The following is a 72,089-nucleotide window of genomic DNA, read 5'->3' as shown; positions in this document are numbered from 1 at the left end:
AGTATGATGACACATGATGAATGGGTTCTTGTAAGTATTCTAAACAACATGGTGTTAAAGTAATAACAAGTGCATCATATTTTTACTGAGTATGTGCATATCTCTTCTTGATTATTTAATCAACTACTTCAACAATTCATTTACTATACCACAAAATAGAAGCTACTTGTTTTACTCATAACTGAAGTTCTACTTATCCAAATGCAGTGATCTTGGACTTTCTGAAAAGCTTATAAAATTATCTACAACGTTCTTTGAATACTCCCACTGTGATTCAAGAGTTATGTAGGGCAAACAAATCATTCAATCAAATCTATCCAGAAAGTAAATCTTTCGGACAGCAAACTTGTAATAGCTAGAACTCAAAAACTCTAAGTTCTATGGCTGTGAAAATTTAACACAAAGTATACTAGTAAGTTATCTACAACTTTGTTATTAACAAGTTTTACAGCAGAGTCCATTATCCATATGAAATCATCCACACAATCAAAACTATCCATGCAGCCTTGTATTTGAATGATAAAGCGATAATTAGTTATTTGTATACAATCAATGGCTTCTAAGCCTTACCATTGACATCAACAGTTACTATGCATCATAAGAACCATAGAAAACATCATGCTTAATCACAATCTAATTATTTAAATGCCTTTATTAATTTAATTAAATAATTAGGGTAAATAATAAACATATACTAAAGGTGCATCATAAATTCTCAAACATTTACAGTGGCTTACTAGTGCTACCAATAGACTACTGTAAAGGTTTCAAGCCATTTTACCAAGTAAAACATCCTATGCAAAAATGACAAGGCATAAAGGCTTAAAATAGCATAAATAGGAAACCCTAGTGAAAAGTGTCAAGCAACAGATCTTATATTTTTTTAGCATCCATATGGTACGAGGACAACCTCCAATAAATTTCATGAGTATTGGATTCATAAATAATTGATAAAAATTCACACAAGGATCACCTAATTATAAAAGGAAAATCTATAACTAACAATATATTCATGCACTGACCCTCAAATTTTTACCAGAGCTTATACTTATCAAGAAAAGCTCACCATATAAATTTCATAATTTTTGGAGCCCAGTAACTCAAGATATAAATTAAACAAGTTTACATATATTTAAAACACATTTCAAGTTTCATTTAAATTCTTCTAGAAACTCTACTACAAAAGCTAATATTATATTTTTCATAAATACTACACTTCCTAAGGAACACTATAAAATTTGGTTCATAATATTTGGATCTCTACAGCTCCAGTTCTCATTTTTCAAAGTTGCACATAAAATAGGAAATAAATGAACTATCCTAAAGCTCCACAATCACTGTCAGCTGGGACCCGCTGTCAGTTGGCCCCATGCGTTGATGAAACGAAACAGGGCAGCGGCGCTGCTCAATGCTTGCGTGGCCAGAGTTCGCCGACGACGAGCTCCACCTGCGACGGCAAGTGGACCTATGTGTTCTATAGAGCAATGCGCGTCGAATGACCTAGGTGGTGGCAGTGAAGGTGTGGCGAAGCATGCTCGTCGCCGGCCATGGCGGCACGGTGGCGCTGCTCTGCGGTGCGCCGGCCATCACAGGCCATGGCGAAGCCAGGTGAGGAGTGCTACAGCAACATGGTGACCAGGCGACTCTATTTAGGCATCCTAGGTGGCTTGAGGTGCTCTAACGAAACATGGCCATGGCGGCAGCCATGGCGGAGCTCTGGCAGAGGCACACTGAAAGGTCCTAATATGGCTAGAGGGGGGTGAATAGCCTATTTAAAAATCTACAAATCAACTAGAGAAATTTGATTAGTATGACAAATAATGTAATGCAAACTTGCTCTAGCTCTACAAGGGTTGCAAGCCACCTATCCAACAATTCTAGTTGCAATGATTACTTAGGCACCCAAACTTGCTAAGTAACTACTCACTAAGAGCTCTCAATCTTGCTACTCTAAAGAGCTCAACTAGATGAATGTAAATAATAAAGCAAGCTCTCAATTCTAATTACACTAAAGAGCTCGTATCAACTAGTTTGCAAGAATGTAAATAAATGAGTAGGGTGATTATACCACCATGTAGGGGATGAACCAATCACAAGATGAAGATTAAGCCAATCACCAGGAGAATGCAAATGACAAGAGGCAACCGATGTTTCTCCCGAGGTTCACATGCTTACCAACACGCTAGTCCCCGTTGTGTCGACCAACACTTGGTGGTTCGGCAGCTAAGAGGTGTTTCACAAACCTCGTCCACACGATTAGACACTGCAAGAACCTACCCACAAGAGAGGTAACTCAATGACACAAGCAATTTACTAGAGTTACCTTTTGGCACTCCGCCGGGGAAGGTACAACTCCCCTCACAATCACCGAAGGCGGCCTCGAACAATCACCAACTCATGCCGATCCTCCACCGCTGCACTGAGCCATCTAGGTGGTGGCAACCACCATGAGTAACAAGCGAAATCCGTAGCGCAACACGAATACCAAGTGCCTCTAGATGCAATCACTCAAGCAATGCACTTGGGTTCTCTCTCAATCTCACAAAGATGATGGATCAATGATGGAGATGAGTGGGAGTGCTTTGGCTAAGCTCACAAGGTTGCTATGTCAATGAAAATGTGCAAGAGTTGGAGCTTGAGCCAACCATGTGGCTTTAAATAGAAGCCTCCATCAAATAGAGCCGTTGTACCCCTTCACTGGGCACAACGCGGGCTGACCGGATGCTCCGGTTAGACTGACCAGACCCTGGACTCAGCGTTTGGTCCACTGATTTATGCCACATGTTACTCTGAGTTAAAACTGAACCATCAGATCACAACGGCTAAGTGCTGACCGGACGCTCCGGCTAAACCGACCGGACGCTAGAGCCTCAACGTCCGGTCGAGTACAGGAAGGGTCCAAATCTGTTTTTCCTCGACCGTATACGTCCGGTCCACCTCGATCGGACACAGCCCAGCGTCCGGTGGTATACCCTAGCTACTGTACCACCAAGTTAGCACGACCGGACGGGGGTAGTCAGCGTCCAGTGCATTTAGATCCAGCGTCCGGTCACTTGATCGACGCTGGCATCTCCTCTGTCTTCTTCATCCTTGCTCAAATGTGCTAACCACCAAGTGTATCACCTTGTGCACATGTGTTAGCATATTTTCACAAACATTTTCAAGGGTGTTAGTACTCCACTATATCCTAAATGGATTTGCAATGAATTAGAGCATCTAGTGGCACTTTGATAACCGCATTTTGATATGAGTTTCACTCCTCTTAATAGTACGGCTATCTATCCTAAATGTGATCACACTCGCTAAGTGTCTTGATCATGGAAAAAAATGGCTCCTACGATTTTACCTTTGCGTTGAGCCTTTTGTTTTTCTCTTTCTTCTTTTCTAAGTTTAAGCATTTGATCATCACAATGCCATCACCATTATCATGATCTTCGTCATTGCTTCATCACTTGGAGTAGTGCTACCTATCTCATAATCACTTTGATAAACTAGGTTAGCACTTAGGGTTTCATCAATTAACCAAAACCAAACTAGAGCTTTCAATCTCCCCCTTTTTGGTAATTGATGACAACCCTTATACAAAGATATGAATTAAAGTTCATTTGAATCCATGTTGCTTGCCCAAGCATTTTTACAATGTGTAAAGGATATGGGCAAGTTTCATGAACTCCATATGATAGCAATTGCTCCCCCTACAGATGTGCTAAGAGTTTGGATTAAAGCCTTGCACATATGATTAGATAGGAAATATATGAGTCAATTTCTACCAAATGATGCTAAGGTATAAGAGATGGACCTTTGAAGCGTGATTCCAATCAGAGTGCACCAATATACCATCCTTAGCACCATTAGTAACTAGACATATACAAGAACTAGAATACCTCGTGAGATCAACATTACATGCAAGGGTCTAGTTTCCATAGAATGAACATAAGTCTAGTTACTTAGCCTATGCATGCTAGTTTTTCATTTCAACATTCAAACCTGCAACTAGCATACACCACACAAGCATGGATATTTGAAATTAAAACTTATGCCATGCAAGCAAACATATGTAATGCTCATTCAAATGCACCATACAAGTTTATGAGCTTGCTCCCCCTATTTGTATGTTCAAAATTTTAATTGATCCCCTTCTTTTGTCATATATTATCTCTCCCCCTTTGTTTCACTATCTTTGTACACTATTTCTCCCCCTTTGTCATCAATGACCACAAAGGCTTAAAGTGTAGATAGGGTAGGATTATTAATGTCAACAATTTGCACAAAAGGTGGCCTCAAATTATAGATATGTTGGGGTGAAACCATGTGAAATGAGGATCATTTTCCCAATTTGGTTCAATCTAGATTACTTGCAAAAGATATTTAACTCGGTTTGATCCAAGGACAAGCTTCTTCACACCTCCAAATCAGGGTTATCTTGTACCATGTTGAGTTAAACACTTATAGCTCATTTTCTAAATCGAGCACTAGGTTTACAAGCCCACAAACATGTCATATGCTACCACTAGATCATTTCAAACATACAAGCAATAGTGGTACCATACAAGCATCAAATTCATTTGATTTTCATGAATGAGCCTAGGACATGATAGGAATGACTAGATGCACTAAACAAGTCCTTAGCAATGGATGGATGACATGTCAATCAACTTTACCTTGCTTTGCTCGAAGGAGAGGCATGTCATATAGTAGGGGTGCATCAACACATATTGGAGAAGTCAAGTATGTTCAATTCATTCCTTAGCTTGCAAAACCTCTTCTCATCAAGTGGCTTGGTGAATATGTTGGCAAGTTGATCTTCGGTGCCCACACTCTCTATGCAAATGTCCCCTTTTTGTTGGTGATCTCTTATGAAGTGATGACGGACATCTATATGCTTTGTTCTTGAGTGTTGAACTAGGTTGTTGGTGAGCTTTATGGCACTTTCATTGTCACATAGCAATGGCACTTGCTTGAACTTGATTCCAAAGTCACTTAAGGTAGCCTTCATCCAAAGTAATTGAGCACAACAACTACCTGCCAAAATGTACTCCGCTTCGGCAATTGAAAGTGCTACACTATTTTGCTTCTTTGATGACCAAGACACAAGTGATCTTCCCAATAGTTGACATGTGCCCAATGTGCTCTTTCTCTCAACTTTGCATCCTGCATAATCAGAGTCTGAATATCCAATCAACTCAAATCTTGCTCCTTTGGGATACCATAATCCAACATGTTGTGTATGCTTCAAGTACCTCAATATTCTCTTAGTTGCCTTCAAATGACTTTCTGTTGGTGAGGCTTGAAATCTAGCACACATGCATACACTAAACATCACATCCGGTCTTGATGCGGTCACATAGAGTAGGCTTCCAATCATAGACCGATACATCTTTTGATCCACCATGTTGCCACTAGCATCACTATCTAAGCTTTCACTTGTCCCCATTGGTGTACTAATAGCTTTACTCTCATCCATTTCAAACTTATTGAGCATGTCCTTGATATACTTACCTTGACTCACAAATGTGTCATTCTTCATTTGCTTGATTTGAAGACCAAGGAAGTAACTAAGTTCTCCAATCATAGACATCTCAAACTCACTTGCCATCATCTTGTCAAACTCCTCATAAAATTCTTGATTTGTTGATCCAAATATGATATCATCAACATAGATTTGCATTACAAACAAGTCATTTCCAAGCTTTTTGGTGAAGAGAGTGGTGTCAACCTTTCCCATCTTGAATCCCTTAGAGAGTAGGAAATCCCTCAATCTCTCATACCATGCTCTAGGTGCTTGTTTCAATCCATACAAAGCCTTTCTCAACTTGTAGACATGGTTGGGTTTCTTCTCATCTTCAAAACCAGGAGGTTGCTCAACATACACAAGCTCATTGATGTACCCATTTAGAAATGCACTTTTTAGATCCATTTGGTACAACTTGATGTTGTTGGCACAAGCATAAGCTAGCAAGATCCTAATTGCTTCTAATCTTGCAACCAGGGCATATGTTTCTCCAAAGTCAAGACCTTCAACTTGAGTGTAACCTTGAGCCACTAATCTTGCTTTGTTCCTTATTACTATCTCATCTTGATCTTGCTTGTTCTGAAAGACCCACTTGGTTCCAATCACATTATGATCCTTAGGCCTCTCAACTAAATCCCATACTTGGTTTCTTGTGAAGTTGTTTAGCTCTTCATGCATAGCATTGATCCAATCTACATCTCTCAAAGCTTCATCTACCTTCTTAGGTTCAATGGATGACACAAATGAGAAATGCTCACAAAATGAAGCCAATCTTGATCTTGTTTGCACACCTCTTGAAATATCACCAATGATAGTTTTCAATGGATGATCTCTTGCAACATTGGTTGGTTGAAGCACTTGCACTTGATTGCTAGCATTTGATTGATCACTTGGTTGAGATGATGAACTAGCCATTTGTTGATCTTGCACATTGCCATTACTAGTGCTTGCTTGGATTTGATCATGAGAACCACTAGCTTGCACATTTGAGTTAGAGAGCACTTGATTCTTGTCATCTTCAATATTAATCACCTCTCTAGGCCTTAACTCACCAATGTCCATGTTCTTCATTGCATTGACCAATTGAGTGCCTCTTACATCATCTAGATTCTCATCTTCCTCTTGGGAACCATTTGTTTCATTAAACTCCACATCATGAACCACCTCAAGAGTGCCACTAGCCAAATTCCAAACTCTATAAGCCTTGCTAGTAGTGGAGTAACCAAGCAAGAAACCTTCATCACATTTCTTTTCAAATTTGCTTAATCTAGTGCCTTTCTTCAATATATAGCATTTACAACCAAAAACCCAAAAGTATGCTATGTTGGGCTTTCTTCCATTCAATATCTCATAAGGTGTCTTCTTCATCATGGGATGACAATAGAGTCGATTGCTCTAGTAGCAAGCCATGTTGATTGCTTCGGCCCAAAATGAATGACTCACATTGTACTCACTCAACATTGATCTTGCCATATCAATCAAGGTTCTATTCTTTCTTTCAACTAGCCCATTTGATTGAGGAGTATACTTGGCCAAGAATTGATGTCTAATTCCAAATTCATCACATAACTCATCAATTCTAGTGTTCTTGAATTCACTTCCATTGTCACTTCTAACTTTCTTGATTGTTGTTTCAAACTCATTGTGAATACCCTTGACAAAAGATTTGAATGTTGCAAATACATCACTCTTGTCACCAAGAAAGAACACCCATGTGTATCTAGTGAAATCATCCACAATCACAAATCTATATTTATTTCCACCAATGCTAGTGTATGTGGTTGGTCCACACAAGTCCATGTGAATCAACTCAAATGCCTTAGATGTGCTCATCATGCTCTTCTTAGGATGTGTATTACCAACTTGCTTTCCGGCTTGACATACACTACATAGCTTATCCTTCTCAAATGTCACATCTTTCAAGCCTCTTACTAAGTCATGCTTAATTAACTTGTTCAATTGCTTCATTCCTACATGACCAAGCCTTCTATGCCATAACCAACCCATGCTAGACTTAGTGATCAAATATATTGACAATTGAGCTTCTCTAGCATTGAAATCAACCAAGTATAGATTCTCATATCTAAATCCTTTGAATATCAAGTTAGAGCCATCTACACTTATGATCTCTACATCATCCACACCAAATATGCACTTAAAACCAAGATCACACAATTGAGCTACCGACAATAAGTTGAAGTTCAAGCTCTCTACTAGTAGCACATTGGAAATGCTCAAGTCATTGGATATTGCAATCTTACCAAGCCCTTTGACCTTGCCTTTGCCATTGTCACCAAATGTGATACTATCAATCCCATTGCTCTTGCTTTCATTGATTGAATTGAACATTCTTGAATCACCGGTCATGTGTTGTGTGCACCCACTATCAAGCACCCAATGCCTTCCTCCGGCTTTATAATTCACCTACAAAAGAAGATCAATTCTTTTTAGGTACCCAAACTTGCTTGGGTCCTTATAGGTTAGTCACCAAGGACTTTGGTACCCAAATGGCCTTCTTCTTTAGGCCTACAATTGGTGTACCAATGAACTTAGCCTTCACACCATTGGCACCCTTATAAAGCATGTAACAAGAATCAAATTTTATTGAGGATACATTAGGTAGCTTGTTCTTGTTTGTCTTGCAACTTTGCTCTATATGCCCAACTTTCTTGCATCTATTGCAAAACCGACCATTGCCCTTCACAAAGCTAGCTTTGGGAGTGACAAAGGCCACCTTGCCTTTCTTGGGGGTATAGCCTAATCCCTCTTTGTTGAGAGAAAATCATTGGCTACCCAAGCACTTTAGCAAGTGGGCTTCTCCACCATAGGCATTGCCTAAGGCACGAGTGAGCTCATTCACCTCCTTCTTGAGGATTTCATTTTCCACCATAAGTGAGGCATCACAAGTGAGACCATCACTCAAAGGTGAAGTAGAAGTGATATTGCTACAAGAAGTGTTAGTGGGAGTAACAAAAATGGATTCATCAATAAGATCACATGTTAGTCCCACATCACAAGATACTATCGCTTGCTCCTTCTTGACTTGCTCAATGAGAGAGGAGTGAGCCTTTTCAAGCTTAGAGTGAGCTTTGCCAAGCTTCTCATGGGCATCCATTAGCCCCTCATGAGTGGCATTGAGCTTATCAAAGGATTGCTCAAGAAATTTTACTTTCTTGCACAATTCTTTGCACTCCTTTCTCTTCATCTCATTGCAAGCGTGCACTTGCTCACACATGTCCAAGAGCTCCTCCTTGGAGTACTCTCCTCCTCATCATCATCATCACTCTCATCATATTTTACCTTGGTAGGCTTTGCCATGAGGCATGTTGATGGAGTGTTGAAGATGGAGGGCTTGTTGTTGATGGCGATGCTTGCTAGTGCTCTCTTGATAGACTTCTTGCCATCATCACTAGAGTCATCACTATCCGATGAGCCATCACTATCCCATGTGACCACATAGCCTCCACCCTTCTTCTTCTTTTGAAAGGTCATTCTCTTCTCCTTCTTCTCCTTCTTTTCTTTCTTGTCCTTCTTGTGTTTGTTCTTCTCATCTTCATCATTGTCACTATTGTAAGGACAATTTGCTACAACATGATCGGGGCTCTTGCAATTGTAGCATCTTCTCATATATTCTTTGCTCTTTGTGTGATCTCTTCTCTTTCTTGCTTCATAGCCCTTCTTCTTCATGAACATGCCCATCTTGCGCACAAAGAGAGCCATAGCCTCATCATCAATGTCACTAAGATCATCATCGTCACTTGATTCTTTCTTGGACTTGCCCTTGTTCTTTGATGATGATGAGCTAGCCTTGAATGCTATACTCTTCTTCTTCTTCTTCTTCTTGTCCTCTTCTTCCTTCTTGTCATCCTTGTCATCCCCCTCCCTTTCCACACGGTATGTCTCTTATGTCATGACATCACCTAGTACTTGGTTGGGGGTAATGTCCTTCAATCCTCCTCTTATGATGAGCAATCTTAACATCTCAAATCTTGGAGGTAAGCACATCAAGAATCGATGGGAGACATCATCATCCTTGATCTTCTCTCCCAATACCTTCAAGTCATTGACAATGACTTGCAATCGATGGAACATCTCCAAAATGCTCTCATCATCCTTCATCTTGAAACTTGTCAACTTGTCCTTAAGGATGTACAACTTAGCACTCTTCACCGCCGGTGTGCCCTCATATGTTTCCTCCAATCTCTTCCACACCTCATTTGCTCTTTCACAATCCTTGATTTGCTCAAACACCTTGGAATCAATGGCATTGTATATGGTGTTGAGAGCCATTGTATTGCATTGCTTGTTGATCTTATCTTGATTGGTTGGATCATCGGGATCAATGATAGCATAGTCATTCTCGATCACTTCCCATACTTGATCATTGATTGAACCAAGATATATCCTCATCTTTCTCTTCCAATAACCATAGCATATGCCATCAAAGAATGGTGGTTTACCCCCCACATGGTTGAACACAACTTGTGCCATAATTTGACACTGAGGTTGTTAAGCCTTCAATCAAACGGTGACCACGGCTCTGATACCACTTGAAAGGTCCTAATATGGCTAGAGGGGGGTGAATAGCCTATTTCAAAATCTATAAATCAACTAGAGCAATTTGATTAGTATGACAAATAGCGTAATGCAAACTTGCTCTAGCTCTATAAGGGTTGCAAGCCACCTATCCAACAATTCTAGTTGCAATGATTACTTAGGCATCCAAACTTGCTAAGTAACTACTCACTAAGAGCTCTCAATCTTGCTACTCTAAAGAGCTCAACTAGATGAATGTAAATAATAAAGCAAGCTCTCAATTCTAATTACACTAAAGAGCTCGTATCAACTAGTTTACAAGAATGTAAATAAATGAGTAGGGTGATTATACCGCCGTGTAGGGGATGAACCAATCACAAGATGAAGATAAAGCCAATCATCGGGAGAATGCAAATGACAAGAGACAACCAATTTTTCTCCTGAGATTCCCGTGCTTGCCAACACGCTAGTCCCTGTTGTGTCGACCAACACTTGGTGGTTTGGAAGCTAAGAGGTGTTTCACAAACCTCTTCCACACGATTAGACACCGTAAGAACCTACCCACAAGTGAGGTAACTCAATGACACAAGCAATTTACTAGAGTTTCCTTTCGGCACTCCGCCGGGGAAGGTACAACTCCCCTCACAATCACCGAAGGCGGCCATGAACAATCACCAACTCGTGCCGATCCTCCACCGCTGCACTGAGCCATCTAGGTGGTGGCAACCACCAAGAGTAACAAGCGAAATCCGCAGCACAACACGAATACCAAGTGCCTCTAGATGCAATCACTCAAGCAATGCACTTGGGTTCTCTCCCAATCTCACAAAGATGATGGATCAATGATGGAGATGAGTTGGAGTGCTTTGGCTAAGCTCACAAGGTTGCTATGTCAATGAAAATGTGCAAGAGTTGGAGCTTGAGCCGGCCATGGGGCTTTAAATAGAAGCCCCCATCAAATAGAGCCGTTGTACCCCTTCACTGGGCACAATGCTGGCTGACCGGACGCTCCGGTCAGACTGACCGAACCCTAGACTCAGCGTCTGGTCCACTGATTTATGCCATGTGTCACTCTGAGTTAAAACTAAACCGTCAGATCACAATGGCTAAGTACTGACCAGACGCTCTGGCTAAACCGACCGGACGCTGGAGCCTCAGCGTCCGGTCGAGTACAGTAAGGGTCCAAATCTGTTTTTCCTCGACCAGACGTGTCCGGTCCACCTCGACCGGACACAGCCCAGCATCCGATGGTATACCCTAGCTACTGTACCGCCAAGTCAGCATGATCGGACGTAGGTAGTCAGCGTCCGGTGCATTTAGATCCAGCGTGTGGTCACTTGATCGACGCTGGCATCTCCTCTGTCTTCTTCACCCTTGCTCAAATGTGCTAACCACCAAGTGTATCACCTTGTGCACATGTGTTAGCATATTTTCACAAACATTTTCAAGGGTGTTAGTACTCGACTAGATCCTAAATGGATATGTAATGAATTAGAGCATCTAGTGGCACTTTGATAACCGTATTTTGATACGAGTTTCACTCCTCTTAATAGTATGGCTATCTATCCTAAATGTGATCATACTCGCTAAGTGTCTTGATCAAAAAAACAAAATAGCTCCTACGATTTTACCTTTGCCTTGAGCCTTTTGTTTTTCTCCTTCTTTTCCAAGTTTAAGCATTTGATCATCACCATGCTATCACCATTGTCATGATCTTCGTCATTGCTTCATCACTTGGAGTAGTGCTACCTATGTCATAATCACTTTGATAAACTAGGTTAGCACTTAGGGTTTCATCAATTAACCAAAACCAAACTAGAGCTTTAACACACCCGTGGTGGCGCAAGGCGAAACATGGCTTACCAACGGCATGGCTGTGGACACTGCAGTGCGGGAAGGATGGAGCAGAGTGAGGCGAAGCTTTGGGTGCAACTGATTGGAGAATGGGGCGGCGATGAGCATAGGCGGGCTCGGTAGAGCGTCTATGACGGTGATGGTGAGCACGGTGAGCAAAGGAGAGCGAGGAGGCAGGTGAGGGTGAAAGGCCGGCTCGATGGTGACTTAAGCGCGTCGCTAAGGTCATGCTGGCAGTCGATGCCTGACGAGCGAGCCCGGCGATGGCGTACGGCCACTAGATGGGGCGCGCGGCCATGGCTGGCCACCACGTGGTGGGTAGCACCTGTTGGCCAGTCGGACACCGAAGGCCGAGCAAGGTGGCCATCAGAGCCTGAATCCGAGCCTGACGACGTAATTTCATGGCGATCAAACTGCAAATCCATAGCTCCATAGTGCAAACAATCTAAATGAAACTTGTAGACCTATGTACCAGCTCCAATTAGTCTTAAAGAATCATGTGCTAATTCTCAACCGAAACCAAGTAATATCAACACCAATGTGAGCTTGTCAGCCCTGTCAGTTAACCGAACTTAGAAATTTTCTCTAAGTGCTGGAAAACAGTGCATTATGGAATCTTGTGAGCCTAATTTAAGCATGTTAGGAGCTAAACTAGTCTATGAACCAAAAATAAAAGTTGTTCCTCTTATCAAATACTACAACTTTGCTTTAGTGACCATCTCCATGCAAGGTCTCTATCATATAGTTCAAACTTGGTCAAACCCATTACATTCAAAAGATGACTTATCCATGAACTATGACTTAGTGACCAATTTAGCCCTAGCCATGAATACCAAAGTTGTTCATAATGATATTCTAAACATGTTTAAGCTATTTGTAAGGTCACACAATCATTTCATGCATTGGTTACACATAAAGCTCTCCAGTTCAACACTCATAGCATCTCTTAAGTACTTGATCATGCTAAGTGATCTTCATGAACATTGTTTCACTAGTCATCCTAAGTATAGCTATGATGTTTTAGTGACTCACATCAACCATTTACATGTATTCACTCATGATCATATGCATATATACAAAGAAATATAAAATATCAAGCATGTTTCATATGTTTCAATCACATGTTTCAAATGTAAGAGCTCAAATATGAATGCTTGATGCTCATGCTCATGCTCATGCAATGCAAGTCAATTTATGCAAGGCTAACACCTAAGGTGTTACAGCTAGTTCCCTCTTCAAGTGCCAGCGTGGTACCTCAAGTTACGCCATGACCTCTGGCCTTATTCAAAAGGTTTGTGTTCTAAAAATCTAGTGTCCGTAGAGGACGATGACAACAACTGGTGTTCATAGCTCGAGGCATAGCGACTGGCAGCCAAATGCTAGAGCAGCAGTAGAGGCCATGTCTACACGCTGAAGCAACCGGAACCCATAGAGACATTGTGAAATAGCTCGAGCGACAGCTATGTGAGAAAAGTGAGAAAAAGAGGATGAATACAAGGGCAAAAGGAGCGTTTAAGAGCATCTCCAAGAGTACCAAAAATACCTTAAAAACTGGTTTTCCAACCTTCCCAAAGCATATTGGGAGGCAGAAAAAAGATGCAACTCCAACTGTTCCCGAAAATTAGATTCCAAAACTTCATCCTCTCCTGATCTGCTCATCGTTGGGCACCACTTGGTCGGTTGGTTCGACAATTGTTGCTGACGCCACCGAGCCAAGCTACGTCGGCTGCGTGCGCCACTCTGGGGCGCTGAGAACTCACCGGCCACCTGCTTCACGACGGCGTCATCCTCCTCAAGCTCCGGGATGCTCTCTTCCTCCCGCACCTCTCGCCCTGCCTGCGTGTCCACGTCCTTGCGCATGGCTAGCCAGGGGTGGTTATGATGAGGTTGAGCGCCGTGGTGACTGATGTGAGCGTCCGCCATGACGTGCAAGCAGATCAGAATGATAACGAAAACGAAGAAGAATGAAGCTGTGTTTTGTAACTAGGTCAGGATGAGAAGATGACCAAACTCAAACCAAGATCAATCTGCATGCAGCTCCGATGACCGTCCACTGGCCTTAGTTCCTCCCAAGGCCTTGCTCGTGGTTCCTCCCCAGACCATCCATTACTCAAGGCAAAAAAGCGACGGTCAGCAGACAATAAAGAAAAGAGCGGAGGGCACGTATGGCGGCGCCGCTGATGACTACTGCAATGATGCTCGACAGCCATGGTAGGCCCATCGCAGACAACATCTGCAGATGATGTGACCACGCCAGCGTTGGGGACCTCGGCGATCTCTCCGACCACCTCGGCGAGCTCTCCGACCACCTCGGTGACCTCTCCGACCACCTCGGTGACCTCTCCGACCACTTCACCAACCTCGGTGACCTCTCCAACCACCTCACCGGCTGATACACCACTCCAAGTCCATACTGGACCAATCACTCGTAGCCGTGCCCAAAAGATACAGCAAGAGGTGCACGCGCTACTTTGTGAATTTCAATTAAACATTGATGGTAATTTCGAGCTACCTAAGTCGTGCATGTTGTTATTACTCAAGGTTCTCCGAGAAGGAAGACAAGGATACATCATCGATGGATCAGAGAGAAGAGCGATGTTTGAGTCAATCCAGCATGGCGTCCGACCAGTTTTAGTGAAGACTACTCTGAAGCTTAATAATCTGCATGAAGCTTAAGAGACTTCTCGTAGTATAATACCACCTCGAGGCTACTAGAAAAGTACCTTTTGATGAATTGATAATTCCAGTGATATTGCAGCCGAGCTGCCGATTGTTTACTCAAACCCTTGTTCTTCCTGGACTTGTGAAGAGATTCATCTGGGATCCACTAGTTTGTGCTTTGCGAGTTCCAGTACGGCTGCCCCGCCTTGTGTGGATTAGCTCCGGTTGTGGTTCTACGGTCGTTCGAAGATCGAGTCGAAGTCTTCGTGGTTTCGGTGTCTCTCTCCCCGTCGCCTGGTTGCATCCAACCTTGGTCAGGTATAAAGCTAGTTACTCCGCTGTTCTCCAGCAAGTTACCCCTTTTATCCCCGCTGCCTTGTTGCAAGTTATCTTGATCGTGACCTACTATCGTGAAGATCGGGCCAACTCCCGTACTGAAATAGTTCAGTACCTATCATCTGGTATCAGAGCTTTAGATTGACACGGTAGGTCTTGCCGTCATCCACATCGTTATCCTTGTTTAATCTACTTCATATATTTGTGTTTAATCATATCCTATAGTCCAAAGCCACACAAAAAATACCTATAACCATTTCATGGTACTGTTACGTTGTGTTTTGTGTTCATCAAGTTGCTAGTCACCACCGTTTATATAAAAATTGAGTGTGTCGTTCATTACCGCTGTCGGTGTTATAAAAAAAGGAAGAAAGAAAGATTCGTTTCAAAAAAAAGAGAGAAGTGAAAAGAATTTGAAGGATCTGTGTTGCGGTGTATTGCTGAAAATTTTAGATTACATATTTGAGTTGGTGGTGATCTTGTTAGCAGCAACATCGTATCTTTAAGCACATCAAACCACTCGGTTGGCAGTACCGTAGCCCTCCTTGATAGCCACCTATAGCTCCACCAAAAACCTGAACCGGGACATTCGATTCGTAATCCTTATGACCTCTCTACCACCTCCATTGAAGCTACCACACCAGCACTATCATGATCCTTGAGATCAGGAAAGAACTTGAGTAAGTAAAAGGTGAGATCGAGTGTTTTCACAAATTTACCTATTCCACTTTTTCTTGAAACTAGTCTAACATGGTAGGATCCAATTCGAGTATTCATGGTGGAAACCATGGAGATGGGGAGCCCCCTGTCACACGGGCTGAGGTGCGCCACCTGGCAAACTCGCTGGTGGAGGCAATGGAGAGGATGCTTGACGCTCGTCTTCTCGCGGAGGGAGGCCGAGGACCACATCGTCGTCATGAAGAAAATCACTGGGAGGAGTCTAGTGATGAGAATTCTGGTTTTGGCCATGGATTTGATCGCTTCAGCGATGGCCATGGAGGACATGGTGGTGGTCGTCGTGCTAGTTTTGATAATCAGCGTGGTGGCCATCGTACACATGGACGTCATGTACGATTTGAAGATGAAGATGAGGTTCATGATGAGTATGAGGCGAGATTTGATGATAATGAAAATCCTTTTGGTTACCATGGGTGTTTTGGACAGCCACATGAACATCATCGTGATGCTGGTCCTGATGGGGAAAATCATCGTGGTCGTCGCAATAGAGATGATCCGGATAGCATTGCTCATGTAAAGTTGAGTGTTCCAAAATTTTCAGGGAAAGAAAATGCTGATGCTTATCTTGAATGGGAGGAGCAATGTGATCAGATTTTTAGAGTGCACAATCTTTCTGATCAGCGGCGTGTCAACCTTGCTTCTGTTGAGTTTTTAGGTTACGCTCTCACATGGTGGAACCAAGTTCAAGAAATCAACATGTGTTGGGACGTGATCATATCAACACATGGGCTGAGATGAAGAGAGTGATGAGAAGACACTTTGTGCCATCAAGCTATCAGTGTGACCTCCGCAATAGGTTACAAACATTGAGACAAGGATCAAAATCTGTTGATGACTACTTCAAGGAGATGGAGTTACTCTTGGTGAGATCTGGAATTAGAGAAGATGAAGAGTAAAAAATGGCAAGATTTTTGAATGGTCTCAATGCAGAAATTTCAGGTTTTGTTGAGATGTGTCCATATCATAATTTGCAAGACCTTGTTGATCAAGCTATGCGCACCGAGAGAAAAATTCAGCAAGAGGGACGAAGAAGCTCTTATGGGAGCCAATCAATTTCAGCCCCATGGCGTCGGCAGCAGTCCGGTACCTTTATTGGTGGGGGAAGATCACAAGGAGTTGCTACTAGGCCTTCTCCATCCATTAGTGCTGCAAAGACCACGGTTTCTACTGCTTCTTCACCTGTAGTTCAGCAAGAATAGCGACGTCCTGCTGCAAGCACAGCAACCCCTTCTGTTGCATCAGCTAATGTTTCTTCTTCCCATACCCGAGGCATTATTTGTCACAAGTGCCAAGGTCAAGGACATATTGCTGCTCAATGTCCTAGTCGAAGGACCATGATTATAAATGAGCAAGGTGAAAGGAAATCTGAAAGCGAACCTGAGGAAGAAGCTCCAATATATGATGAAGAAATTATGCAAGATAAAGGTGATGAAATTCAACCTGATGATGGAGACAACAATTGCTTCATTTCTCGCGTGAGTGCTTAGTGTTACTGCTGTCCAAGAAGAGAATAATCAGCGGCACAATCTTTTTCACACCCAAGGCATGATCAAAGACAAGTTGTGTCAAATCATTGTTGATAATGGCAGCTGCAATAATATTGCAAGTCGAGAATTAGTTGAAAGATTGGGACTGAAACAGCGGCGCCACCCTTCTCCATACAAGATGCAATGGTTAGATGATTGTGGTGCGCTGCGTGTAACAAATATTGTGACCGTTCCCTTCTCCATTGGGTGGTACAATGATCATGTGGAGTGTGATGTGGTTCCAATGGAAGCATGCCAATTGCTGTTAGGAAGACCTTGGTTGTATGACCGAGATGCTCAGATTTGCGGTCGCGCCAACAAGATTGTTCTCATGTACAAAGGAGAGCGCATCACTTTGCTTCCCTTATCACCGGAGGAGATTGTGAGAGATGATCTGAAAAGAAAACAGTGAGAGAGCGAGAACCACTTACGAGAGACACACAAACATAGTCAAGGAGTGTTTCCAAAGCCAAATAAAACTCCACAGCTGCAAAGAACCAAGCCAAAGGGAAAAGAGGGTTTAGTGATGATGGCTAGGAAGGGGGATTTAAAAGAATTGAGTGAACCCAATGCTGTGTTCTATGTGCTCCTGTACAAGGACAATTTTCTTGTCACTAACGACTTACCCTCTACTTTGCCTAGTGTTGTTTTTGATGTGTTACAGGAATATGAAGATGTGTTTCCAGATGAAGTGCCACTGGGACTACCACCTAAGAGAAGAATCAAACATCAAATTGATCTTGTGACCGGTGCTTCACTCCCAAACCATGCTGCCTACCACACCAACCGGGAAGAAACCAAGGAGATTCGGCGACAAGTGGAAGAATTGATGAGAAAAGGGTACGTACAAGAAAGTCTATCACCTTGTGTTGTTCCTGTCCTTTTAGTGCCTAAGAAAGATGGGTCTTGGCGGATGTGTGTGGATTGCCGAGCAATAAATAACATTACCATAAGGTATAGACACCCCATCCCTCGATTAGATGATATGCTTGATGAACTTAGCGGTGCTATCATATTCACTAAAATTGATTTAAGAAGTGGATACCACCAGATTCGCATGAGAGAAGGAGATGAATGGAAAACAACCTTTAAAACAAAATTTGGGTTGTATGAATGGTTGGTAATGCCTTTCAGGTTAACCAATGCACCAAGTACATTTATGAGATTGATGAACCATGTGCTTCGAGCTTTTATTGACAAATTTGTTGTCGTTTACTTTGATGACATCTTAATTTACAGCAAGTCTCTTGATGAACATGTTGAACATATCTAATGTGTGCTTGCTGTCCTACGTGAACAGAAATTTTATGCTAACCTTGAAAAGTGCACCTTTTGCACCGACAAGGTAGTCTTTCTTGGATTTGTTGTTACAGGACAAGGAGTGGAGGTAGATGAAGAAAAGATCAAGGTTGTCCGGGACTAGATGCCTCCACAGAACATGAGCCAAGTAAGAAGCTTCCTTAGACTTGCTCGTTTCTATCGGCGGTTCGTGAAGGATTTTGGCACTATTGCTGCACCAATCAATGAGTTGACAAAGAAAGAAGTGCTTTTCAAGTGGGGAGAAGCACAACAGAAGGCATTTGAAGAATTGAAGATGAAGTTAACAACAGCACCAGTCCTTGCACTCCCAGATTTTGGTAAGTCATTTGAAATAGAATGTGATGCAAGTGGAGTTGGGATTGAAGGTGTGCTCATGCAAGGACGAAGGCTAATTGCATACTTCAGTGAAAAGCTAAGTGGTCCAACTCTAAATTATTTAGTTTATGACAAAGAATTATATGCTCTTGTTCGGAGTCTGGAAACTTGGCAACATTACCTTTTCCCTAAAGAATTTATGATACATTCAGATCATGAATCATTGAAACACCTTAAAGGTCAACTGAAACTGAATAGAAGACATGCAAAATGGTGTGAATTCATTGAATCATTTCCCTATATTGTCAAGTACAAGAAAGGAAAAGAGAATGTTGTAGCAGATGCGTTGTCTCGACGTCACACTTTGCTAACCCAACTTGACACTAAGATTCTTGGATTAGAAAGCATAAAAGGTTTATATACAACTGATTCATATTTTGCTGAACCATCTTCCAAGTGTCGAGATGGCAAAGGATGGAAAAACTTTCATGTGCATGATGGGTTTTTATTTTGAGCTAACAAACTATGTATTCCAGATTGCTCTGTTCGAATTTTACTTGTGCAGGAAGCCCACGCAGGAGGACTCATGGGCCATTTTGGCGCCAAGAAGACCGAACAAGTCCTTACCGACCACTTCTTTTGGCCAAAGATGAGAAGAGATGTGGAGAGACATGTTCTTCGCTGCGAATCATGCCACAAAGCTAAGTCTCGTGTGAATCCTCATGGATTATACACTCCTCTGCCTATCCCTAGTGTGCCTTGGGAAGATATCTCCATAGATTTTGTTCTTGGTTTACCTCGAACCAAGCGGGGAAGGGATTCTATCTTTGTTATGGTTGATCATTTTAGCAAAATGGCACATTTTATCCCATGCCACAAGAGCGATGATGCTTCACATATCACTGAATTGTTTTTCAAAGAAATTGTACGACTACATGGGGTGCCACGAACCATTGTTTCTGATCGTGACACCAAATTTTTGAGTTACTTTTGAAAAACTTTGTGGGGGAAACTAGGAGCACGGTTGCTATTCTCTACGACGTGTCTTCCACAAACGGATGGACAAACTGAAGTTGTGAACCATACTCTATCAATGCTACTGCGAGCTATCCTCAAGAAGAACTTGAAACTTTGGGAAGAAAGTTTGCCACATGTCGAGTTTGCATACAACAGGGCAGTACACTCGACCACTAAATTTTGTCCATTTGAAATTGTATATGGGTTCAAACCCACTGCTCCCATAGATCTTTTGCCTTTACCTATGCAGGAACGTGTAAACTTCGATGCAAGCAAGCGAGCCGAGTTTGTCAAGAACCTTCATGATCGAGCTCGGACAAACATTGAAAAGATGACAAGGATGTATGAGAAGCACGCCAATAAAGGCCAAAGGAAGGTGTTATTCGAACCAGGAGACTTGGTTTGGGTGCATCTACGCAAGGACAGATTTCCTGAACAACGCAAAAGCAAGTTGCACGCCCGAGCTGATGGTCCATTCAAAGTGCTACGCAAGATCAACGACAATGCTTATGAAATTGATCTGCCTAATACTTATAGTATAAGTACCAGTTTTAATGTGGCCGACCTATCTCCATTCTTTAGATTGGAAGAGTCGAGGGTGACTCTTTTTCAAGGGGGGGAGGATGATGTGACCACGCCAACGTCGGGGACCTCGGCGAGCTCTCCGACCACCTCGGCGAGCTCTCTGACCACCTTGGCGAGCTCTCTGACCACCTCGGCGACCCCTCCGACCACCTCGGCGACCTCTCCGACCACTTCACCGACCTCGGTGACCTCTCTGACCACCTCACCGGCTGATACACCACTCCAAGTCCATACTGGACCAATCACTCGTAGCCGCGCCCAAAAGATACAGCAAGAGGTGCACGCGCTACTTTGTGAATTTCAATTAAACATTTATGGTAATTTCGAGCTACCTAAGTCGTGCATGTTGTTATTACTCAAGGTTCTCCAAGAAGGAAGACAAGGATACATCAAGGATGGATCAGAGAGAAGAGCTACGTCCGAGTCAATCCAGCGTGGCGTCCGACCAGTTTTAGTGAAGACTGCTCCGAAGCTCAACAGTCTGCATGAATCTAAAGATCCCGTGCAAAACTGAAGGAGTTATGACCAAAATAATAAAGACTGCACAGAAGCCCAGAAGACGCGCGGGAACTGAAGACCACCTCATAAAAGCTCTAGCCAGTTGACCTTCCACCTCCCCAACGTGGTTTCTTCAGTTCACATCTATCTTAAGAGACTTCTCGTAGTATAAATACCACCTCGAGGCTACTAGAAAAGTACCTTTTGATGATTTGATAATTCCAGTGATATTGCAGCCGAGCTGCCGAGTGTTTACTCAAACCCTTGTTCTTCCTTGTTCTTCCTGGACTTGTGAAGAGATTCCTCTGGGATCCACTAGTTCGTGCTTTGTGGGTTCCAGTACGGCTGCCCCGCCTTGTGTGGATTAGCTCTGGTTGTGGTTCTACGGTCGTTCGGAGATCGAGTCGAAGTCTCCGTGGTTTCGGTGTCTCTCTCCCTATTGCCTGGTCGCATCCAACCTTGGTCAGGTATAAAGCTAGTTACTCCGCTGTTCTCCAGCAAGTTACCCCTTTTATCCTCGCTGCCTTGTTGCAAGTTATCTTGATCGTGACCTACTATCGTAAAGATTAGGCCAACTCCCATACTGAAATAGTTCAGTACCTATCAGCAGAGGTGGTGGCGCCAGAGCCAGCGCGACGCCGATGGCGGCCGGTGCCAGCCTCGTCCATCCGCAGCAGGCGCTCGACCCGGGCCTATTCTACGACCCCGCGGAAGCGGGACTACGTCGACTCCCGGAGAAAACCAGCGCGAGGAGGGATACGCGCGACTGGGGAGTACGCGTAAAGTTAAGGCGCAATGGGGGAGTTTTTCTCAGGTCTTAAAAGATTAAGAGGATCGATTATAAGTTATTAGAGAAAGGGTTTTTTCCAATCTTGCTAAAAAACATAGATTAGGAGAAGATTTAGAAATACTCTCGAAGATGCTCTAACTCTCAATCTGAGAAATTGATAAAATAACCGTTATACTATCTTACAACAAATGATCATGATTTCATAATAGTATCTAGCAAATTTTAACATTAGAAAGCCCCGTGGACTCCTAGAAACAAAAGAAAGGGAAGGGAAGTGTCACCCACCCAGTTAGGAGAGCACACAAACAAGCAGAGCCATTACGACTCCACATATTTAACCAGCATTTTCGAATCCCTAAACTATCGAGACCTGACCTTTACTGCTAGATTCTGCGTAAGCACGATTACACAAAGGCTGATGTAGTCAAGAAATGATTATCTAACTTTAAAACGACTGCTTCATTCCAAATGGCACAGTTGAAATCTAAACCACACAACTCAGTAGACTACAGAACATAGATGCTTGAGCGCCACACAAACTACAACAGTTTACAGTTGGTCAGTACTCGTAATTACTGACACTAGATTTAGAGGCATCTCAAAGCACCAATGCCAACAGTATCCAAACAAAGTATTCAAATCTATTGGCTGCCCTACACGGAAGATTCAGCTTACAACTCTCGTCAAAGCTCTCATAGCATCAAGCCTTGGACCTCTTGCTTCCTGTGCAGGAGGGGCACTTGTACTGCTTGATGTGCTCTGCTTTAGCTGGGGTGATCTTGACACACTTGCCGTGGAACCATGTCTCGCATAAGTCGCAGCAGATCCAGAAGTCATCATAACCTAGGCCACATGCGCCGCACAGGGCAGTCTCATGGTCTTCCTGTGGTTCCCCTTCCTCCCCTTCACTCTCCTCGTCCTTTGGTGGCGGCATCTTTGGGACCCCTGAGTTGGGTTCCGCCTGACGTGAGGGCTGTGTATTCATCAAATGCTCAGCGTCAGCCATCAAAGGAGAATCATGGAGTTAGGTGGCTGGTTGTCATGTCCAATGATATAGCTATGTGATAAAAAAAAACTATACCTTTGAGCCAGATTTGTTAGCCTTATTGTTGCTTTTAGGAGTTTTTTCTTTGAGCTCTTTCTTGGCAGTTCCTGTGACAACCTCATATATGCTGGGAAGGTTATTGATCATGGTGAAGAGACGTTTCCTGCAAGGCAACCACCAGAAGGTGTCTCAGACTGCTTTAATTATACAAAGGAAATTTAGTCCCATATGGCTTTGATCAAAATCTAATAATCTATAATATGGAATTCAGGAGACATCAGGAACAACGATTTCATATTAAACATATATAAAATAAAATATGATCCAAAAGGTAAGGCGGCTAAAGTAACAATGAAATGCAGGCAAGTTACTGTCAAACACATCAAAACACTCCAGTATAGTATTTTAAGGTCATTCTTAAAGGCTTAGGAAAACTTGATTCCAACTAATTGGTCCTAAACTTTTTGTGGAACAAGGGTGAAACATGAGAAAATAACCTGCATTATTTAAACCACTATTGCGTCTAATAGATTTAATCCACAACAATGTAGCAGCCAATGTTACTATTCCTAATGATAAATATGCAAACTGGTTTGTTTACAAAACATCTGATCTTCAATCATGCATTGAATGCTCCAGCTGATACATACTTTACTTAATCAATAACAAGATAGGCCCAGTAGCACCCAGAAGCTGAAGATAGGCCCAGTAGCACTCAGAAGCTGAAGATAGGCCCAGTAGCACAACACTAGTATCTACTCCCTCCGTCCCAATTTATCTGTCGTTTTCGGTGTCCGTGCCACGACTTTGACTCAATTTATATAAAATATGTGCAACATTTGTGTCTCCAAATAAATTTGTTAAAAAACTAGATTCAAAGATCTTTCCAATGATACTAATTATGTATCATAAATAATAATATTTTTTAATATATATTTTGTTAAAGTTGTTTCTCGGGAAGCGAGAAAGACAGATATTCTGGGACGGAGGGACTAACTCAGAAGTAACTGGACACATGAAATGTTCATAGTCTAAGCTTCACCAACAGAAAAAAAAAAAGTAAGACCTCAAAAGCGACACTACACCCAAAATAGCTGACAGCTGCCACTATCTGACATCAACTGGAATAAGGACTCTGTAGTTGTAAGTTGACTGCTCAACAACATTAGCAGCAGATCGAATGTGCAATTGTTCCATGAAAAAGATGTGCAACTAGTAATCTCCCACCCAAATGTGACAATGGGGCATATTTCCCAGTCATATCATTGGAAAAAAAAACCAATTTGGGAGGAAGGGGGTTATGAAATACCGTTTTCCATCTTCTTCGTTCTCACCTATCACTATACCCATCTCTTCCTACTCGTTTCTAAATCAAAACTCACTTTGGATTTTGATAAGAATAACATAGTGATTGCATTTTGGTTTTGAAAATGAAAAAAAAAGAAACTCGGCCAGTAGGGAAAGACCACGCCCACAGTATTGCTTGGAAGAAGAAACTTAGTCTTCAACCGACCAAGAAACCCCCGAACCCTGACAGTGCAGACCCTATAGCACCACACCGTAACCTAGGCCGGCGGCTGCCACGGTTACCATAGGCCGGTGCCAGCGAGGGAGGTTTTCACCAACCCTGAAATTTGCTCCCATGGGGAGTCAAACCCAGGTGCTGGAGATGCTACTCAGAAGTCACAACCGCTAGGCTATGAAACCTTTCACATAAAGAAAATGAATACTCATGAGAAACAATAACTGGTTCTTAAAAAGTTACTTGAGGGAGGTCCATTGGCAAGAAACATTTACATAACAGTCAAAACAGAAAAATCTTATCTTAGGATAAAACAAATGGAATACCTGGATTCCTTGTCGAATCCAAACCTTGCTCCAAAATAAAATGCAACAGACATTAGCCAAGAATCACTATGCACTGCAACAAGTGATAGCCAATCTTTTTCATTCATCCCATCACGAGCAAAATTAATTCCCAGAGCTGGCTCTGGGAGTTCAGGAGGGACCTCCTCAGCAGGCAAGTTCACTTCCCAAGTCTCATTGGGAAGTCCATATAAACATAGGTTCTCCTTCTCTGCACAAAACAAAAGAAAATATTATCTCAAATAAGGTATTTGCGGTTGTTTCAGGCTCTAAATCTAGAATAGCTCACTTTAAACGAAAGTGAATCAAGAGACATAAAGCTGAGATTCTGCAAACACAATAAAAACAGGATGAATAGGAGAGACTAAATTGACCATATAAAATTAAGCATTCCATCTCTCCTATGTGTTCTTAAAAAAATATAGATTGAACATTCCATGAAAAAAAAGGAAAGGGACACAAAATGGCAGACTTTTTGACCTAAAGCATGAAAAAGAGGGACTATGACTAGACATGAATAAATCAGTTCGATATCAACCACCAATAAAAAGACTATTCCCCATGCACATTGCTTGCCTTTCCCACCCACAACTTTTGATCAGTACTGAGCAACTCATCTTGCATTTCCAGTGACACCTTTTGGTACCAACTTCCTGTTCTAAGCATCTAATAATGTTGGCAATTTAATGTGGTAAAGATACAGATTTTGACCCTGTTTGGCTGGTTAGAAAAACGGTTGATGCTGATTTGTTGTGAAAAAAAAACACATTGATTTCGCTAAAACGGTACGGCTGATAATTTCAAGCGAAACAGGGCCAGATCCCACGCATCTGTGGGAAACAAAATCATAAATGTGACACTAATAACCAACATACTCCCTCCGTACCAAAATATCAGATTCTAGCTATGTATCCAGACAAAGCTTCCCGGTCCTATCCACAATTATAAGCGACCAGGGTACATGCATTTGTTTGCCAACTTCTGTCACCGTCGACTTAGGTGGGCATTGACAAAGTGGGAAATAAGGGAGTTGAATCAAGGGAAAGGTGCAGTGACAAAGTGCCTGTGCAGTGACAAAGTGCCTGCAATACTCTCATTGCAGTGACAAAGTGCTTGCAATACTCTCATTGCCAAAATCGAGTAAGAGGGTGTTTGGATCCGGTGACTAAAATTTAGGAGGTGTCACGTGAGGGTGTCGCATAGGGTGTTCGGATACTTATAAAAAAACAAATTACAGAATCCGTCAGTACTCTATCAGTACTCTATGAGACGAATTTATTAAGCCTAATTAATCCGTCATTAGCATATGTTTACTGTAGCACCACGTTGTCGAATCATAGACTAATTATGCTTAAAAGATTCGTCTCGCAAATTAGTCGCAAACTATGCAATTAGTTTCGTAACTAATCTATATTTAATACTCTATGCATATCCGATAGGACAACGGCTAAAGTTTAGGAGAGGCAACCAAATAAAGTTTTGGTGGCCAGAAACGAAACCAATGTTGACTTCGACCAGGAAAAAGAAATGCTATCCTGACACTCCCACTACCAGACATCATCAGTGACTAACTGACGAAACATCCCGAAAATGCCCCTTCTACAGTTGGGGCAGAGGTCGTTGTCCGGGAGCATAACAGTAAGTCGACAGCCGCACGACTTTTCGAGATGACTGGCCGGCCGTGCGGTCGACCAGCTCAGAAGATAAGGATTCCCTCCCCCGTTGGCCTTTCCGCTTTCCCACCCCCAGATGAACAGCACAAGGATAACTAGAACTAGAACGTCGCCAGGGGAAACCGAAAGCAAAGCTCCAGCGGCTGTCACCAGCAACATCGGAGCAGGAATTCCGGCGGCCAAATAGCCTCCCAGGGCGCACGGAGAACCAACGAATGGGCGGTGGAACGCAGTAAATTAAGTGAAAAAAAACCCCCGAAAATCAGCAGACTAACCGCCGCCCCACCCCAGATCGGCTTTTTGGAGAGAGAGAGCTATCCGTAACTTCGAAGCAAACACGCTCCAAATCCGTGTGGTAAAACATCTGAATCCGCACCCCCAAAACCAAAACCCTAGGAATCCCAGCCGGATCGGGGGAGCAGGCAGGCTCACCTGGGTCGCACATCACGTAGAACTTCTCTACATCTGCAGCAGCGACAGCGGGAAACCATTCGTCAGCACAGAACTCCGAGCCGGAGGGAGGGAGAGAGGAACGCACGCAAGCGAAGGAAGGAGATGCGGGCATTACCGGTGGTGAGCGCCCTGATCAGGCCGGCCTGGCGCGCGCGGTAGTCCCGGAAGACGTCCTCCGGCGAGCGGGGCACCGGCGGCGTGCCCGGGAAGGCGGCTCCTCCGTCCATTCGTCCCCGGAGCTTAGGTCAGGGCGGGGGGCGTAGGGTTTTGGGGGGGAGGGAGGGAGGGGCGAGGAGAGCTGGGGATTACACGAGGACGGCGAGGAGGAGTCGATTGGAAGGAATTGGGAAGCGTCGGCGCTGAGATAGAGAGAAGACTTCTCTCTGAGAAAGAAAAGGGGTAGGTCCGTCCTCCTACGTTTGTTCACACGCGCGCAGGCGCAGGCGCAGTCGCGGGCCTTCCAATGCGTCCGATAGTTTGTGGGCGTACTGGGCACACCACTGACCCCCCATAAAAAGCTAATGTGGGTGTTTTATTCAACGGCTCAAATTTATTTACCATCAATAAATTTCCCTCAAAAAATTTACCATCATAATTATTTTTTTCGGGTTGTGATACAGTATACGATGGGATTTCTAGGTCAGGATGTTTGTCCTTAAAGCTAATGCTCCAGCGTGGGTGTCCATCCCGCGTCCAAGTAAACTGATGCTTCTAGGTGGACCTGTGGACCGGTCCACTGTCCTCCACACGACATATACATGGTTTTAAAAAAAAAGGAAAAGAGAGTGACACTTTCTCTATCCGGCATCGATCGCCGTGGGTGCCTCCACCGCATCGTCCGCCCTTCGCTCGCTTTCTCCACGGCTGAGGCCACTCGCCGCAGCCCGCAAACCTACTGATCAATCGGCGCTGTTGCCCGACCGCTGCTCGCCTGTGGAAAGGGAGACTGCAGCCGCTCGACCGCCACAGGCTGCCTCTACCACGGGGGTCGGACGCCATGGTCGGCAGCTAGGAAGACCTTCGCCTCCGACACACCGCGGCCCAGCGTCCACCTCCCCGCTCACGGCCATCGCCAGGGAGCACCCTAGGAGAGGGGACATCGCTAGCAGGGGCCTAGGCCAGGTGCTGGCGCAAGCTGGCCGCTACTAGGCCGCGCCACCATCCTCGTCCCGCTGGCTAGCGGAACCTGTTCGTTCCCCGCTCTAGGTCTGCGTCATACGGGAAAAGGGTGAAAACGCATGTTGCAAGCTCACATTTCAAATGTTTCAGGTGTTTTAGAGGTATGTTACAAGCATTTCATACGGATGTTGCAAAAGTAGATCGAAATATTGCATATGTTGCAATGGTTGTACACATATGTTGTCTCTAATGTTTCATCTAGTTTTTCAGACGTATGTTGCAAGCGTAGTTTATTTGGATGTTCCATATGTTTCACACTATGTTGAAAGTATTTTATCTGGATGTTGCGTATATTTGCAATGGTTTTCAAGTGTTTTTAAATGTTTTTTTGCAAATATTTTAGACACATGTTTCAAGTGTTTTATTTGTCTTTTTTATGTATGTTGCGAGTGTTGCATCTGAATGTTTCAAAAGTAGATCGGGTATTACACATGGGATACGTGTGGGAAGTTGTAGGTATTTCTTAACGCATACAGAAATAATCCGCAAGCGCACGGAATTACCATTGTAGCATTTCATCCGGAAGTATGCAGGGTATCGTATTTCCACGAGGAACGAAGGTGTAAGAGTCTCTTAAGCTAGTTCAACTAAGATAACAAGAAGAGGAATAGCCCAGGTAGTGAGGTTTTCTAAGGATAGAGATTCTAAGTTAAGATAGCTTTGCCACTATAGGCTTGCTTCGGGCACCGGATAACACTTGGTCTGCCAAGTGTTGCTGACCTACAGCTCTACACCATACCCGGACGTGGAAGATTACGAGGAATAGATAGGGCTATCACCACCTGCCGCCTACCCCTCAACCGTGGAGTACAAGGCAAACGAAGGTAGACTCTAGCCTAGACACCACATCTACGCTATCGGCTACTACTCTAGCATCGATCAGGGTTATCCATCTTTATCATGGCCCTTTACTAGAGTATTCTTCACAAGGACGAACGACAAACCCGCAGGTAAATAATGAACAAGATTAACTTAAAGTAGAACTCACCACCGAAGATAAACACGAACCTTATACTCCAAGTAGTATTTGGTTCGTAGAGGTACAAGTGGAGAGGAGCCGATGATTCCTGGCATTTCTTTCGCTAAGTGTACAAGGGGCCCCGAGTATACAAGAGGAGGTAGCCGACAACTCCGGTACTTCTCCACTCTTACTCACTCACTCACTCCCTACACTAGAACTAGCTAAAGAGCTAAGATAGGAATGAAGCTCTTCTCTTCTTGTCACATTGTGTCTCTCTTGTGTTGGATTCATCAAATGAGGAGGAGGGAACCTCCTTTTATAGATGGAGAGGAGGGGGTTCTTTGGAATATTCCCCCATTCCCATATGGAAGGAGCAAACCGACTGTCTCAGGCTTTAATTTTACCGCCATCCCCACCACAACCGACCATAGAGAGGCGGATAAGAGGCGTCCTGCAAAAACTGAGCCCAAAAGGGCCCGCTAGGGGTGCGGCCACACCAGGGGTTCGGTCGCCCCAAACGAACTCCAATTGAGCCTAATTTTGGTGGGTGTCTTCTTGAGGGCTTCCTGATTGGGCCTATAAAGTTTGACATGATTTGGAGGTGGTTTGCTTTAGGTCTTGGCCTTTTTGTCCTCATGTTTGGGCCCTGATTTTCCTAGCGACTAGGCCTCTTTTCTTTGGGCTTGAGTAGAATTGATATTTATCCTTTGCTCTTTAGCCTTTTATGTGTATTTCCACAAATGCCCTCCTAGCAAATGGTCAAACACCAAAACTTGTAGAATTGATTAGTTATAAGTCCTAATTCTAAGTTTGGTGTCCATATTAGTTCATTTTATGTGTTAGTTGGTGGTTAATAAAAGTAGTTAAGCACTGCCAACAAACTCCCCCACACTTAGTCCTTTTGCTCATCCTCGAGCAAAGTTAGAGATAAAAGTAATCATGAGCATAACATCCTAAGATATATGGCTTACATAAAAGTTATTCCAACACATTCTTTATACAAGTAGGGATTTGTGGCGTTAGCTAACATTTTTCCTTGGGTTGTTGAAAAGTGAATAGTTCTCAAAACAAAGTCATCTTCCCAATTTCACATCTTAGCATTTGGAGTTTTGAATGTTTTTCTCAAGAAAAGCATAGTTCACGTTATACTCCTCAAATGGCACTCTCAAATCACTCAATGGTATATACTTCCTCACCAAGGCATAGCAATGTTTTGCCTTCTTTTGTTTTCTCCTACTTCTAAAAGGTTTATGTGGAGCTTTAGGTAGGGATAAACAAAATAGCATAGTTGTATGGCATATGTTGTAAAGTCAAATCGAGGATCCAATGAGAGAAGTGGCCATACTCTTACATAAAGATGTGCATGTGTGTGGAAAAAGATGAACTAATACTATACTACTTTTGTAAATATGATCTCTCTATAACTTACTATTTTTGAAACATAGGCTATCTTTTTTCTCTTTTTTTAATACATGAGCCTTCATGTGCTTATCTTTTTTTTTCTTTTTATACTTGGACCTTCATGTGTCCATGTTTTTTATGAACTTTTTGCATAGCCCATGTCTCTTCTTCTAAACCTCATATTTAGAGAGAGATCACTATCTTTTAGAACATAGAGTATTTACCTAACAAATATTTTTTGTCTACTTCCCAGTGTAGGAGCAGAGTTTTTGGTGGATGGAAGCATGTTTTTGCTGTACTCCTGGTGTATGAGCAGCATGTGAGTGTGGAGTGTACGTGATCTTGATCTTGGGAGCATGATAAGTCTCTCAACAAGGGTCAACAAGACTTGACCAAACTAAATACAATAACAAGCAACGAATGTGGAAGGCTTAAAACTTGCTAGATGTTATTTTTGGCCTTGGTAGGAATTGCTCACCAAATGAGGAGTATGTGATACTATGGTTTTATAACATTTTTATCAAAACAAATTCTCCAAGTACTTCGAATAGAAATGGTAGGATTTCTAAGTCAGAACTATATCACATCTCACAACAACTTAGTCAACATGATTGTCCTATTATAATATTTTCCCACAAGCATAAGTGTATGTATATGGAACAAACATTATGCATGCTTCTATCTTAAAGCTGTTATGAACATGTTACTTTTCAAAATTCTAAAAAGTGTGGATTGCATAGGGGCACTGTTTGGTTCATTGAGTTTATTTTTAGTGATCAGAATTATGTTTGTTTTAAACTCAAAGTTTTGTAGGGAATTGAGAGTAGTGTTGTACAAACCATTGGTTTAAAGAGGAAGGAGTTAAGGGATTCAGATGTGGTTTGGCTAAACCAAAGGCTCAGCCAATCCTCTCTAAAGCTATATGTCCTGTTCTTCTGCATGATGATCGTCCGAGGATGTGTAACGTGTTGGTGGGAGATCTCGAATATATGCGTGTCGAACTTGAGAGATCTCACCCACACTTATTTTTGTACATGGTTTTTATTCAACAAAGAAACAAAAGTGAAACAAGCAAGGGCTTTACCGGTTTGAACACCCGGGAGCCTAAATCTTGATAGTATGTTCTTGCTTTTATTGAAAAGGTGCATACTATCTTGATAGTATGTTCTTGCTTTTATTGAAAAGGAAAGTTGTGTTTTTTTATAATCTAGGGTATCTCCCGGCAGTGCTTAGTTTATGGTCTCAAGCTTGATCGCCAAAGCTAGGACTGAGTTCATAGCCAGAAACAGTGATTGGCTTCGATGGTGGTGGCTTTTAAGAACTCGTCCTAAGGAGCAGAAACATTTTTTTAATGGAAGGGCTTCATGGTGAAAAAGAATAGAAGGATTAACTTTTTTATTTTTGAAAAGAGAGATAAAACACAAGGATACATGGGTGACTAGGTTTGGACATAATAGGACAACCATTCCCCAGTAACAGCGCCAGAAATGCTTGTTGATATTTCTTAACGCATATAGAAATAATCCGCAAGCGCACGAAATTACCGTTGTAGCATTTCATCCGGACTCAGGGTATCATATTTCCATGAGGAACGGAGGTGTAAGAGTCTCTTAAGCTAGTTCACCTAAGATAACAAGAAGAGGGACAGCTTGGGTAGTGGGGTTTTCTAAGGATATATATTCTAAGTTAAGATAGCTTTGCCACTATAGACTTGCTTCGAGCACCGGATAACACTTGGTCTGTCAAGCGTTGCGGGCCTATGGCTCTACACTGTACTTGAACATGGGGGATTATGAGGGACAGACAGGACTGTCACCACCTGCCGTCTACCCCTCAACCGTGGAGTACGAGGCAAACGAAGGTAGACTCTAGCCTAGACACCACGTCTACGCTATCGACTACTACTCTAGCATAGATCAGGGTTATCTGTGTTTATCAGGGCCCTTTACTAGAGTATTCATCACAAGGACGAATGACGAACCCACAAGTAAATAATGAACAAGACTAACTTAAAGTAGAACTCACCATCGAAAATAAACACAAACCTTATACTCCAAGTAGTATTCAGTTTGTAGAGGTACAAGTAGAGAGGAGCTAATGATTCCCGGCATTCCTTCCACTAAGTGTACAAGAGGCCTCGAGTACACAAGAGGAGGTAGCTAACAACTTCGGTACTTCTCCACTCTTACTCACTCACTCCCTACACTAGAACTAGCTAAAGAGCTAAGATAGGAATGGAGCTCTTCTCTTCTTGTCACATTGTGTCTCTTGTGTTGGATTCATCAAATGAGGAGGAGGGAGCCTCATTTTATAGGTGGAGAGGAGGGGGTTCTTTGGAATACTCCCCATTCCCATATGGAAGGAGCAAACCGACGTCTCAGCTTTAATTTTACCTGCCATCCCCACCACAACCGACCATAGAGAGGCGGTAAGAGGCGGCCTACAAAAAATGAGCCCAATAGGGCCCACTAGGGGTGCGGCCGCACCAGGGGTTCGGTCACCCCAAACGGACTCTGATTGAGCCCTATTTTGGTGGGTGTCTTCTTGAGGGCTTCTTGATTGGGCCTATGAAGTTTGACATGATTTGGAGGTGGTTTGCTTTGGTCTTGGCCTTTTTTTTCATGTTTGGGCCCTGATTTGCCTGGCGACTGGGCCTCTTTTCTTTGGGCTGGAGTAGAATTGATATTTATCCTTTGTTCTTTAGCCTTTTATGTATATATCCACAAATGCCCTCCTGCAAACGGTCAAACACCAAAATTTGTGGAATTGAATAATTATAAGTCATAATTCTAAGTTTGGTGTCCATATTGGTTCATTTTATGAGTTAGTTGGCGGTTAATAAAAGGAGTTAAACATCGCCAATAGAAGTGGGAGGGGGCGCGCATGGGTGCGCGGGCCCCCATGTGTCCGCGCGAGACGTAGGAGTGGGCGAGCAACGTCCGGCTGGCGCGGGCCCATGCGTGCACGCGCGAAAAATGGACTGCAACCAGTAGGCGTCCGGATGAGGGTGTCCGTCTGGACGTACCGGGGCACTAGCAGTGCCGCTGTTCTAAGGCCAGTTTAAATGAAAAGTTTTCATGGCATTGTTTTTAAGAGTGCCATGTCATATAAAATGAAATGAAACATGCTCACTCTCAGACCGATCTCAGCGACAAGTTTTTTGGCATTGGGGGTGTTCGCTTCTACTAAAGTAGGTGTTGCAGCTGCAACTTTTTACTGTGCTCTTTCTCAGTAATACACTGTTCTAACAACCGTTGTGGCTTAAAGCCAACTTGAAACGACCGAAGCTAGTTTTTAAGACTACCATGTCACGTAGAGTAAAATAAAATATGGATGAAACACTCATTTTTAATGAAAAGTTTCATTCGATGATTTCGTAGACATTTAATTTGATGACTTATAGAGAATTGGTAGCCATGCCGAGAGAGTTTCATCTAAATGAAACTCACTTCCCTCTCTTCTTAAAAACATTGCTATATCATCAAAAATATCTATGTGGCAATCTATTAAATTCAGATAAAACTCACATGAAACTCCCACCTAAGCAAAACCTGTTGAGGATAAAACAAGCTATAAAAAACTGTAACCATTGATCCTAGCAATGATGGAAATCGATGGTCAGCGTGGTAGTGCCACGACGATTGCATTAGGGTGCTCTTCAATGTGCCTGTCGATTAACCTGTTGGCGATTCAATGAGCAGTATCCACTCCCCAGGCTACATCTCTGACTTCCCACTTCATGAGAATTGATGTGAGACATCATAAGGATCATGTGCTTATGATTATATCTTTTAGTTTCAGTGATTTAGATGACAACACAAATCTAGTACTAGCATGTGTTAAATATGTATTACACAAGTTACAGTAGGTCTCAGCATGGATGCAAGAAAAGAAGTGGCGTGAAGACCCGTGAAGAAACAGAGCAAAAAGAAGTAAGTGCACAGAAAATACAGGCACCAGACGGTCCCGCGAGAAGAAAAATACAAGACCTAAATGATTGATGAATAGAAGCACTTAGGAAATATTCATCGCTGGAACATTCACCAAACAATACGATGCGAAGTCTTTATGTCCATTGTATCATCCAGCGATCATTAGAAACTTGGCTAGAAGTGAGGTATTGTTTGACAAATGATCTAGGTGTAGAAAAAGTGAAGACGACTTTATCATCCTGTGTGCAAAAAAAGTTCAACTGGCTAGTAGTACCATATGATCTAGCAATGAATATTTTGAAAATGATAGATCATTTGGTGTGCGTAGTTTTCTAGCAAACTCTTTCTAACAACTAGTTGAGGAGGACTGAGGCTATATATTTGGGGTTGCCTCACTTGTTCTATGTGTGCTGGAGTGCCCCAAGGTTGTTAGAACTTAGAACAAGTGTTTCCACACTACTGTCAGATGTCATTCAAGATCACATCCAAGTCTAGGATAGACACTATACTACATCCTTTTGAGGTTTAGACCTTAGTGCTTGAGCACTTTGAGCCATCGTATTGCCCTTGTATCTTGGAAGTTTGGAGCACTTGAGGTCTTCATGACGTCCTAGGTGACAGCGTGGTGGCCTTCGAGGTGGCGATTCTCCATTCTTGGTGTAGAGTGGCGTATCAGGGGTGTGGGGAACGAGGATACCCCCTACCTTGTAGTCAAAATGCTTTTGTAGTGGAGACGATGTCAAGTTGACCGAAAGAGCTAGGTGACGATGGTGAGATTGTGCAATTCATGACACTAGCCTTTGGTTGGTTGGTGCCTTGTCTGGCATATCCAACACCATGATTGGAAGAGACTTGGTGACCCACCGACAACATACCTCGGTGGAGCTCCAACTTGAATTAGGGTTTCAGTTTTGGCAACCGATACCATGGGATACATTGTTGTGTCTCTAGGAGTTTGCCTTCACTACCTTAGCTCTTTACATATTGCGTTTATTGCTTCTGCATGTATTTCACTTGTGCGACATTTACTTTCCTAGATTAGCTATAGGCTAGTTGATAGGATTGGCTCTATGCCATGAATTTCTTTGTGGGTTAAGGGTAATTTAGAGTACACTAGGAAAACCTTAAGTGCACGTCTTGCTAAAGTAATTTATGTTTTTTCTCTAGTGATAGTTTAATTTGAGCCCTAGGGTTTTAAGTTTTCGTTAGACACCCTATCCACCCCCTCGGGTGCTCACAGGACCTTTCAGCCGTAGATATGTTGGTGATTTTCAAATAGAAATATCACAAGTACCGTGAGGGAAAGGTGAAAGAAAAAACCAGCGCATAGTGAAATAAAACATGAAACCTTGCTGAGCTCCCAAGTAGTGGGAGGGGAAAGTGATCTTTAACCACATGCTTGTGGAAGAATGAGCCTGTAACACCCCATGTCCAAAACTCCTTATATGGCCTAGCTCCACATGTGGAACGAGCCTGCAAACGCGTAGCACCTCTACACTTTCGTCCTCGCTTCGTGTAAAATGGTTAACCCGAAGGTGCTACGTTTAAGGCAACGGGCATTATAAGCTGGTCCTCACCCTCCTAAACTTTTAAGGTGGTACTAAACCCACCAACCACAACCACATATAAGCCACTTGGGCCATATGGGACAACTTCACGACTACTATAGGCTATTAATGGGCTGGGGTGTTACATTCACCCCCCTTAAGGGCTGACGCCCTCGGCGGCTCACCACATATATGTGGCAGATGTCCAGGACCACCCCTTGGTACACCCCTCCACGGGCACGTGCAGCAAGGGTTGAGGCTCTGATACCATCTGTAACATCCCGCGTACAAAACTGCTTATATGGCCTAGCTCCGCACGTGGAACGGGCCTGCATACGCGTAGCACCTCTCTTAAACTTTCGTCATCGCTTCGTGGAAAAGGGTTAACCCGGAGGTGCTATGTTTGGAACGACGAGAATTATAAGCTGGCTCTCACCCTCCTAAACTTCCAAGGTAGTACTAAACCCACCAACCACAACCACATATAAGCCACTTGGGCCAACTTCACAACTACTATAGGCTACTAATGGGCCGGGGTGTTACAGAGCCGATAACTCATAGGCAGTGGCTTGGTTAAGGGAATAGGAATCCACCATAGTCGTAGCGAAAGCTGAGTCTTAGTAGGTCAATTGTCACCGCTTATGGACCCGAATCTGGGTGATCTATCCCTGACTAGGATGAAGCTTGGATGAAACTAAGCAAAGTGTATGTAGACTATTGTTGAGGAATCAGTGGATGAGTTGTGGTTAGGGAGTGAACTCGAACCCATAGTTGACTACATCATCTAGGGGTTATGAAAGAAACAAAATCGAAATATTTACCTTTCAAAAAATTTCGAACAAAGAATACATATGTCTATCTATACTTCATTATTCTGAAGGTGGGAGAAAAGATCAAGCTGATAGTGAAAATGAGGGTTTCCCATCCAATAGTGAATTTTTTTGTGTAGTAGTGGCAATAACTGCCCACTTTCATCAACGAGAGGCGAAACTGGCGGTAATGAGGGTTTCCCAACCGATAGTGAAAATCTTTGTGTAGTAGTGGTGAGAAGGGGGAGACACCGACGGGGCCCGAGAAGGGAAAGGTAAGAGTGGACCCTTTTGCCACTTGTCATCCATGTTTAACTAGTTCAGTGCCCAAATTGAATTTAGAGTTGGATATATAGATGGCTAAAATCAAACTCTGAATATAGTTGAGTGGCAAAAAAAGACTTCTCCCAAGTATCAAATATATAACTGAGAGTTTGTGAACTTAAATGAGAACATTGGACAGATAGATTTTGAAACCCCTCATAAAATCCAATCTTTCAGGGCTACTTTTGGCAACATGGTTTCCCGTGGGTTCCCGGCCTTTTACCCGTGGATAAATTCCACGCGGTAAACTCCCAGGGGCCATCTAGTTTGCATGTTTGGAAGCATGCTGGGTGGGGTTCTCTGTCACGAGGCAGCCGAATTTCCATGCGGAAACACGCCCGGTCTTCGGACACCGGGCAGTCCTCCTCGTCTCGCTAGCGCGACGGCCCCATGACAACACCGCTTGCCAGACCTCAGTGCATGCTTATCTCCGACACTGGTGGCCACCCATGGGAAAAATGTTTCCAAATAGCAACAGGGGAATGGCCCCTCCCGTGAAATCTCACCTCCAGGCGGGGAGGGGATTACGATGTCCACAAAAATCCCTCTCCCTTGGTTTTCTTCCCTAGGTTAATCACCCTGAGTTGCCAAAGTAGCCCTCATGTATCTTTCCCAAGAGAGGGAGAGAGTTATTTAACAACACTATCCGAAACTTATTTTGGACACCCAAGCCAAATATAGCAGACTTTTAATTTGTACCTTTCGGATTTCAAAACAAATGAAAATTGTCACAAATATTTGGTCACACCGTAAAGGCGTGAGCAATAATGCATGTGAACATCTGCATTAGTGACATAATATTTGCATAGAATGCAGCATTGTAGTTGGCGCTAGGTACTTTGATCCTTCGTCTGCCTCTTATTTGTTGCCTGGGTTAACCAATTTTGTTCACACTGTTCTCTATTTGATTCAACACTGCCTGACTTCGAACAGAAATATGGCTCCCATCAGCAGCAGCTGCATCATGAGCTTCACAGTTTAGAACCAGCAAGCCAACGGCTGTAGAAAGCAAATGCTTCCTGTGGTTTATACTCAGGAACTGTATGCCCAGAACCCTGTGAGAAAAACATGACAGTTATTAATGGCAACCTAATCTCGAAGCTTCGATTTGTTTTGGTGTTTCAGTAAAATGTGACCATATCATTGAACATAATTTATGTTTGATTTGGTAGGCTAGTATCGTGCTCATTTGTACATCAAGGTATTATTAGACTAATTAGAAACTGTAGTACCTTAATAGTAGCAAAAGTGAGGCCATTTTCATATCCTTGGGTGTACCTGAGGAATATAACAAACGATACATGAGCTACATGTCCTTAGTTTCTTTCCTCGATACATACAAACATTTGCTTGAAATTATGGAAATAGAAAAGACAATCATTTAACTGAATATTACTCTCGCAAAAGAAATATTATATTGTGCTGATTATGAATTATATAAAAAAAAATCCAGTTTTTGGGATAAAGAAAACGATTCAAAAATCTTATGATAGAATGATCGTTTGTCAAATACCCAGAAACTTGTTCATTAACAAACCACGCTCGCCACGAATCAATGACTCCATAGCCTAAAGATGTGGTCCATGCTAGGCTCCCAGTGTAAGGTACACACATATCATGGTCACCACTGAAACAAATGCAAATTAAATGAAATATATCAATGATAATAGAGCTTCTTCAGAGGTTAATAAGAATGTGCGATTCGAAAGCATATTATGCATTCTTAAAGTACCTGTAAATGAGAGCACGGTAACCCTGGCTTGTAAGGTTTTTGTGATGAATGATCATACTCCCAGCATCATGGTGATATATCAATTTATCTGTGCATAGGATCCAAGGTCCAATTGAACTGACCTGTGCAAGATAAACTATGTTGAGAAGATGGAAAGTTCTAAAATTAAAACCATCAAGTAAAAGGTGATCAGTGTATGGCTATCATACTGGTTCTGCATGAATCGCAGATCTGACGCTATCATTGTTTAGCCATGTTGTTGCAACTTCATCACTCTGAAGATTAATAAGGAAAGAAGACACGATACATAAGTAGGCACATAAGTAATTGGGATAATGAACCAGCTTCTGTTGGGAGAAAAATTAAAATAACTCCTACATACTCTAATTTGAGATGGAAAATGCATCCATCCAAAGGAATGTAAATCAGACAAGATCGCAGAAATCTTCAGTTGGAAGATATGCCTTATACAATATAATAATCAGAGAAGATGAAGATAAACGAAATGAAGGATACCTATCGCAATATATCAGTCCTACACTACATTACTACATTAGAATAACTATATACCAAAATTTAGTCAATATATATGTAGTCTACAGTGGAAAGTTTTGCGCATTGACTACTATACAGAAACATATACCTAGATTTGCCACATGAACAAATTATTCCTAGATTCATGGTGGTTTTTTTTTTGCATTGCTTCACTATTTTTTTTAGCTTTTTGTATTTTGATAGAAACTAGTGGCCAAATTTGTAAATAAAGAGGATGGAAGCCACAAATGTAAAAAAGTGTAATATCTCATCAAGAAGATTAACGCTCCAATAGATCACAAGAGAACATAAAGGTTCAAAGGTTATTGTGCTTGTGCTCACCATACACATAACTGATGATCCAGTGCCAGCGGCTAGCTCTTGCCATGATGGAACGCGCCCATCTCTTACAGGAGCTCTCAAAGGCCATGCCCGTCCAATCATTCTTGTTCTTACCGGAAGGGGCCTGCTAGTTACACCAAGATCTTTAAAACTTTGAGGCATTCTGTTATTTTGTGAGTTCACTTCCTTGGTATTTGTGCCATGGTAGCACGGCTCAAGAATGTCATAAATATTTAATCCGCTGATTACCTACAAAGAACATAATATATGACATGAGAACACTATCGATTTTTTACTAGATAGTGTCACTGGTTTACCGTATCGACTTTCGACACTGCCTCGGTGCATTCTCCACTGTCAGAATAATTCCAGTAGTTTCCTTGACATGCAGTATTCGCTTGCTGCATTATGAATAGTAATGGTGGTTAATTGAAAGAACATGGGTCTATTTCAAAGGACATATGATGTTTAAGTATTATTTGGCATATACAAAGGATGCGAAGGACGTGTTCTGATATCACCAAAATCCATCACTAAAAATCAAGGCACAAGGAAATTTCATTGAGAGTTTTCAGTCAAAGTACCGACATACCTTATATATATCATCTGAAATTAGGCCCATTCCATGCGCAAACGGTACAAGAGCATTACCATCAAAGGCGCTGTCACATACACCATTCCCAACCATGTAGCCCTAACATGAGAGTACAAAATAAAGCTAACCTTAATTCTAGATTTACATTATTTTTTCTTCGCTCTGTAACCACATATAGCCAAATTCTTACAACGTTTTCAGCTAACCAAGATCAAGTAAAAAGTAAAAGAGAACACAAGGAGGAAAAATGATCACACACAAAGTATTTATTGCTCTGATCCTCCATTCATTCTTGGCGAAAATGTCCAAGGAAACAAAGCCTCTTTCATAGATTTGAATGGTAATGGCATACGCAATTTATGGAAACAACAACAAAAGAGATCACTAACCTTGAAGTTTATAACTGGATTATCTCCTTTGTGGATTCCTGTAGAATAATTCGTTAGCAACACGAATAATATAGAAACAATTAATAGGTGTTTAAGTGATTATGATCTCAAAGCCAGCACCTTTGACCACTTCGTTTGCAAGGGTAGGGATATAAACTCCGGCGTAAGACTCTCCAGCTATGTAAAATGGATTTTTCAGGAACTCCGGGTAGAGCTGGAACCACTGGTTAAAAATAGAGGAGTAATCTCAGCTTTTTGTTCAACAAAAGGATGATACGAATCAACAAAAATACATTACTGCACCAAGATGAAATAACATCTTTACATGTATCACCTCGATGTAATGCACTTGAAAATCAATAAAATCTTCCTTATCAAAAAAATATACCTTGAGAAGGAAAGTATGCGAATCAGAAGCTGTCTTAAGATCGCCAGTTTCATAATATGAAACATTCTTTGAGTATGACAGCCCAACACCGGAAGGGGAGTCCAAGTATATTACACTAGACACCTGCAAGGAAAACTTCACTAATTTGTCTAGAACTCCAGATAATTTATGCCTATTACTTAGGATACCAATGGAAATGGCCGACGACCTTGGACCAACTATAAGGGTTGAGATGAAGGTTTGGCAGACTTCCAGCTGACCCTCCTGACTCAAAGTTGAATGGTCCTGAGCCCAAAACAACACCGACTAATTGGCATCAAAGGATCAAAGTGACGAATGTGTGAGAATGCGCGTACATTTGACACACTACAGCAGCAGTTATATGTGGTCATATAGATGCATAAGACCAAATAAAATAGAAAAAGCACACAACTTCTCGTTGTTGTTACAAAAAAAGATATGCGATGAATTAATTCAGATATAAAGTCAAATATTGGAACAAAATATTAACACTGAACTTTATTTTTACCAGCACACGCTAATTCTTGATGCACATCCAGTACTGGATAGGATATAATAAATTGGCCGCATGCAATGTGATAAAATGGCTGCCGATTATTATAATATTAATATTGAACATTTATAAAAGAAAACAAATGATAAATGTGCTGAAACATTGAACAATAAGATGAAGTGTGTATGAAAAGAATGTCAGACACACCCAAGCTTTGATCTTTCTCTGAATGAGATATTCTTCTGGTAGAGTACTACGCATAATAACAACAGAAGCTGGGCTTCAGTATTTACTATACCGTAGGTTTTCTAGCAAAAGCGAAACTACTTGTACTTGAAAAAAATGCTACAATAATGGAGAACATATCTCTGCAATATGATTTAATTTGTCATATTAGAGTAATAACATTAGTACAAATATATCACTACACCAAAATGGAAATTCCTTGGGGGTTCAGGCCGGATTTCCTTCAGTGCCAAAATTCAACCGCCAAGGAACTTATCATTTCCTTCTTTTTTGTTGCGACGAAACTTATCATTTCTTTAGGGGCTGTAGCAAACTGCCAAGGAAATTTGTATCTTGGCGGTTCCACTCGGCCTCCAAGGATGTCATTTATAATAAGTGGTGTCAAATAGAGGACAAATATGCAAATCTACTGGTTTAGCTATGGCCAGACAGGCAAGAGAAGACGACGGTGGATAGGAGCGCGTGGCTATACATGCTGCAAGCAGAATCCTCAGGCCAGGGCTCATCCAAAAACAGGCCGCGAAAGTCGAAATACATAGAAAACATCAGAGCCGACGACGCACATAGACCTCGCAATGATCGATGGCTGGGGGGAAAAAAAATCACACAATAGCACACCGGATCGGAGAAGTGGAGAACAAGCAAGGTCGACGACGCACCGTGCTCGTAGACGAAGCCGTCCAAGCTGGAGCAGCCGGGGCCGCCGTTGAGCCAGAGCACGACGGGGTCCCGGGCCGGGTTGCGCTCTGACTCCACCAGGTAGTAATACATCCTGCTCCCGACAGTCTCGTTCACCGTCACGTACCCGGCGTAGTGCTTCGACGGCAGCTGGGCGCCGTCGAACCCGAGGAGATGCGTCACGAGCGCACCCGGCGGCGCCGAGCGGCAGCAGCAGACGATGGAGGCCAGCAGGAGAAGGGCTGCTGCTGCGGCACGACCCGGCGGAGCAGACGCAGAGCAGGCCATTGCTATGTGAGCTCTCGACGGATGGTATTGCAGTTGCAGCTCGGCCGGGACTCGGGAGTGTGTTTAAATAGAGCTGCGTGGCTACAACTACATGGGTTGACGGAAATATGTCTTTGGCAGGGACGCGCTGCCGGCAACGGATTTGATGCAGTGACGTACTGAAGTTGTTGACCGGTCACAAAGCCAGCCCATACTCACTAGTCACTACCTATAGCTTCAATTAAATCAAGGAACAGTCAAACCGTTACAAGTTTGACTAAATTATAAAAAATACTAATATTTATGATATGTTATTGCCATTCAATTTTGTCATGTAATATAGTTTATAGTATACCTATCTGGTCACATAAATTTCAATACTTCTATTTATATAGGAGTGTAAACTTAATCAAACTTATGATGGTTTGACTTGATGAAGCTATGAAGTTATTCCCTTATGGACTAGAGACAAATGGAGCACCCAGTACCATTAATGCTACAAAAACAAGCAATTAATCAATGATAGATTTATCTCACCTTCCTAGGTTCCAAGCCGTTCTCTAATTATGAACTAAAGGCAGTTATTCTCTTCTTTGCAGATGTGGAGATGGCTAACATAAAACTAGACTATCCAAATCTGTATTCACTAAAAATTGAATATAGATATCTATATTTATATCATATTTCAATAATATAGATACTAAAATAGATGTATTCTAATCCATTTTTTCTTATATTTTTCTATTTGATTCTAGATCATTAAAAATAAGGTTGATATATGATGCCATCTGTGCTAGTGAAAATTTAATACTAGGTAAAACTATCCAAAACTTATCACTATGACTTTATATGACTGATGATATATTGCTCATGTTGTATTTTTAGTGAATAATGATACACTCATAATTAATATGGATATTAGATTCTTATTTACAATTTATATAATTAATATAGTAAATAATGAAGCTATATTGTTGTTTGTAAGCATAGAGTGTAGTATACTTATATTTTGGTCTCCCATTGTATGATTCGCTTTTTCTAAAGTTCATTCGTAACATGGATGGGTACTTTTATGGATCAAGTACCCTTGTACAGCATAATGTGATTTTTGATGATTGTATGACAACATATTCAATTGAGCTAACAACATTTGCTAGTATAAAGGATTTACTCATGGATGTTAGAAGGTGTACTGAGGTTAAAGTACCCCAAACCCAAAGGAAGATCAAAATGACAAGTTGCTAGAAGATCAAGCAAATCACCTAAGACATCAAATCAAAATAAATAAAAGACAACACAAAACTAGGAAAAAGAGAAGAATTAGTTTGACTAGTCTCATACTTTCGGATTTTCTCAAAGTGGCTGTAACACCCTAAAATTTGTACTTTTGAAAATATGATTAAAATGAATTATTTGTGAATTTTTGTGCTCATGAAAATATAGGAAAATAAAAATTTCATTATATTAAAATTTAACATAAGGGTTAGCAACATTTTTGTGCATTCATGCCATCGCATTTTAGTTTATTGTGATGAGTGGTTTGATCCAAATTCAAATTTATTTAAAATGTTTTTAGAAAATGGGTTTGAAAATAGAATTCAGGAAAACAAAAGAAAATTTTAAAATAAAAGGATTTAAAAAGGTTGTAAAATTTATTTTCGAGAACTTACCAAAATTTCTTATTTTAATTAATTTGAAAAGTGTATTTGAAACCTTATTCAAATTTGATTTGATTCATATTTGAATTCGATTTGAGAATGAAAAAAGAAAATGAGAAAAAGAATTTCTTTACTCCTCTCTCTGTATTTAGCCCAGCAAGTCGTTCGGCCTGGCCCAAATCTTCCCCCCTCACTTCCCTCTCTCCTGGAAGTCGTTGGCCCATCCCCTTTCTCTTCCCCGCAGCCCAGCAACGGCCTGTTTCCCTTCTCTTCCCCGCATCCCGCTCTTGGGCTGGCCCAGCCAGCTAGGCCGCAGCCCAGTCACTGCGCCGGCCACGCCGCACCGCATCTCCTCTCCCTTGCGCGCAGTCGCTGCCACCATGGGCCCATGCGTAGCCGCCCACCCTTCTTCCTCCCGTGTCCAAGCCGGGCTCTGCCCCGATGGAAATCATCACCGCCGTCGCCCGGGAGTTCACGCTTGCCCCGTCTTCATGCCATTGCCGTGCTGCCCATGCCGCCCCATCTCATAAAAGCCAAAGCCGCATCACGCCGCCCTCACCTAGCCACCTCCGAGTCACCACCCGTACCCTAGCTTGCGCCGCCCTCGCTTCGAAGCTTGCAGCGGTGCCGCCGTCGTGCTCGTCAAGCCGCCACTTCTCTACCTCCGCAACTGCATCCCCGAGCTTCAGTGTGAAGGTGTGTAACCTACAGGTACCGTTCTCGCCCACTCCCTCGCTCCCTATCGCCGGTGCCACGTCGCCATAGTTCCGCCAGTGAACCAATCTGCCAAAACACGCTCGAGCTCGCCTCCAAGCCGTCGCAGCCGCCCTAGCCCCCTCCGTCGAGCTCGCCTCGAGCTTCTCTTACTTCCCATGTTCTTCCCGTGTCATAGGGTGGACGGAATCGCCCAAGACAACCACGCCGGCGAGCTCCTCTGCTCTCCAGTCATGGCGCCGTCGTCCAGGTACTGTGTCGGCAACCCCCATCTTCCCATTTGCTGCTCGGCCGTCCGATCTTAGGTGAACGATCTAGATTAGATCTGATCCATACCCCTTTGTAACTGGTCCACAGTGGACTCATGAACCCCACCCACCATGCCACGCTAGCCGGTTCACCGTGAACCCGCCAATGTCGATCCGCCACGTGGCTCCACACTGGCGATGACCCAGTCAACTGTCGACCGCCGCCGAACCTTTAGCACAAAGGCCCCTATGTTTCCCCTGAAATAAACCCACGGTCCTGGTTGTATTCAAAAGTATTTCAATAAATGCCCTGGATCATGCGTTTTGACCCCTGTACTTTTCCAAAAATGACGCTCGGTCCAGAGATTGTTTTTAAATTGATTTTTAATTATTATAAACCCGAAAATAGTTCAAAATATTCACAGTTTTGCCACTGAAACTCTTTTGTTCATAGTTTCTCCAGTTTTAACTCCGATTCGACCGTTCAACTTGCTGTTAGGTTCGTATTTACATTGTCTACATGTTTATACCACTATTAGATATGTTTTCAACTTTTAAAATTTGAGGCTAGATTTAATCTATTATTTTATTAAAGGAAATCTTATTAAATTCATATCTTCTATGTTTTAGTTCTGATTTGACCTATTGAAGTTGGTTCGATTCATTGCAACGAGATCTACGCATTAGTAACAATGTTTATCAAGTCACTATTTCTAGAATTTCATGGTTTACACTTTAATTTGAATAATAATTATGCAACTGAATTTTATAAATAAAATATGTTTTGTTTTACTTTAGGTTTTATAATTCAAATCTAAATTTAACTTAATTCAATTTATAATATTTATAAAATATTTATAGTTAAAATAAATGAAGCCTGTAGTTTTCTTTTTAAAACAAATCTTTTGGTAGTTGTAACTTTTTCATCGTAGCTCCGATTAGTGTGCTTTTCGCGTCTGTGTGTTCGTAGCGTGACGTAGATTCGTTTTATAAACTTTTCATCTTGATTTTATGTTTGGTATACTATTCTAATTTAGATCTATTGTTTGCTTCATGTATGATTGCATGGATACTTGTGTGGTGCTTTATGATCTTGTCTAGTCGGTGAGCTTTACGTGTTGAATCAAGAAGCAGATCTTTGAAGATTTGGATGGGAAGAGGGATCTAATTTTAAGGCAAGTATAGTATGGGATCTTCCTTGTTGTCTTATTCACCTTAATATCATTTTAATCATATGCATATGTCTACCTTGGTAACCATACTAATTTTCCTAGCTATTTGAAATCCTGGATTCCTTGTCACCTATGAGTTATTGCATTGGGTAGTATTATGCTAGTGCTCAAACTAAAGCCATGATCTTGTAACTTGACTAATGGTATATGTAATAAACATAAAAAATGTTTTTAGCAATATGGAACAAGGGGGCTAGAGCATTGGGCTATTTTTATGGTGCTCTAGATTACTCTCCCTAAGGACTTATCTTGCAAGTGATCATCCGAGACTTATAGTACAACCATGAGGGCTATATGGCTCTAGGCTTTAGCTCAGTATGAGGACCTTTTCTAGCTTGTTAGATGTTACCTTTATTAGTCGTAAGAATGGCTTGTCGAATCAGGTATAGGACAACTTCTACTCTTATGTGTATAGCCATGATAGGAATTATGCCATTCGACAGGGAGTTCCTATATCTGTTTGCCGAGTGAATCTAATGGCCCTAACTTGTTAGACGAACCTTTGAAAGGCTTCATAGTGAACCCTGCCGACCTTCCTTCAGTAGTGGGTCAAGAGGCTGATCACCTCGGGCGAAAGGGTAAATTCATGACTCACAGTGAAAGTGTACAACCTCTACAGAGTGTAAAATTGGTATATTAGCCATTCTCACGGTCACGAGTGGCTTTGGAGCATTTACGAAATAGATGATAAACACTGATGATACGGATGATGAAGATGCTCACTAATAATTACTGTTTATGCTATTCATTATTCATGTTTAATTGATCATGTGTTTATATGGGCTTGTGATAAACTTATTGCTACTCCTTTGCTAAAATTGTGACAATTAAAAGCTAATCGCAGTTAAACCAGTGTCAGTCTTTTGAGCCTCATGAACCCCATGCTATATTTGTTGAGTATGACATGTACTTACGCTTGCTTTACTTTTTAAATCTTTGGAAAATTCTAGATGGGTACCAGATTGCTAGTCTGGAGGAGTTAGTCTTGTGATCAACCAGTCAGTTGTCCCTGTGGATTGGAGTCTTCACCTGAAGATCGGAGTTATCTTCCCTGCTGTTTGCTATCTAAGGTTATATTCTTTATACTAAGTACGTTATATATTGAGCATTGTGTATTGATATTACCCTTATTTGTGGCTATATGTGAGATTTGACTTCCTGGGCTCACATATGGTGTGTATCTAGTTTTGTCCTTAAAACCGGTTAGCGACAAGGGAGGAATCAATGGGTCCATATAGCAAGAAAGTTGGGGAAATCAACATTAGTGGTTAGTGAGATCATCCATATTCAATACCTCACCTTGAGCATTGGATCAACATAAAAATTGTTAATGGCTTCCAACAAATCATCGACTCCCCCAAGGTCAACTGGTTGATCAAGCACTAGGGCAAAATCAGCTAAGTCATGGGCTCCTTGAATACCAACCAGTTGATTAGGAGGGTCAACCTGCTGATCAGGATTGGAAGCATCACCAAATCTAGCAACATCTTTAGCCAACCAATTCTCCTAACCCCAAAGCATTAAGGTTCTCTACATTAGGTGGGGGACTTCCACCTCAGGCTGTGGCTGTGGAGGTTTACCATGCATCGGTTGTCTAAAACCAAAGAAGACAAAATGACCCAGGGTCAAACCCATCATTTCCATTAGGGTCAATGTCGTCTTCGTCTTGGGCATTCTCCCCAATATTGTGCCTTGGAGGACCTCACACTAGGTAGCAACTCGAAGTATCAAAATCAACGCCCTCAGCGAGAACAAAAAAACCAGGGGATTGATTCCAAATGGAAGGACTCGTGCTTTAATGATAGCCCTGCACCACCCTAGCCAAGTTTTTTCGTGACGGCCTATTCCGAAAAGTATAAAAAACCGTCAGGAAAGGTCATCCGTGATGATTGCCGTCAGGGATAAGCCTGTCAGGAAAGAAACGACATGGAGAGTCAAGTTTCCCTGACTGGAAAACCATCACGGACTAGTTCCTGACGGCCGCAACCATCAGGAATGATCTGAAACGTCGAGGCCTCCTGTCAAGAAAGTTTTTCCTGACGGTCATGAAACATCAGTGATAGTTTTCAACTTTTCCCGTCGACTAGCTTAACTGTCACTGAAGTTTCAAACTTTCACTGTCAGTTCTTGGACCGTCAGGGATAGGTTTAACATTCCTGACGGTTCGGACTCCGTCAGGGAAAACATTTCTAGTCATTTGAATGTTCAAAATCACTGATTATTTATCCATTGCAAGACCACTGTTCACAGCAAGTAATTAGCCATTAAAAACAATATTACAGCAACTGATGTAACCATTCATTTGACACTGAAGTAATAAATATTATATTCAATAACCTTAGAACATCATTCAAGTTGTTCATAAATACAAAGCTATATAATAATTAGTGCCTCCTAGTTAGCCTTCTAGTTAGGTACCTAATAGGCAGCACAAGTTGAAAGTGCTAACTCACAACTAGCTGCTATCTATCTCCCAACACAACTACAGCTAGCAAGCTGCTATCTCACGGCAGTATGCAGCCACTTCTGCACAAGATAGCCAAAAAATTGACATTTCTTGACCTAGGAAGTTTACAAGTAGCAAGTTGCCATTTGATGGCAGTATGCAGCCACTTCTGCACAAGCACAGCGTGCCTTGAAGCGCGATGGAATCTGCATATGTTGCTTCACAACCTAAATATGCAGTAGGTCATGCACAACCAAAATACCTCCCTTGCACAAAATACCTAGCATGATGCATGGCCTTCGTACTTGCTGGTTGTTGCCATCAACCGTAGTACATTAACAAAAGACTACGGCTTCACAAAATACTTCCTACCACCACACAACTCAATGGCCATGGCTGTTGTCCCTGTCCATGTTGGCTGAAGCACGAGATGATCCATCTATAGTCCCTCCCTACAACCAAAACAAATAAATAGGACCATTACGGTCTGCTTCATCTTCAAGTTCTTCAGGAACTGAATATATGCTCTGGAAAAGAAACAATAATCAAGCATTACTGTAAATAGTGCTCAACACCACTTTCATATTGATAATTACTTGCTGTAACATTCACAGCCTACTGAATGCCAAATTTCAGGGATTAGATCAAGTGGCAATGTATCTTACTAAATTTGAGCAAGCGTGCACATACACACACAACTAAAACAAGCTGTAATATTGAACATGTACAATCTGTGAAGTCAAAAGTGATTTCAAACTATGCTGTTGCAGATTGATAATTACTTGCCCCTACTGAACGAACATGAAGAGCAACAGATTGTACATGTTCCTAGTACAAAAGTCTAATAGGTACTTTTAATTGCCTAGTACATGTACTTTGCTCTGGTTCTCTGCAAGAACGAAGGAACATTGTCACATCTGGCCACTCGTGAACACTAGCATTGTCCACACTAAGAGAAAAAAAATCAGCATGCACATACTTGTCACCCTCAGGTATTATGGCTATCTGACCATTGCAAGGCTTATGCGGTTTATTGCTGCCCCTTATCCTCTTTCCTGCAGGGGGCTGACTCTCGACATCATGTGAGACATCACTTGGTCTTGGTCGCCTATCCGTCCGATGATTGAAGGACTGCATCTCCTGCCAAATAACATGTTGCAACATAATATATATGTTAAATATAACAGGTACAAGCAGCAGGTAAAAAAAGACTACATACATATGTTAAATATAACAGCACAAGCATCAGATTAATTGCCAATAGAATTCTATTACCCATGCCAATAAGAAAGTAGTAGAAATGAACATAGTATACTCAAACAAAGACTATACTCCAAATTTTTTAACAGTGCCAAAACAAATTAGCTAATTTATAATACTTTTGAGATTGTGCCTGAACCTTGATTGCTTCTGCTGGGTTTCAACTCTAGCCTACCCCAACTTGTTTGGGACTTAAATGCTTTGTTGTTGTTGTTGTTGATAATACTTTTGAGATTATGGAAGGTTCATTGCAAGAAATGCTTACCACTAAATTAACTTGACATTAGCAGTAAAACTATTCAATAGACCAATTAAACAACTAGTAGTGACAAGCTGTTTATCACACATAAGCTAGCAGTTCACACCTTCTGTACAAGTAGCATAGTTTGCTTCAGATAGTCAGATTAATACTATCATGTTGCATACAGTGTGCAACCTGAACTTGATGAAATCAATAGACCAATTAAACAACTAGTAGTGACAAGCTGTTTATCACACATAAGCTAGCAGTTCACACCTTCTGTACAAGTAGCACAGTTTGCTTCAGATAGTCAGATTAATACTATCATGTTGCATACAGTGTGCAACCTGAACTTGATGAAATGGTCAGACAGTACAGAAGAAAAAACAAAGAGGGAAGACTAACCAACTAGACCTTCACTGGACAATCACTAGCTCAAATCCCAGGTTGTCAATGGACGCTTAAGAAAATTTCTCTCAGACCATGATCCACGTCTCCCACTTGGGTACATACACAGCACAATTTGCTTTAGGCTTAAAAAACGAAAAATCTCCACAAGCAATTGGGGTGACAGTGTTGCAAGTACCTGGAATCACAGAGCAGGGAGATGAATTTGGATTGGTGATGCAACTTTTAGATCTGTGAGGTTGAAGGCAGCCACCTTCACAGCCGAACACAGACAGGCAAAACAAATTTGCTTCAGTTCAAAAAAAAATTCCACTTTCAGCATATAAGAACAGAATTGGTCGTACCTGGGTGGCAGCGGAAGATGAGGATTGGTGGCTGGATGTGTGGAAGACGATGAGATGGATCTTTGTGCTGCCTCTGCACTTCATGGAGAACGGCAACAGTGTCCTGTCCAAACGTCGAGGCCCTACCAACAGCCAACCCAATCAGCAGATCTCATGGAAACGCATCTGTGTTGTGTGATTTTGGGGGTAGCAGCTCGGGATTTCTGAAGCGGCTGTGCAGCGCATGGCGAGACGAGGGGCGGCGGCGCTGGTGGACGGGGGCTGACAGGGTCTGGTGGCTGGTTGCGTTGGTGGTGGGCAGCAACACTAGGTGCGGCGAGGTCCAAGGCAGCGGGCGGCGGCGCTGGGTGTGGCGTAGCTCGAGGCGGCGGGCTGGATGGCGCGGCGTGTGTGGCGGTCTGGCGGATAGGAGGTGGAGGAGATAAGAGGATTTGGGGGAAATAGGTGGAGCGGTCATGGACGGGACGACGGCGCGTAGCGAAAAAATTTGCTCTTCCCGCGCGCCCTTGCTTGCCTGTCTCTCTGTTGCGTGGGCCAACAACCGGGGCAGCGCGCGGGAAGGAGCAGCCGTGACGGTAGCGAGAGCTTTCCGGACGGCACAACAGGCACGTGGGGGATGGTTCCGGGTCCGTGACGAAGGACGCATAGCGGACGGGGATAGTTTGGGCCGATGGGAGAAAATCAATCTCCGGTGGTGCTGGACAAGCGCATATGGTCTTCTTCCCAAATCAAAAGCTTTCCAAAGGGTGCAATGGCCTTTTCCAGCAAAGGTTGGATCCAACAATCAATATCGAGCCCCAGGAGGATAAGCTAGACCTCATGATTCATAATAGAAGTATGTCTATCTGTTCCAAGCTTGGTTATGTGTAACAAAGGAAATAGTGCCATTGCCATACAGGTGCGGGCTCTAGTGAATGAGAAAGTCTCTAACATGCACATAGTTAAACCACACAAAAGCTTGACCATGGGGGCATAGTTGCAACGAACGGTAGCCAACCTACATCTCATTATGGTGGAAATCATCAATGATGTTACGTATGGCCAAGAAATCAACCTGCTCTGGCGAGAGCGAATGTAGAGTGACAATGGCCAAATCACTGTTCTTTTCTGGCATCCGACCCGTGATGATCCACAACTCCCTTGGTCTTGCTTGCAACATGACCCACTGCCCCTAGTGTGGCATAAATGGGGTGGGATCAACCATACGAAAAGCCATTGACCGCTGCGGAAGAAGGAGAGATGTTAATGTAGTTGGGGTTTTCTCAGTCCAAGAAATGTGTACTGAAAGGATCAAGATGCCCAAGAGGGGGGTTGAATTGAGCTAATTCTAAATTTCTTTGCAATAATTAAGTCCTATGGTTAGCCCAATTAACCCCTTGTGCCTAGAAAATATTTCTATTGATCTACCGCACAAAAGTTTAGCAACATATGTTCCAATCCTACTCTAGCATGGCAATTCTATGAAAGTAAATGACAAGAATTGAATTGCTCAAAGTAAATGCTCAAAGTAAAGAGAGAAGGAGGAACGCGGTGATGTTTTGCCGAGGTATCGGAGAGTCGCCACTCCCCACTAGTCCTCTTTGGAGCACCAATGCAAGGGTGTAGCTCCCCCTTGATCCGCGCAAGGATCAAGTGCTCTCTACGCGTTGATTCTTTGACACTCCGTCGCGGTGAATAACCCACAACCGCTCACAACTTGAGTTGGGTCATCCACAAGCTCCTCCGGATGATCACCAAGCTCCCAATCACCACCAAGCCGTCTAGGTGATGGCGATCACCAAGAGTAACAAGCATGAACTCTCACTTAACCACGACAAACCTAATGAGAAGGGTGGATGCACACTTTGCTACTCTTGCTTTCACTAATGAGGGCACTCTTTGGGATTCTCAAATCTCAATCACCTCACTAAGACATTGCTCTTCTTGGCACTCTCAAAGGTGTTTCTCAGTTGTTGGAATAAGCAAAAGTACCCCCACACATGAATGGAGGAAGTATTTTATAACCATGGCTGAAAAACAAACCGTTATGTGCCTCTATGGGATGACCGAACGCTCCGGTCATGTTAACCGGACGCTCCGGTCAGTTCTCCCTGAACTCCAGTGTTTAAGTTGTAACCGGACGTGTCCGGTCATGATTTTCCCGCTCTGGAACCTTATTGGAGTCGACTGGACGTTAGGACTCAACGTCCGGTCACTTCACCTCTTAGCGTCTGGTCGCACCAGACGATTCACCTTGATCAAATGAACTGACTGGACTCTGCACTAGCGTTCGGTCACCCCAGAGCCAGCGTCCGGTCAATATTTGACCTTCCATTCACTTCCAACTCTCGATCATATGTGAATGAAGTTTGCTCCAATGGATCTAAGGGCTTTTTAGGAGCTACCTAGTGCTAGATTTAGTAAGTGTGCACCACACCTAACTCACTAGACTCACCTAGGTCAAGCTACCCATCCATACCCTCCTTAATAGTATTGTCAAAGGAAAAACAAAGTCCTAAACTACTCTAAGTGTCTCTTCAACTCCAATTGACACTTAGAACAAGTCCATCCTTAACCTTATCGTCCATCCTTTGAAAACTGAAACGATTTCCATCATAGGGGCATGACTACCATGATAGCCCAATCGATCTCCATTACCATGACCTAACTTAATTGTCTCAGCAAAACACACATTAGTCACAGTAATCACGTATTGTCATTAATCACCGAAACCCAACTAGGGGCCTAGATGCTTTCAATCTCCCCCTTTTTGGTGATTGATGACAATACCACCTTGAGTATGTGAAAGAGTTGAGGTTTTTAACATGCTTGGATCATATAAGCTTTTGTCAATAAGAACAAAAGAGTTAGGCAAGCTTATATGACCCAAGCCAACATAATGTACTCCAAAGGTATGAAATAAGCATGAGTACAAGTAATAAAGCTCATTTGCATCGGAGTTAAACACGGAAGCAAAGCAAATGAGCATAACACACGTGATATGACATAAAGATTCAAAGTAGAGAGCACACATGTCAAATATCATGATCATGTAGATATCACTATCACATAAATATAGTTTGATGCATAAAAGTAAACACATGAATGCATAATAATGTATCACACATAAAAACCAAATAGAATACTAAGCTCCCCCTAAGTCTAACATACTCGATCCCTCTCCCCCTTTGGCGTCAAACACCAAAACCTAAGGGTCGGTCGGCAGGGCTGCAGCGGACGAGTTGGGCGCTGAGGTATGAGGAGAGAGCTAAAACTATGTGCCATCATCATCTGATTCAGAGCTCTGAGTAGTCTGACCCTCTATAGCTGGAAGCGATGCTAAAGTAGTCTAGGTCAGATCGGTAATAGCTGCAACTGTGGAAGGACCTAGGATATGTAGCTCTAGCGGAGTAGGCTGCCCTGTCAGCTCACTGAATGAAGCACCAAGGCTCCTGGAAACTGGGGTGAGCACTAACGAACTCTGAGGCAGAGTAAAGCCCGTATGAAGAGGAGTGAACTATAGGGCTGGCACTGGTGAAGCAAACCACTAGGACACCTGCTCTATAGGTGAAGGAAATTATGGCGCTAGTGGTCCCTGACTCTAAAGCCACTAGGCTATAAAGCTAGAGTCATAGAAGTGGTGGTAGGCTGACCAAGCTAGGATGAAAGCTGTGGCAGTGGAGCCCCAATAGCTATCACAACATGCTGTATAAACCCAAGTAACTGCTACTGCATGAGAAGTTACTGCTGATGCATGGCCTACTGCTACTGCTGGATCGCCTGCTGTTGTCGCTGGAACTCATCCTGCCTAGTCTAAAATTGTGCAAATGTAGCAGCGGTCTCCTGAGCCTGGCGAGCCTGATCCTGCCTCATTCGCTCAAGTATAGCAAGTAGAGCGAGGTCTGTCTATGGTGCAGGTGGAGTTGAACTGGAGCTACCGGCCTCATGGTCATGTCATCATGGAGGCATCTGAGGAATATCCCGGTAGTCCTCATCTGAGCTATCGCTGGGGTCGCTCTCAACCATCCCCTCCTACTGAGCATCAAGCTGCTCCTCCTCTATAGCTGCTATGCCCCTGATGGTCTCATCCTGCTGAGCTACAGTCTCTGGCACCTCTGGACACCGGCTCGGCTAGCTGGGTGTCCTCACTGCACTATATCAGATCATCTGAGTCATATTGTATGTAGTGAACTCTATAGTAGCACCACTATACTCTACCAGCATCTCAGGTGGCCTCACAGTAACTACCCTATGGATCAAGAATGTAATCCAGCGAGCATATGGCAGCTGCCTGTGACCCCTAAACCCCTCTATAATAGTATCCTCCATCTCTGATAGAAGGAGATCCCAAATGTCAAACACAGTCTGCTGCATCTGAGAGTTTAGTAGCCATAGCTGTATGCGAGTCAAGCCCTCATGATACCCCATCCTCGGAAGCAGTGTCCTCCTCATAATAGCATCAAGTACTCTAACAGTAGGAGTGAGATCACTGGGTGTCCTACTTGATCCTCGCCGAATGGCTCTATGAAGCAATGGCAGACTAGATCTGTAGGGGGTACCATACCGCCATGAGGGCGTCTAGGAGGCACTGTCTATCCATAGCAAACCTTATGTAGCCAGATAGGCTACTCTTGAAGCCTAAGTATCTCTTTGACCCTAGAGCTCATCACCCTATAATCTCTGCCTCTGAAAGGAAAGTGAATGAATCTGTGCTACGGGTCAATCTAGAGTGTAGCATAGAACTGATGGACCCAAGATGGAACATATAAGCCTATCCGTCCAAGTAAATCTATCAGCCCTGATAGGTAAGCTAGGTAAGGGCGAATATGCTCTCTAGTTGCTGCTACAATAGACTCAATGTTGCACACCCTCTGAGATCTGAATATAGCCCCACTGTTAAGATATGCATTATAAAAGTCTTCCTATAGTGGTGTGTAGAAGCCCTCTGAAGCTCGATCATCTCTCCTCGGTGGGAACCACTGCTTAAAGTCCACAAATCTGAGCTGCTGAACCTGCTTGGCCATGGCGACCCTCAAATCCATGTGAGTCACTGGTGGCGGACCCTGTGGTCTAGGCGGTGGACGTGAACCTCTCCGCTGTGTCTTTGACCTCGGTGTGACTGGAGCATGGGTATGACTAGAGCGGCGAAGCTGTGGCTAAGGTGCCTGCTCTATCTCCTCAGCCTGCTCTCCCTCCTAAGTCTGCTCTGCTGGCTGTGGCTGCTGCTGTGACTCCCCCTGAGGCTGACTCTCATCAATAGCCACACGCCGTCCTCCAACCATGACAGTCCTAGCTAGACCACCATGACAGCGCTCAACCTACTCAAGTGCAGCCCTCGTAGATGGAGAAAGATGATATGCAATAGCAACACCACTCTGAGCACCTCCTCTCTCTGCGCGCTCTGCGGCCTCTACAGCTACGGTTGCTCTCGCTGTATCTACATTAGGGTACTTGCGCTTCCTTGTTGCTAGCTTCTTCATCGCCTTGCCTTTTGCATCTATAGGCTGGTGAGGCGGGGGCCTTGGATCCTCATCACTGGGACCTCCTCTGACATTCTTGACACGAGCCATCTGATGAAGCTGAAAAGAACAACTACTCTGACAAGAATCAATTGCCAACTGTCAGTTCTAAGGCTTGGCCTTAATCCGTACTCACGAGCTTGGCCCCGAGTTAACTGTCAACTGCCAAAGGGACCACAACAGCATCGACTCACTGCACGATAGAATAGATAGGATATACAAATAAATACAATATGTAGAGATACAAAAACCTAAGAAAGCAAGCAATAGATATGAAATTGGAAATGGGGGCTTGCTATCTGATGAATCAGCGAATCAACAAGAAAAGGAACGAATTGGGGAACCACCAGGTCGGCACTGCAAAGATAGGGTTTCTGATGAGGCAATGTGTCATGAGTCAGTAGTGCACTGCGCTAAAGATGCTCGGTGAGTAGTGGCTAGGGCACCGGCAAGGTTCTTGAGGTGGCGCTAGCATTAAGGCACGGGAGCAAAGAGCACGGCAGCGGCACTGATGCCCGGGGGCAGTGCTGGTGAGGCGGCGCTGCTGCTGTGGGAGCTCGGCAGCATGCGAGCATAAGAAGGCGCGGCACGATGGTGAGTGGTGGCATGGTTGTGGGCAGGTGGCGTGGGGGGATGTCGTGGTGGTGTGGGTGCGGGAGCAGGGCGGCGCGGTGAGCTATGGAGGCGCAGCTAGGGCACACGGTGTGGTGGCTCAGGTACGGCAAAGTCAGCGCGGCGGATTAGGTTAAACACGGCGCAGCGCTGCGGTTATATGGGGTCCCCCGATGGAATCGATAAGGAAATAGAGAAGAAACCAGATCCCGTACGTTTTCTACTGACCGGACGCTCCGGTGGCAGCGACCGGACGCTGCCACCCAGCATCCGGTTGATTCTAGAGAGGTCCAAAACCCCTAGAATCATGATCGGACGCGTCTGATCACCACTAACCGGATGCAGGCAGAGTCCGGTCGATCCTGACTTTGTCTTCTTCGCTTGATCGGACGCTGGATCACCATCTGACCGGATGATGGGAAAGCACTGTTTCAACGTCTAGTCACTCCTTCTCAGCAGCAGTTCACCTCCTATGAACTGACCGGACACTGGACTTTAGAGTCTGATGCAACGTCCAGTCACTATTTTTCCAGCAAATCTTCAAAGTCCTTCGTGCTGCCTGTTCCCAATCAAGTCCCAACTTCAATAAGATCCAAATAAACACCAATTGGGACTGATGTGAGTGACCTCTCTCAAACCCTCAAAATTATCAAAATAGTTTGCCTTAGGCTATAATTCTTTTTAAGAAAATAGACAATAAGAGGGCAATTGAAGATAAACGACAAAGCAACATTCATGCATATGCAATGCAATACTTGAATGTAAATCTAGTTGCTTGTCAAGTTTGATCCAGAGTTAAGCTTCTTCACTCGCTTTACGGCGGTTATCTTAACCATGTTAGACAAGCCCTATATGCATTACCAAAGATTAAACATGTTGTATATTACAATACAATGCAAGGGACAACACAAGCTCATTTTTTAGTGAAGTTACTAAAATCAGGAACATTGAGCTCATTCCACAATCGACAAAAAGTCGCCTCATCTAGCGGTTTAGTGAAGATATCCGCCAAATGATCCTCGGACCTTACACCTTCTAATGAAATATCATTCTTTGCAACATGATCTCTAAGAAAGTGATGACGGATATCTATGTGCTTGGTGCGAGAGTAGTTGAATCGAATTATTTGTAAGTTTTACCGCACTTTCATTGTTGCACAAAAGAGGTACTTTTTCTAGAACTACACCATAGTCTAGCAAAGTTTGTTTCATGTAAAGTATTTGTGCACAACAAGCACCCGTGGCAATGTATTCTGCTTTAGCGGTGGACAAAGCCACTACTATTTTGTTTCTTGAAGGACCAAGACACAAGTGATCTACCAAGCAAATGACACCCTCTAGGATGTGCTTTTTCTATCAACTTTGCAACTAGCATAATCCGAATCGGAATAGCCAACTAATTCAAATATAGCTCCTTTGGGATACCAAAGGCCAATGCTTGGTGTGTGCTTAAGATACCTAAGGATTCTTTTAACGGCAATTCAAATGAGTTTCCTTAGGATTAGCTTGAAATCTAGCACACATACACACACTAAACATGATGTCGGGCCTAGATGCAGTTAAATATAACAAGCTACCAATCATGGAGCGGTAGAGAGTTTGATCAATCGTGTTACCTCCCTCATCTAGGTCGAGATGTCCAGTTAGTTGGCATTGGTGTCTTGATTGGCTTATATTCATTCATCTTGAATCTCTTGAGAAGATCATTTGTATATTTCTCTTGAGAGATGAAAATCCCTTTTCTCATTTGCTTGACTTGAAAACCAAGAAAGAATGTAAGCTCTCCAATCATTGACATCTCAAACTCCTTCGACATCAATTCACCAAACTCTTTGCAAGAATCTTCATTTGATGATCCAAAGATGATATCATCAACATACACTTGACAAATGAAGATATGTCCATCAAGCTTCTTGGTGAATAGTATGGTATCGACCTTCCCAATGGTGAAGCCCTTCTCAATGAGGAAGTCCCAAGGCGCTCATACCAAGCTCTTGGGGCTTGCTTAAGCCCATATAACGCCTTGGACAACCTATAAACATGATTAGGATATCTAGGGTCTTCAAACCCAGGAGGTTGATCAACATAGACTAGTTCATTAATAAAGTCATTTAAAAATGCACATTTCACATCCATTTGATATAGTTTCATGTCATGATGTGATGCATATGCAAGGAGGATATGAATGGCTTCTAGTCTTGCAACTGTTGCAAAGGTCTCTCCAAAATCCAAACCTTCAACTTGAGAGAACCCCTTTGCAACTAGTCTTGCCTTGTTCCTCACAACAACGCCTTGATCATCTTGCTTGTTGCGGAACACCCACTTTGTTCAAATGACTCTTGCACCATTTGGTCGCTCTTCAAGAGTCCAAACTTCATTGCAGGGTGAAGTTGTTCAACTCTTCATGCATGACATTTATCCTAATCCTGGATCTTGTAAGAGCTTCTTCTACCTTGATAGGCTCAAAACAAGAGACAAAAGAGTGATGTGCAATAAATGAAGCTAGTTTTTGTGAGCGAGTTCATTACGCCCTTTGATGGACTTCCTATGATGAGATCTTGTGGATGATCTTGTAGTAGAGGTGTGTTTCTTCTATTGACCACTTGAGGAGGAGGTTGTGGAGCATCAACATCTTGTTCTTGTACCACCATTTGATCATGGGAGATATGAGTGTCTTCATTTTCTACTCTCCCTATCTTTATCATCATCTTGTGGCATATTTGATGAAAGGTGGATCAATTACTTGTACATCATCTTCATCATCTTTAGGCTTGATGTCTCCAACCGGAATGTTCTTCATAGCCTCCCTCAAAGGTTCATCACCTACATCATCAAGATTCTCATGTGCTCCTTGGGAGCCGTTAGATTCATCAAATTCCACATCATATGTTTCTTCAACCAAGCCGGTGGCATGATTAAATACTCTATATGCTTTGGACTTTGATGAGTAACCAACAAGAAAACCAATATCACAACGTCTTTGAAACTTCCCTAGGTGTTGCCGCTTCTTGTAGATGTAGCATTTGCAACCAAACACCCTAATGAAGGAGACGTTCAGCTTCTTCCCATTGAGCAACTCATAAGGTGTCTTGTCCAAGGAACTTTTGAAGGAATAGGTCAGTTGGATGCATAGCATGCGGTGTTGATAGCTTTCCACCCATAGAGCTTCGGGGTGTTGTACTCATCTAGCATTGTTCTTGCAAGAGTGATCAATGTCCTGGTTCTTTCTCTCAACTACACCATTTTATTGAGGAGTATATATTGCAGGAGACCTCATGCTTGATCCCAACTTCATCACAATAGGCTTCTATATTTGTGTTGTCAAATTCTTTACCTGTTGTCACTTCTAATCTTTTTGAGCTTCACTTCAAACTCATTTTGTGCTCTCTTGGCAAACTTCTTGAAGCAAGATGCAACTTTGGATTTGTCATGAAGGAAGAATACCCATGTGTATCTTGAATAGTCATCAACAATCACAAGACAATAAAGATTTCCTCCCTAAACTCTTATATGTTGTTGGTCCAAATAAGCCCATGTGAAGGAGTTCTAGCACTCTTGTGGTTGACTATGAAAGCTTTTGTTGGATGAGTATTTGCAACTTGCTTGCCGGCTTGACATGCACTACAAAGCTTGTCCTTCTCAAACTTCACATCCTTCAACCCTCTCACCAAATCATTCTTCATTAGCTTCTTGAGTGAACTTATCCCAACATGAGCAAGTCTTCTATGCCATAGCCACCCAAGTGTTGTTTTGGTGAATAGGCATAGTCTTCAAGTTAGCATCTTCGGAGGTGAAGTCTACTAGATATAGGTTGTTGTATCTAAATCCTTTGAATATCACTTGATCATCATCCTTCTTAGATACAACAACTTCCTTCTTGGTAAACAAGCATTGGAAGCCAAGATCACACAATTGCTCAACTGAATATCAAGTTGAAGCTCAATGAAGCAACATATAGCACATTTGAGATAGAATGATCATTTGATATTGCCACTTTTGCCCAATCCTTTAACCTTGCCTCTTTGAATTATCTCCAAATGTGATTCTTTCTTGTCGATCTACTTCTTCATCTAGTGAGGTGAACATACGAGGATCACCGGTCATATGTTGTGTGCAACCACTATCAATAACCTAATGACTTCCACCGGTCTTGTAGTTCACCTACACACAAGAGATCAAGCTTTAGGAACCCAAACTTGTTGAGGGCCCTTCACCTTCTCAACAAGTGACTTTGCAACCCAAATTTTCTTAGGCCTATTCTTGTTTGGAGGTCCTAAGAATCATGACTTTCATCTTTCCACTAGAATCCTTTCTAAGCATGTAATGAGCATCAAAGGGAAAAGGTCTAGCATGCTTGGGCAAGGGTTGTGGTGGTGGAGTTTGGCACTCATGGGCAAAGTTGCCTTCTTGTCCACACTCAAAACATCTCTTTGGCTTTGGCTTTGACTTGTGTTGTTGTTGAGCTTGAGCCTTCTTCTCTTAGTTTGCCAAGTACCCAATGCCACTTCTATCCATCTTCATGACTGGTGTTCATTAGTAGCTCACTTTGAAGATGCTTTCCTCTTATGAACTTGCTCGATCCAATCTTGAGATGCTCTTTCTCCAACTTGAGCTTCTTGTTCTCTTCCTTGAGAGCATCATTACTTTTTCTCTTCATTGAGCTTCTTGTTCTCTTCTTTAAGCTTCTCATTCTCAAGAAGTCAAATCACTATCATGATCAAGAGTTTCTAGCACAATAGTGTTGTGGCTTTTGATCTCTTCAAGATCTTTCTTGAGCTTTTTATTGTCATTCTTGAGCTTGACAAACTCATCATAATCATCGGACCTCAACCACTTGCTTGCCCTTGCTACTAGAACTTTGCTCAATGCTCTCAATGATCAAATCATCACTATGATGTAGCTATATCAATCTTAACAACATTGTTAGTAGCATCATGTGGCTCATTGGATAGAAATTCTTGAGCAATGACAAGATTATCATGATTAATCTTAAGAGTAGTATATTCTTCTTTTAGCTTGTTGTGGCTAGTGATGAGCTCATTGTGTATCCTCTCAAGTTTATCATGTTTATCTTTAAGCTCTTTCTTAGAAGATTTGAGCTCCTTGAGTTTGGATGATATAGCATCATTTGCTTCTCTAAGCTCAACACTAGCCTTTTCGGCTATATCACATTTAGCTAAAAGAGAATCATTCTTATCTTCTAGTTTTTCATTTTTAGCTCTACTCTTTCTAATGATCTTAGTGTATTGATTTAGCAATTTAACAAGATCATCATAAGAAGGTGATTCATATTCATCATCATCACTATCGCTATCATCATTGCTAGCATGTTCATCACCACTACTATCATCATTTGATACCTTGTGATCACCCTTGGCCATAAGCCATAGGTGTGTAGAGGATGATGGCGGTGGTGGTGGTGAAGATGATGAAGAGTCAATAACAATGGCGGCCACCTTCTCATTGTCACTATCATCATCGGATGAGCCACTAGATGAATCAATGTCCATGAGCCAATCACCGACGATGTATGCCTTTCCACTTTTCTTCTTCTTGTGGAAGTCCTTCTTGCCATCTCTCTTCTTGTATGGCTTGTTTTTCTTCTTCTCAGTCTTCTTCTTCATTGCTTGAGTCATATTTCTTGCCCTTGTACTTGTTCTTGTACTTGTCTTTCTTGGGCTTTGTGCATTGATGTGCTAGATGACCAAGTTCTCCATAATTATAGCAATCCATCTCTGAGATTGGCTTCCTTCTAGAGCTTGTGAAGAACTTCTTCTTCTTGCCATCGAACTTGATGCCACTCTTGTTGAGCTTCTTTAGCATCTTGGTGGTTCCTTTCACCATGAGAGCAAGGCTTGCATCATCAACTTCGTCATCACTTGAGCTCTCATACTCAAGCCTTGCTTTGCCCTTCTCTTGGCTAGCTTTGAATGCTAAGTCTTTTTCTTTCTTCTTAGTAGAGGATGAGCCATCTTGTGGTGTGATGTGCATGTACATCTCATGAGCATTGATCTTTCCCAAGATTTGTGTTGGTGTAGCGGTCGGAAAGATCACCTTGATGAAGCACGGTCACAATATGCCCATATTTGTCAATGGGGAGGACACTCAAGATCTTTCTTACAACATCGGATGGTTGCATTTGAGTGAGTCCAAGCCCATTGACTTCCTCTACAAGAACATTCAAGCGTGAGTACATTTCATTAGCACATTTTTAGGAAGCATCTCAAAAGAGTTAAGCTTTTTCATGACAAGATGATAGCGTTCCTCACGCTCACTCTTTGTTCCCTCATGGAGCGCACAAACGTCCGACCATAGTGAATGGGCGTCTTTATGGTTCCTCACCCGGTTGAACACATCTTTGCAAAGGCCTCTAAAGATGGTGTTTCGAGCCTTTGCATTCCATTTTTCGTAATTCACCTCATCGCCTTGTAGGTGTGTAGGATCCCGAGGTTTTGGGAAGCCTTGTGAGGCAGCTCTAAGTATTCCAACATCTAGAGCTTCTAGATACACCTTCATGCGGATTTTCCAATATGGAAAATCATCCTCCTCAAAGATAGGAGGAGGTCCATCCCCGTGAGACATCTTTCTCTAGGCGATTAAGCCTAAAAACGTGAGCACGAGGCTCTGATACCAATTGAAAGGATCAAGATGCCCAAGAAGGGGGGGGGTGAATTGGGTTAATTCTAAATTTCTTTGAAATAATTAAGTCATACGGTTAGCCCAATTAACCCCTTGTGCCTAGTAAGTATTTCTATTGATCTATCGCACAAAAGTTTAGCAACCTATGTTCCAATCCTACTCTAGCATGGCAATTCTATGAAAGTAAATGACAAGAATTGAATTGATCAAAGTAAATGCTCAAAGTAAAGAGAGAAGGAGGAACGCGGCGATGTTTTGCTGAGGTATCGGAGAGTCGCCACTCTCCACTAGTCCTCGTTGGAGCACCCGCGCAAGGGTGTAGCTCCCCTCTTGATCCGCGCAAGGATCAAGTGCTCTCTACGGGTTGATTCTTTGACACTCCATCGCGGTGAATCACCCACAACCACTCACAACTTGAGTTGGGTCATCCACAAGCTCCGCCGGATGATCACCAAGCTCCCAATCACCACCAAGCCGTCTAGGTGATGGTGATCACCAAGAGTAACAAGCACGAACTCTCACTTGACCACGACAAGCCAAATGAGAAGGGTGGATGCACACTTTGCTACTCTTGCTTTCACTAATGAGGGCTCTCTTTGGGATTCTCAAATCTCAATCACCTCACTAGGACCTTGCTCTTCTTGGCACTCTCAAAGGTGTATCTCAGCTATTGGAATGAGCAAAAGTACCCCCACACATGAATAGAGGAAGTATTTATAACCATGGCTAAAAAACGAACCGTTATGTGCTTCTGCGGGGTGATCGGACGCTCTGGTCATGTTGACCGGACACTCCGGTCAGTTCTCCCTGAACTCCAGTGTTTAAGTTGTGACCAGACGCTAGACAGCATCCGATCAACACTGATCGGACGCGTCCGGTCGTGATTTTCCCTCTCTGGAACGTTACTGGAGTCGATCGGACGCCGGGACTGAGCGTCCGGTCACTTCACATCTCAGCGTCCGGTCGCACCAGATGATTTCACCTTGATCAAATGAACTGACCGGACTCTGGGCCAGCGTTCGGTCACCCCGGAGCCAGCGTTCGGTCAGTATTTGACCCTCCATTCACTTCCAACTCTCAATCATATGTGAATGAAGTTTGCTTCAATGGATCTAAGGGCTTTTTAGGAGCTACCTAGTGCTAGATTTAGCAAGTGTGCACCACACCTAACTCACTAGACTCACCTAGGTCAAGCTACCCGTCCATACCCCCCTTAATAGTACGACCAAAGGAAAAACAAAGTCCTAAACTACTCTAAGTGTCTCTTCAACTCCAATCGACACTTAGAACTAGTCCATCCTTAACCTTGTCGTCCATCCTTTGAAAACCGAAACTGATTTCCATCGTAGGGGCATTGAACCATGCTAGCCCAATCGATCTCCATTACCGTGACCTAACTTAATTGCCTCTGCAAAACACACGTTAGTCACAGTAATCACGTATTGTCATTAATCACCGAAACCCAACTAGGGGCCTAGATGCTTTCATGTAGTAAGGGAGGAAAGGCAGGAGAACCCCAAGCAAGGGAAGCGAACTCACTGAATGACGAGTATACTGGCAGAGGGGAGACAACAAACCTGATCACCTACTAAGGACATCGGTGAACTCTCCAAGGTTTCAGTCATCGAACTCCAACGCCATGATACGCAAGGGCCGAGACCAACGAATGAGAGGGAGAAGAGGGAGGCGGAGTGATGTGAGTGAGTAAAAAGTTGTATTCTCCAAAGGAAGCAAATGTCCCTAGTGATCTTTTGGCCCCAACAGTTGGTGAAACAGCCTGTGCGACAGGACGAGAAGTCAGAGAGCCACGATTGAGTCACGGCATGGAAGGGCACTATGATTGAAGTGGGAAACGACAATTTGATAGTTGTGTCCTGATGAGCGATGACAGTTCCGGCAATGGATGGGTTTTGGGCAGAAAGGCCTGGTTTGGGCCGAGGAGAAACATTTGGAACATGGGCTAGGGCTAGCGTGGCACTTGATTCCTTTCCAAGAATGTCATTAGCCCGAATGGAAGATTCCCGTTGATTGGGGCAACCATTGGAAGGTCCAACAGGAAAATGGCCATTACCACAAATTAGCCGGAAAAATCGACTGTCTAGCCGGAGACAAGAAAAACCGAGTGGAAAGGGAGGAAACCACCGGCACCTTCCATATATATCAGTAGGGTAAGTAATCCTAGCCACACCAATTTGGGTGGCACCAATGGCATGCACCAACTCTGCCATCTTATGCCTTGCCTCGAAAATCAGCTTGCTCATACCTACGCAGCAAGGAAATTTTGTTCCTTGTGGTGCAACCTCAGGGCCCTTTTCTTGCACCAAAACATCCCAGGCCAAATTAAAACTCCATACAACCTACCAAACAGAGACAGTTGCAGCCTATAAGTCTGGCTAGAGGCATATGTCTAGGTTGCCAATTAGGCCTGAAGGTGGTCATAGAAGTAGAGTGCGCATGATCTTGTATATGAGCCTCTATGTTTATACTATGATTCAAAAAATATCAAGGAAAATTTTCACAAATGTTTGGTCACAGTGAACTAATGAATAATGCATGTAAGGTACTTTGATATAATATTTGCACAAATCAATGCAACATCGTAGTTGGCGCTAGGTAATTTGATCCTTTGGCTGCCTTATTGCTGTATGCTTTTTCCAATTTCTCCACATTGTGCTCTGTTTGATTCAGTACTACATGACCTTGCACAGAAATAGGCCTCCCTTCGTCAGGAGCTCCTTCATGAGTATCACAGCTTAGTACCGTTAAGCCAACGGCTGTAGAAAGCCAATGATTCCTGTGGTTTATACTCAGGAACTGTGTGCCCAGCACCCTGCGAGAGGAACAAATTAAACAGGATAGTTAAAAAAACGCAACTTAGATTTTTTTGTGTTTCAATAATGTGTCATTACTCATTAAATGCAATTTGTTTCTGATTTGGCAGGCTAGTTTCGTGTTTGCGAATCCATGGATTAATAGACAAAGTTTAATTTGAAACTGTACCACACCTTAATAGTGGCGAAAGTGAGGCCGTTTTCATATCCTTGGGTGTACCTGAGTAGTATAGCAAGCAAAAATATGTGAGCAAGCAACATGTCCTTAATTTCTTTCCTTGAGAACATACAAACATTTGACTGAAAACAATGGAAAATAAATAAATCACCTAACTGAAGATTTCCCTCATGAAAGAAATGTTAACTTTTGTTGATTATAGTGAATTCATATCGAAGAATAATTCAGCCTCTAGGATAAAATGATTTGAACATCTTAGGAGAAAAGAGTCAATGTTTGTTCAAATACCCAGCAACTTGTTCATTGACAATCCATTGTCGCCATGAATCAACGATGCCGTAGCCTAAGGACGCAGTCCATGCTTCAGTCCCAGTGTGAGGTACACACATATCGTGGTCACCGCTGAAACAAATGCAAAAGAAATATACCAATGATAATAGCAGTTTTTGTGAATCTAAGAATGTAGGAGCCGAAATCATATTATAATTTTATAGGTTCTTGAAGTACCTGTAAATCAAAGCACGATAACCCTGGCTTGTAAGGTTCTTGTGATAAATGATCATACTCCCAGCATCATGATCAAAATCTATTTTATCTGTGCATAATTGCCAGGGTCCAATTGAACTGACCTAATAAATGTGCATGATAAACTATGGTTAGAAGGTGGAAATCTTTAGAATCGGTCCATCAATAAGTACACGGTGGTTATTTAGTGTATGACTGTCATACTGGTTCGGCATGAATCGCAGATCTGACGTTATCATTGTTTAGCCATGCCGTTGCAACTTCATCACTCTGAAGATTAAGAAAACAAGACAGGGAGGGTACATAAGAAAATGGGACAAAACGAATCATGCTTCACTTGGGAGAAAAAATTACTCCTCTATATTTCGGAGAAGATAAAGCTGGAAGATGTTCCTGCCTTACACATTATAATCCGAGAAGATAAAGATAAATGAACTAAACAATGGAATTGCACATATTAGTATTAGTGTATTACTACACTAGCTCACATACATATATGGCGATCTATAGTGGGATGTTTTACACATTGACTACGCATATCTAGATTTTCTTCATGAATATATTTTTTATTTGTATCTTTCAATAATGTGATAGAAACTAGTGGTCAAATTTGTAAGTAAAGAGGATGTAAGCAACCAATGACTTCTGTAAAGAAAATGAGAGAGTACAAAAAGAGATAAAGAGCAACCTCTGGAGCAGAACATTAATGTTATGACAGATAATAGAGTTATAGTAGGGATGGTTAGTGTGCTTGTGCTCACCATACACGGAACTCCACGGGGAACTGATGCAGCTAGCTCCTGCCATGATGGAACACGCCCATCTCTTACAGGAGCTCTCAAAGGCCAGGCCCGTCCATGCATTCTTGTTCTTACTGGAAGGGGCTTGCTAGTTACACCAAGATCTTTGAAACTTGGTGGCAGTTTGTTATTTTGTGGGATCACTTCTTTGGTATTTGTGCCATGGTAGCATGGCTCAAGAATGTCATAAATATTTAATCCGTCAAGTACCTACACAAAAACATATTATATAATATGAGAATAATATATATTTATTTATTTTTACCAGATAGTGTCACTGGTTTACCGTATCGACTTTTGACAGCGCTTCGTCGCATTTTGCACTGCTAGCATTCCAGTAATTTCCTTGACATGCAGTGTTGGCTTCCTACATTTTGTATAGAAATTGTGGTAAATCGAAAGAACATATGTATGTTTCAACGGACACACAAAGTTTTAGAAGTATTTTGTGTATTCAAAGGATATGAAGGAAGTATTCTAATACCATCAATAAAACTTCATGGTGTAATTAAAGAAATTATTTCAGGGTGAGGATATCAGTCGGGGTACAGTTATACTGATGTACCTTATATATACTCTCTGAAATTAGAGCCATTCCGTGTGCAAATGGCACAAGAGCGTTACCATCAAAGACGGTGTCGCATACACCATTGCCAACCATGTAGCCCTAACATGAGAGTACAGAACAAAACTTTGAGCATTATTATATATATTTCCTTGGTAACCATGTTTGCCGTTCTCATGGAGGCAGCAACAATATAATTAAAATTACTAACCTTAAAGTTTAGAATTGGCTTATCTCCTTTTTGGATTCCTGTTAAATAATTCATCAGTAACAATATCAAAACAACTAGCAGTTTAAGGATCATTACTATCCCAAAGCCAAAACCTTTGACAACTTCATGTGAAAGGGTAGGGACATAAACTCCAGCATATGACTCTCCAGCTATATAAAATGGATTTGTCAAGAACTCAGGGTAGAGCTGGAACCACTGGTTAAAAGTAACGGGAGGGAACTGATCAGCTTTTGTTCTACAAAAAGATTATAGATGATAAATTTACTAATGCAGCCAACACAAAAAAACATATATATTTACCTTGAGAAGAAAAGTATGCGAATCAGCAGCAGTCTTAAGATCACCAGTTTCATAATCTGAAATCATTCTTGGAGTAAGACAGCCCAACACCAGCAGGGGAGTCCAAGTATATCACACTAGACACCTACAATGCAAGGGAAACATCACTAGTCTGTCTCAGTTCAGCTTGAACACACCAGATAATTTATCCTTAGGACCAACGGGAATGTCCAACCTTAGACCAGCTATAAGGGTTGAGATGAAGCTTTGGCAAGCTTCCAGCTGACCCTCCTGCCTCAAAGTTGAATGGCCCTGGACCCAAAAAAACACACATAAATTGAGATGAAAGATTTTAGAGTGTATTAGGCATCTCCAGTTTGGGTTAGTTCCTTTACATGGTATCATAAGTTGAGATTCAGGTTGTAGGTCATAAACCGTAGTCTTTTGCTCCACCTATGCCCTTATATGCTCGTGCCACTAATTGTCCATTACTCCGCTGCGCAATAGCACCCCCCCCCCCCCCCCCACAACGCCCACCCACCCACCCAAAATCACCCATGATAATCTCCCCCATGGATGACAAGGTCCACCATACGTAGCCTCTTGCCACCAAATGCGCGATGAACGATCACCCTAGAGAGAATCTTTTCTTGATCGGATAATCATGGTTTTCTCTCTCACTAGTCATTGATCAAGGTTCCTTATTGTTTTCCTGATCTAACATCATTTTAATTCCCCTGCAGCCCTCGTCTTTGCGCGTGCCTCTACATTGACACCGGCCTCAACTACATTGGCCACCTCTAGCACGTCACTCAATGCTAGCTCATCATTGCCTCCACTGTCATCAAGTACTACATGCCTACTGCATCCAATGCTACTGCATCTTATTGCCATGCCACATCATCGCCACTCATGGCATTCTTTGCAATTGCATCTTAATTGACACAAACTACTTATGTGGCTAGGACATTGTCCACATCACGTGCAAAGTGTTTGGTAGGATATTCATGTTCTTCACATTGAGCATCGCCGTCATGGCATCCAAATCACCAGGCCATGCACCAGATCACCTAGACCTACCTCCTCACTTTGTCCAGTACAAGCTCCTTGCTAGCTTCTCCATATCTTCCTCACCTATTTCGTCTACTCCAACAACAGTGGGCTGCATTGGTATCTTCTACCCTACCATTTTGTGCACTATACTAATCCCGGAGGCTTTCTCTGCTAGTACTTTAGATGTTGATGCATGGTTGAGAACCTCCCTCTAGTACGTTTAGTATTGGCAACACCAATGGGTGTCTTTATCCCTAACAGAATCCTAGGCATGGTAAACCCGAGTGCATACCTCGTCCATGGTGACATCGACTGCATCCTTGGCATCAACTCTCCATCAACGGCTGCCTCAATGCATCGTATTCATTCATGGCGACATCTCCTATGAACCACCATCCCCATAGAAACACCTTGGGTATTCGAGGCTTCTTGTGTGGCTAACTCATCTTTGGCAACTTTGACATCTCTGTTGACCACAACTATCATACACACGACATCCTCGACAATATCAACATATGCACAAAGACCTATCATGATATCGCCCTCGCTTGAGTAACTTTTTAGCTTCACTCCATCCAACATCCAGGATGCATGGACCGTTATGATTGCAAGGGGTGATAACTCTTCGAGTTACAACCTTAGACTTGTCTACGGCATCCCCACTATGAATGTTGCAAAATGTTAGAATATATCTTTAGGCTTAGGCTCACACTTATTGCTTGATGCAGGGGCCTGTATAGTACTTAGTATGAGAGGTAGAGTTGTGTGCTCTTATAATCTCTGCATGTTGTAGCCTTACTGGCGCACTGGCCATGTCAACGACCCTTGGAACTTCATGTGGAGCAGCAGTGACATCATGCACAGGGGACAAGGAAATTAAACCCTTTGGTGACGAAGCACCATAGTGGACTGCGTCAATGTGACTGGGAGAGTAGGGCATCTCAAAGGTGAGGGTTTCATGGCTGGGAGCATATCCTGGAGCTCTAACATGAGCTAGGGGTTTCTTTTCAGCAACCAGTACCACAGGATATATAACATCGCTTCTTGGAAGTTTGCTCTTTCCTCACTTGATTTTTACTTACGTCGCTTATGTTTCATCTGTTTGTGTGTATTCTACCTTTCTAGATCAACTTAGGATAGTTGATACGGTTGGTTATAGGTTGCAGAACTCCATGTGAGTGGGTACGTAGGTAGAGACACTAGATAATCTCTAGGCGCACTTCTTGTTAGTTAGTAGTTATTATCTAGGGTAGAATCGTGTTGGAGCCCTGGGTTCAATTTTTTATTAGTGATCCAATTTACTACTCCCCTCTTGGGTCCCGCTCAGACGTTACTAATAAGACCGCTAAATTCTTTACAAAGCTACATCTAATATTCTAAAGGAAATACCAAGTTGTGAAGCAATATTGTGATGAAAAAAGAGCAAAGATAAGAATACAAGTATTGATCATATATATCAAAGGAACACATACAAATAATATGAAGTGTATCAAATTAAGCACCCAAGCTTTTCTCTGTGCTTTCGAAAAGGAATTTTTTACCCGAATTATGTCTAAATTCAGGACGTTTGCATTGGTTCTCCCCAATCTCCATATTCCATTGGTACACCTTTTTCCTTCTCTATCTTTGTTCGTCACTTGTTTTAGCGTCTAGCTAGAAATATCTATCGCCATAACCCCACACTCAGCTCACTTGTGGCTCCTGCCATCGGATTTGTGATCCGCCATGCTAACCAACTCTCAAGGTAATTGATGCCCTTGTCCT

The 72,089-nt window shown here is 42.7% G+C and overlaps 2 protein-coding genes and 1 pseudogene across 3 annotated transcripts; all 3 read right to left on the bottom strand.

The window, feature by feature from the left end:
- Nucleotides 1–22,123: 22,123 nt before the first annotated feature.
- LOC136506622 (PHD finger protein ALFIN-LIKE 8-like) lies at nucleotides 22,124–27,197 on the bottom strand. 2 transcript variants are annotated; one of them, XM_066501523.1, is made up of 5 exons: nucleotides 26,841–27,196; nucleotides 26,705–26,737; nucleotides 24,582–24,810; nucleotides 22,770–22,896; nucleotides 22,124–22,661 (listed from the first exon to the last, which is right to left on the bottom strand). In XM_066501523.1, the coding sequence occupies exons 1-5, from the start codon at nucleotides 26,950–26,952 to the stop codon at nucleotides 22,389–22,391; spliced, it is 774 nt and encodes a 257-aa protein (XP_066357620.1). In that variant the 5' UTR covers nucleotides 26,953–27,196; the 3' UTR covers nucleotides 22,124–22,388. The 2 variants fall into 2 exon arrangements, with proteins under 2 accessions (XP_066357620.1, XP_066357621.1); XM_066501524.1 differs by lacking the exon at nucleotides 26,705–26,737 and having other exon boundaries at nucleotides 26,841–27,197.
- A 10,559-nt stretch (nucleotides 27,198–37,756) lies between these two features.
- Nucleotides 37,757–42,584, bottom strand: LOC136506621 (serine carboxypeptidase 1-like). Its single transcript, XM_066501522.1, has 13 exons — nucleotides 42,278–42,584; nucleotides 41,067–41,143; nucleotides 40,859–40,981; nucleotides 40,591–40,693; nucleotides 40,471–40,508; nucleotides 40,079–40,180; nucleotides 39,804–39,887; nucleotides 39,487–39,735; nucleotides 38,820–38,885; nucleotides 38,611–38,732; nucleotides 38,392–38,505; nucleotides 38,111–38,156; nucleotides 37,757–37,933 (listed from the first exon to the last, which is right to left on the bottom strand). The coding sequence occupies exons 1-13, from the start codon at nucleotides 42,582–42,584 to the stop codon at nucleotides 37,850–37,852; spliced, it is 1,515 nt and encodes a 504-aa protein (XP_066357619.1). The 3' UTR covers nucleotides 37,757–37,849.
- A 23,744-nt stretch (nucleotides 42,585–66,328) lies between these two features.
- The window catches only part of LOC136508128 (serine carboxypeptidase 1-like), a 7,059-nt pseudogene continuing 1,298 nt past the window's right edge, over nucleotides 66,329–72,089 (bottom strand).

The sequence above is a fragment of the Miscanthus floridulus genome, chromosome 15, assembly GCF_019320115.1.
Source record: "Miscanthus floridulus cultivar M001 chromosome 15, ASM1932011v1, whole genome shotgun sequence".
In the NCBI taxonomy this organism is placed as follows: Eukaryota; Viridiplantae; Streptophyta; class Magnoliopsida; order Poales; family Poaceae; genus Miscanthus; species Miscanthus floridulus.
The sequence above is the reverse complement of the archived record's forward strand: the minus strand, read 5'-3'. Positions and strand labels throughout refer to the sequence as shown.

What these genes read in the sequence shown, in the direction of transcription:
- LOC136506622 (XM_066501523.1), bottom strand. Translation starts at nt 26,952, where the DNA reads ATGGACGGAGGAGCCGCCTTCCCGGGCACGCCGCCGGTGCCCCGCTCG. An exon ending in GATCAGGGCGCTCACCACCG is followed by an intron (nt 26,738 to 26,840) that starts GTAATGCCCGCA and finishes TCGCTGCTGCAG; the next exon opens with ATGTAGAGAAGTTCTACGTG. An exon ending in CTACGTGATGTGCGACCCAG is followed by an intron (nt 24,811 to 26,704) that starts GTGAGCCTGCCT and finishes TGTTTTGTGCAG; the next exon opens with AGAAGGAGAACCTATGTTTA.
- LOC136506621 (XM_066501522.1), bottom strand. Translation starts at nt 42,584, where the DNA reads ATGGCCTGCTCTGCGTCTGCTCCGCCGGGTCGTGCCGCAGCAGCAGCC. An exon ending in ACCCTTATAGTTGGTCCAAG is followed by an intron (nt 40,982 to 41,066) that starts GTCGTCGGCCAT and finishes TTTTCCTTGCAG; the next exon opens with GTGTCTAGTGTAATATACTT. An exon ending in CGCATACTTTCCTTCTCAAG is followed by an intron (nt 40,694 to 40,858) that starts GTATATTTTTTT and finishes ATTTTTAACCAG; the next exon opens with TGGTTCCAGCTCTACCCGGA.